General features: G+C 35.3%; 5 protein-coding genes across 12 annotated transcripts; 4 read left to right on the top strand and 1 right to left on the bottom strand.

Annotated features, from left to right (window-relative positions):
- The first annotated feature begins 2,669 nt into the window (after nt 1-2,669).
- Nucleotides 2,670-7,742, top strand: LOC121253125 (H/ACA ribonucleoprotein complex subunit 3-like protein). 3 transcript variants are annotated; one of them, XM_041153050.1, is made up of 6 exons: nt 2,670-2,697; nt 2,855-2,878; nt 4,516-4,590; nt 5,756-5,798; nt 7,280-7,439; nt 7,486-7,742. In XM_041153050.1, exons 3-5 carry the CDS (start codon nt 4,537-4,539, stop codon nt 7,375-7,377), a joined length of 195 nt encoding a protein of 64 aa, XP_041008984.1. In that variant the 5' UTR covers nt 2,670-2,697; nt 2,855-2,878; nt 4,516-4,536; the 3' UTR covers nt 7,378-7,439; nt 7,486-7,742. The 3 variants fall into 3 exon arrangements, with proteins under 3 accessions (XP_041008984.1, XP_041008985.1, XP_041008983.1); XM_041153051.1 differs by lacking the exon at nt 2,670-2,697 and having other exon boundaries at nt 2,751-2,920; XM_041153049.1 differs by lacking the exon at nt 2,670-2,697 and having other exon boundaries at nt 2,764-2,878.
- Nucleotides 7,743-8,372: 630 nt separating this feature from the next.
- On the bottom strand, nt 8,373-20,000 carry LOC121252547 (dolichyl-diphosphooligosaccharide--protein glycosyltransferase subunit 2-like). The gene is given in 21 exon segments (XM_041152247.1): nt 8,373-8,612; nt 8,615-8,642; nt 8,945-9,067; nt 9,590-9,814; nt 9,898-9,978; nt 10,798-10,881; nt 10,962-11,073; nt 11,404-11,552; nt 11,644-11,733; nt 11,944-12,048; nt 12,696-12,765; nt 13,146-13,261; nt 13,349-13,476; nt 15,940-15,994; nt 17,734-17,798; nt 17,965-18,034; nt 18,268-18,330; nt 18,514-18,603; nt 18,716-18,908; nt 19,504-19,648; nt 19,838-20,000. Coding segments are annotated over 20 exon segments (2,076 nt in total). The 5' UTR covers nt 19,647-19,648; nt 19,838-20,000; the 3' UTR covers nt 8,373-8,526.
- Nucleotides 20,001-40,729: 20,729 nt separating this feature from the next.
- Nucleotides 40,730-44,334, top strand: LOC121253658 (protein CUP-SHAPED COTYLEDON 3). Its single transcript, XM_041153659.1, has 3 exons — nt 40,730-40,993; nt 42,810-43,075; nt 43,588-44,334. The coding sequence occupies exons 1-3, from the start codon at nt 40,825-40,827 to the stop codon at nt 44,023-44,025; spliced, it is 873 nt and encodes a 290-aa protein (XP_041009593.1). The 5' UTR covers nt 40,730-40,824; the 3' UTR covers nt 44,026-44,334.
- A 14,365-nt stretch (nt 44,335-58,699) lies between these two features.
- Nucleotides 58,700-66,563, top strand: LOC121253229 (putative lysine-specific demethylase JMJ16). 6 transcript variants are annotated; one of them, XM_041153212.1, is made up of 10 exons: nt 58,700-58,794; nt 58,904-58,999; nt 60,389-60,690; nt 61,229-61,297; nt 61,456-61,533; nt 61,679-62,188; nt 62,288-62,512; nt 62,614-62,775; nt 64,820-65,188; nt 65,456-66,563. In XM_041153212.1, exons 1-10 carry the CDS (start codon nt 58,734-58,736, stop codon nt 66,269-66,271), a joined length of 2,688 nt encoding a protein of 895 aa, XP_041009146.1. In that variant the 5' UTR covers nt 58,700-58,733; the 3' UTR covers nt 66,272-66,563. The 6 variants fall into 6 exon arrangements, with proteins under 6 accessions (XP_041009146.1, XP_041009144.1, XP_041009145.1 ...); XM_041153210.1 differs by having other exon boundaries at nt 61,444-61,533; XM_041153211.1 differs by having other exon boundaries at nt 60,389-60,693.
- Nucleotides 66,564-68,273: 1,710 nt separating this feature from the next.
- On the top strand, nt 68,274-69,947 carry LOC121253637 (probable arabinose 5-phosphate isomerase). Its single transcript, XM_041153627.1, has 3 exons — nt 68,274-69,073; nt 69,160-69,383; nt 69,607-69,947. Exons 1-3 carry the CDS (start codon nt 68,342-68,344, stop codon nt 69,761-69,763), a joined length of 1,113 nt encoding a protein of 370 aa, XP_041009561.1. The 5' UTR covers nt 68,274-68,341; the 3' UTR covers nt 69,764-69,947.
- Nucleotides 69,948-72,089: the final 2,142 nt, after the last annotated feature.

The raw sequence follows: 72,089 nt of genomic DNA, 5'->3' as shown, positions 1-72,089 counted from the left end.
TCCTTTACACAAGATGTAAGTTACATGCTGCATAATATTTTGAATCTAGTGGAAAAATCATGCATGCTTGAGCCCGCAAAATCCATATGGGAAATGAAGCACAAAAACTTTTTTTTTTTCAACTTCACGGGGGAAAAAACAAAAACAAAAAAGGATGAGAGGTCGAGAGAATGGAAACTCCAAAGCATGATTCACCATCATTTCCTCCTATCAGATATATTGACTCATTAGGATTCAAATGGAGCTCATCAAATGAGTCAATAGCAAGAACAAAGAAAATGATTTTCATTCCATGAAAACAAGCAAAAAAGAAAAAGATTCCATGAAAACAAGCAAGAAAGAAAAAGAAGTGTACACCCTATAAACAATTCATAGGTGCATTGGAAGTTGCAAGAACAGAGAGCCATAGCATAAGCTTGAAGCTGCTGGCATATGGATTGTAATTCTATTTTGAAATGAAATAGTGTAGGCATATAATCTGTAAGTAACTAGCATTTCTCATTTATTTAGTACCTAGATCCTGACATATGATACTTGGTTGACCTGTATGTTAATAGGGCAAAATGTACACATCAACTACTAAATTAAAACTCTCAAGATGAACATAAATTTTCTTTTTCTAATTTCGCCACAAACAAAGCTTCTTCAATGTTCATGGGCTTGGAAATTTCATTTAATTGCCTAATCAAGCAATCACTTCAAATTTCATTTAGGTGCATTGGAAGTTGCAAGAACAGAGAGCCATAGCATAAGCTTGAAGCTGCTGGCATATGGATTGTAATTCTATTTTGAAATGAAATAGTGCAAGCATATAATCTGTAAGTAACTAGCATTTCTCATTTATTTAGTACCTAGATTCTGACATATGATACTTGGTTGACCTGTATGTTAATAGGGCAAAATGTACACATCAACTACTAAATTAAAACTCTCAAGATGAACATAAATTTTCTTTTTCTAATTTCGCCACAAACAAAACTTCTTCAATGTTCATGGGCTTGGAAATTTCATTTAATTGCCTAATCAAGCAATCACTGCAAATTTCTTCCATTGGAAATCATATATATATATATTATATTAATTTAAAAAGCCATACAAAAACAACTTTAAATTCAATATCATAAATTTCGACAGAACATATGCATAATTGTCATTTCCCTTTGTCTAACAAATTTTGTTCATTTATTTGATCTTTTCATTTTTTGAGTCAAAATTAGTAAGTACAACAAAAGTCATATATAAGAAGAAAAATCAGGCTCACCATAACAGGAAAAAATTGGGGTTATAAGAGAGAGTCCATGGTCATTTGACAAAAAATTTGGTAATAATAAAAGAGATTGACTGGAACCAACAAGTGCACCAAATACAATTTACAGAGGCCCTGTTCTCCATATTCAACAAGTTTTTTTTTTCAATCTCAACCGTCAAATCTCAATACCTCATCCATTTCCTCTCTGCCATATGCCTCTCTTTTTCTCCTTTCTTTGCTACCATTTTCACACTAGATTTCTTTCAATCTGAAACCGTACCTACAGTACTAGACCTCATCATCATACAAACAAAGCCAGTTTTCACATACAAACAAAAAAGAAAAGAGCAACCTAGAGAGAATGGCGGATGAAGACCTCAACCCAGAGAAAACTAAAACCCAACAAACAACAAGCAGATTGAAGACCTCTTACCCAGAAATGCAGATGAAAGAATAGACTTAAATTCTAGAAGAGAAGACCGCAAGAGAAGACCGTGGGAGGGATCGAAGACCGCAGCTCTGCTTTGGTTTCTTCAAAATGAAAACAATTCCCTCCATCCCGCGTAATGTTTCTGTTTTTTTTTTCTTTTTCAATATTATTGGCTGACGTGGCAACTGCCACATCAATCGCGAGGCCACGGCGGGGTTAAGAGCCGGTGGTATATAGTAGTATTGTATATATTTAGCATCAATGTATTATTATATTCTTTAAAATATAACTATATAGTCTATATATTGACTTATAGTATTAATATCACTATATGTAGTAGTAACACTATAATATATAGTACTAGTATAAGAGTTTACTAATAATTTCAAGAGTATTAGTAAGAGTTATAATATATTACCACTACAATATTGATGCAAATCAGGAGGGAAATATAGATGCGAATATTGACGCAGAGACAAATCCGGAAGTGGATGATAATTTAAATCCGTAATCAACGGAGTTGCAAAGGAGTTTTGGAAGTTCACGTTTTTTAGAAGTCTAATTATTCGGATTCTGTTGTTTGGCCAATTTTGTTATTTCGTCCGAGTCTATTTCTTTCTTAATTTAAATTTCCTAGTTTTTTTTTCTTTCCTAGTTAGGATTGGAAGATTGTATTGTGATTTGATATTTAAGAAAATAATGAAAAGGACGAAGGCAGCTGTTGTTGTTGCCCATTCGAGGTTTTCGAATTGTTGGTATGATTCCAACGCTGCAAAGCGATTCTGTATTGGCCCAACTCTTGAGTTCGATGAGAGATTGAACATGAGGGTTTGGCATCAAGTATTAGTAATAATTTTGATAAATACATTAATGTATTAGTATACTAATTTACTATATACTAATAGTATTAAATGTATTACAAATATTTATAATGATCAATTTCCCAAACAATCAGAAAATTTTTTTAATGATCAGTTAAAAAAAAAAAAAATCGCAAACCCTCAGGAAACGGCGCCGTTTCCTCTCCAAGACTCCAACGAATAAACCCTAGCCCCTCTCTTCCTGAATCCTCATTCGTCACCCGAGCCCCTCTCTTCCTCACTCTCTGCCTCACTCTCTGGCCTCTGCCTCTCTGTCCTCTTGTCTCTGTCTCACGCCGTTGCACATCTCGCCGTTGCACCTCCCATCTCGCCGTGCCTGTAAGAACATGAGAATGTCAAAGATTCTTTCCTTTAATTTATGTTAGTAGATTCTGCAAGTTTAGTAAAATGTTTATCCCATATTGTTACCATACACACACATTGATGTTAAATTCTGATTAGTCACCAGACTCACCATCATCGATCAATTTCATGGAAGATGCATGAACCTTCTTTCATTTTAAACTACCCCAACTTTGATCTGTTTATGAACACCTTTAAATTGTAAAGAGCAATCCTTTTAAAGATCAGTACCGTGGCAGTAAAAATAAAAACAAAATAAAAGCTTTCGTAGATCAACATGGATTAGTTTGTGGCTTCTGCTTTGATTCAAAGCCAAAGCCAAGATCTAGGACCCAGCTAGCTACGTCTCTGCCTTTACTGCTAATAAGGAGACTCTCAATATATAATTGCATGTTTCTCTGTTTTTAATTGGTTTTTCACACACACACCACGGTGGTGTGTGTATGGAAGTAGTAATTGAGCTTCCCATCAACATTGCTATATATGATCATCATCTGCTATTATCATTGCTATACTCGTGAATTCCCTTTAGAGATTAATGCATGATGATCTGTTCAGTATTGTTTTGATGAACATAAAAAAAATTAAAAATGCTGTTATATTTTTATTTTTGAGAGTTCATATATATATATATATAGTAGGTGAAGTAAGTGAAAGTGGAGGATGGTAAAGGTTAGCTGATTGTTTAAAGAGAAGGTATCCTGATTAAAAACATGTCAAGAGGTGTTAGGGCAAGAAAATTCGGAGGTTGAACTCTATGTTTGGAGAATGTGCATTCTGATTGCACCAAAAGGCTGGCTTGCACCTTTTATTTTCTGCCATATAAATTCCCATCAATTTGTAAAAACCTTGATTACATATAATAAGTTATGTTAATAGTTATAGCAGATTTTATTAACCCGAAAATCAGTTTTAATAAAAGCTATGAAGCTGATCTTGTTAGTTGTTATTTGTTATAGCTGCTTGTATTAATTTTATTTTTATTACTACAGATGGATCCTTCAAATGAAACAGATTTTAGTAAAGCAGATTTTTTTTAGTAAAGCAGATTTTTATAATAGTAACAGATTTTGGAATAAAAGTATAAAACAGATTTTTTAAAAGCAGTTTTTTTTAATAAATAAATAAATTAATTTATATAAATAGATTTTTTTTACAAATTTGCATTTTATCAAAACCGGAAAATCTGACCGAACCGGACCAGTAAAACCAGATGTACCGGTTTAGGGGGGTAACTTATGCGTAATCGGTTTTTGAAAATGCAAAACCAGTATATACCAGTTTGGTCCTAAATTTTGTCTAAAACTGGACTGGACCGGACTGGTTACACCCCTGACTCAGGCTAAACAGGTGATGTTGCTGAGTCCCTTTTTTTTCCTTTAATGTTCTGTGTGGGTTTTTATTTGTTTTTAGGTGTTTGATTGTTTCATTTTTACGTACAAGTTTGGAGTCTAGACCTTTTTTTTTTTGGGTCTTTAGTTTGAAGCTTGCTTTTTTTGGTCTTTAGTTTGAAGCTTGCTTTTTTTGGTGTGTGGTGTAAATCTGTTGTTAGATATACTCTTTATATTACTTATCAAAAAAGATATATTCTTTATATTGATCTTTTATTTCAGTGGATTGAGCGATAAGCGAAAATGTATCTCCAGTTCTATATAAACGAGAATGGTGACAAAGTTTATACCACTAAGGTACGTCATTCCGATTGATCCCGCCACTCGCTGGTAATAGGACATCCATGCTTTTCATCGTTTGGAGTTGTTTAAGCTTTGAATGTATAAAACTTGGTCCGTATAAGCTTGTGGGTGCTTAATTTTGCACCTAAGTTAGTTGACATTGCCCACTTCAGGAGATTTTAATTTGTGCTGTTTTTTTGTACGTGCAATGAGGAAAATAGGAAAACAATTTCAGAAGAAAATGTTTTTAAAGAAAATCAATTATTTCACACTTTCTGGTGGAGATTTAAAATTTGTCCATAAATACTTTTAGGCGTTTTGTTGGCTTGTAAATTATTTACAGACTATTCCAACTCAAAATTTCTGTTACAGTAGTTTTTTTTTTTTTTTTTTTTTTTTTTTTTTTTTTTTAAATTTCTGAGTTTGACTCAGCTTGTGAGGAATGAATTGAGATTAAGTGAGGTGGTACTCGATGGAACATTGGAGCCAGAGAAGTGCAAGAAGGCGGAGGCTTGAGTTGGAGTCAAAGTCAAATTTCATGGCAAGGGTTGCTTTCAATAGGACAAAGGGATAACAAAAACATGGGCATGTGTAAGGGGAGCAGTGGGAGATGGTAGGGGGTTGCATAGGTGAAGCGGCAGCGTTGACAGGAGAGTGGGTGCTACAAGGCTGCTCTACAATAGTCAATAAGCCTAGTCATAAGATTTGGGTGTGGGGAGAGGGGAGAGAGTGCTCTAATAAAATGGCTTGTACCTCTTTAGAGGGGTAAGCTGCCATTTTACACCTGTGAGGGTTAATCTTTGCACTGACCAACCAAAAACTTTCCATCTACTTTGATTTTCCGCCTTATGCTTGTAAGAACTAAATGTATTTCTGGTGATCAATATGCTGGTTGACCTTTGAGAATGGTTGTAAAAATTATTGAGCACATGTGGCTGCTGCACGTAAATTATTTACAGAATGTATTCAGTGGCTGATCTTGTGGCATGGCTATCTGAAACACATCCTGAACATCATATGCAAAATTGTAACTTTGTATTTCTCAAGGGCGTGATATTTTGTTTCTGGATTTATGTGACTTTCCCTATATATCAACATCATTGTTTAGTTTTTAATATTTAATACCTTTTGTCCTACTCTGCTCTATTGTGTTGACTTTCATGTTCTTTGCTTCATGTAGAAAGAATCGCCACTGGGACTGGCCACACAATCTGCTCATCCAGGTAATATAGTATGGACATTACATTAACTGTGCTCTCTTTCTCGTTCTTTCTGACTAGTATGGGGCATTTGTGTGGAAATGTTATTCGAAAGTAAATTGGGCCACTCTTGCTTTGCCTGGTCACTAACATTGTGATAGGAGACTGCAGATAGATGTATAGAGGTCAATATGTAAATAAATAATTGATTAGTGAAGCTCTGGAAAGTCATGGTGTAGACTGCTAGTGGCTCTTTTCAGACATGTTTGTAAAACAACAGATGCAACTATTGTTCAAGTCAATTGCCTGGAATTATCTTGCTGTGTTATCTTGATCAGCCTACTTGTTGTAGTTAATGTCCCCAACTGAATCAAACAGATGCACTGAATCATTTTTTTGGGGTTTGTTGCATAGATTCTGGTACCATTTGTGCATTTCATCTAACTTTCATCCTTTCTATCTACCAAAATCACAATGCCAGTTGAGTCCATGTGCGTATCATGCCATCTCTTTACTTTCTACTTGCATCGTATTGTTGCATATTTTTATATGACGTATCTGGAGGGTATGAAGGCTGGTGCTTTGAGGAGTCGACCTTTGTGTGCTGTTTATTTGCTTCAATGTCATACTTCCTTTTATATTGAAAACCTCATTATATTGGGCTATGGCACGTAGTGTTTTTAGTGTAGTGATAGTTCTATTTCTTTGACCTAGCTGTCACATAGAATTTGTCGGGATAAATAAGATACGCCACATTGAGTGGCATAGGAGGTGAATGAGATCCCGTAATGATTGGGAGGGAGAGTTCTTGCTCTTTATAGTTATCTCAAAAGGTTCTAATTGTACCATTGACCAGTCTTTTGGAGTATAGGCCCAAATGTTGGTTGGGCCTCTCTTAGGGTGTTATAAATGGTATCAGAGTCAATCTCAACCAAAAATGTGGGATTTGAGCTGTGCCACCTAGAATTTAAGGGTTGGGGACTGTGATACCCCCATATTGAGTGGTATAGGTGGTGAATGGGTCTCCACATTACTTGGGAGGGAGAAATTCTCATTTTTTATAATGATTCCAAAGGGCCAAAATTGTACTACTGACTAGTTCTGTTGGAGTATTGGCCCAGACTTGGCTTGGGCATCCCTTAGGGTGTTACAATAGAAGAGGGAAAAAAAGAAAAAGAAAAGAAAGGAGACTATTAAGACCTTTCTAACTTTGTACCAGTTCTAACTTCTAAGGGAAGAGAACGACACCAAATTATGCTTTGGAAGCCTCAACAGCAGCATGGGTGGTAGGTGCTTGTAAAAAAGCTTTCGGTAAGGTTCAACAAAGTGAATGGTAGAGCAGATAGAGTGTTCTGTAGGCATTTGACGGGGAAAAAGCATGCATCTCGTCCCCCTAGTCTATTACTTTATGCAACCTTTTTCATCATAATTGCCATTAATCAAGCTCTACTTATAAAAAAAATATTTTCCATTAATCGAGTTCTATCTCCACTTTTTGGTTGCAGCCCGTTTCTCCCCTGATGACAAATACTCAAGGCAAAGAGTTCTTCTGAAGAAGCGTTTTGGATTGTTGCCAATCCAGCAGCCACCTCAAAAGTATTGATTCAGCTGATATACTGTCCTGTTTTGGATTCGATCTGAATTTGAAGCTTCTTGCATGAAAAAAATGTTCCAGTTTGCTATGATTTAGTTTTTGGGTAGTTGAAATATGTTGATGTAGTTTCTCTGCAACCTTGTCATCAACTTAAAATGTTTAGTGATGTTAGATAACAAACTTCCAGACATTTGAGTTCCCTTATAGTGAGGGATGAGGGAGGATGGTTGTGTTAAAAGCTCCTTTGTTCGTTGCAATTCTAGTGATTCATCCAATTGAGTAATTAGGTATTCATATATTAAGGACATGCGGTACTCATCCTGTCATGGAGTGTTATCAGCTAAAATTGATGCTCGCACCAGCATTTTGAATTACATATTGGGTTGTGATTGGATGACTGCTACATTAATAGAACCTAATAATTTTTCAAAATTTATTGTCATCTAAGTAACTTTTTCTGTTAACATATCTGTTTTGCATGATAATAAAAAAAGTAAGCTGCATTAAGCGTGATTTCTAACAATCGACGATAGTTTTAGCATCTTTTTAAGGCATAACTGGATAACCCAAACAACCCGCATCAGTTTACTAATCTATTATGATAAAAGCTGTAAAATTTTGTTAGATCTGACAACTGCATTAGTCTATCGAACAAAGTTGTAAACAGAACATATCAAATGCCGTCGTAGAATAGAAAACCCAGTCTGTGTCCAAAATATTGACGCTATTCAGTGTTCTCTCCATCCAAGACCAAGCAACACCGGCGCCAGTAATGGTCTTTGTGAAAATAGGAGCACGTGTCGTAATGGGGGAATTGGTAGTGTAGATGTTGGCAAGAATGTTAGTGGCGGTGCCACCAGTGGAGAATGAGAGCGAAATAGCAATAGAAGACAATGAAATGAGTGTCTAAATTTCAACAGATAGCTCTGTTACTCTGCAAATGTACCTAAATTGCTGCCACTGAAAGGAAAAAATAAACACATCAAGATGCTTCCGAGTTTTCAAATGTCATTATCACGTTTACTAAAATTCAAGGCACATATAAAACATAATTTACCCGAAAAGGTCCTACAAAATTGGATTTGAAGACCCATCCACTGTTTCTCGTAAAATTCCTCATTCTCGTTTGATCTCCCCCGCGTGGTGGGGGAATCTCTTTCAGGCAGATTTCAATTTGGCCGATGTAGAGGCAAGATGGGAAAGGATTCTATGTCCCACAAACATCAAGAAAGCTCCAAGAAGCCAAGAGTCTTCAATGTTGTAAATAGATCCAACTGTACATGAAATAAGCACAATTAAACACAAACACATACGAAGAACAAATCAATGTGGTTAACTGTCTCTTTATTTTGGAGCCCCTTTGAAGAAAGAACATTAAACCTAATTAACAGTCTCAGAATGTATTCAAATTTAAGCATTCACGAATTGAGGATAAGACTTCTATCCAATGATTCTGAAGGGGTGCCCACGTATTAAACTAAGGCCATCAAAATCACTGGGTGGAATTAATAGAAGCTAGCTAGCTGGAGGGAGAAGTCCAAAAAGGGCAGATGAAAGCACAAAGTAAAAGACATACCTTCAACCAGAAAAGCACACATAACAAAAGAACTGCTGCAATGCCAATATGGAAAAGGATGGCAAACGTGGCAGGTACTGCTGAAGTGGGAAAGTTTTTCAGATTCACCCTGAAGCGTAATAGCTGTTGAAGACATCAAAGCCGGGTTAACTTCCATCACTTAGTGTCCAAGAAGACTATTAGGAACTCTAAAATGGTCAAAATTATCACACGGGGAAAAAAGTGGCAGTCATACTATCAGCCAGTGAACACTAGTGCCTTAATATTCCAGTGTCATTGTGATTCACCTTTACAAGTGAGAATGTCTGGAAAATATATGACAGTCCATAAATGCCATTAGAACAATAGGTCACGAACCAAAAACTCTCAGCTAGAAAATAACAAAACCGGTTGAAAGAAGATTATTTAAGTACAGATTTGGTGCTTAAAAGTGAATTACCATGTTTTTCTTTGTATAAAACTTGTTACATCTAAGTAACAAGATCTCAGCCACCAGTTAAGGCACAATTTCCATACATATGATGGTGTTGCCCCCTCTAGGGCTCAAGGTGTTGTCAAACATGAAGAGGCCAACAATAGTTCTGAGCACATGGTATTTCAGATAAAATAATATACTGAGAAGAGAATTCTTAATGCAAAACTCACCCCAATAAAAAATCCAACAAATGGCAAGAGGGTAAGACCCAAAAAAGCTAGAGAGAGTTCCCTGGGTGGACGCTTTTCTGGAGTCCTGAAGATGTGGGTTATCTCTGCTTTGGGCCCATATCGTGAGTAAGGATCAACAGGAGGTGCAGGAGGTCGGGGTGCCTTCTCAGGTGCTTCAGGTAGATCAAGTTCGACATGGCCAACAGCCCGTAAAACAGAGTTCTCCTGGAAAAGAGTTCAACAAATTTGCTTACTCTGTCAGTGATGTACTTAGAGCGAACAAACTTGGCATGAAAAGCAATGCTCACCATGATAGCATCACCAACAGTTAACTGGATGTCATATCTGCCAGAAAGATAGAAAAACTTCTCAACTAGTCCAAGAAAATCCTGCAAAATAAATTGCCAAAGATGAGTAAAGCAAAGAATCCTAATTTTCCAAATCATGGGTAATTGGATAAGTGATTCATTAATTAATAAGCTTGCTACTGGATGCTGGAGGTATCTAAATGCAATTTGAAACAAAGTTTTAAATCTGAACATATGTTTTAGTCCAAGAGAAACACTTGGACAATAATCTAGAACCATGGTCAATGGATTCCTGATTAAGTCCCTACTGTGATTAGGCATATGCTTTTCAGTGTCCTAGAACCAAAAAGAGCCAGTATGGCGATCCTTAAAGACAAAAATTTTTCCAAGCAAACGTTACATAACTATGTCATATTTAATAATTAATGCTGTAATGCATAGCAAGGCTTCCTTTCAAGTGTAGAACCATGTCAGAAATGCATACTCCATATTTAAATTTTAAGTGTATCAGCATGATATGGGAATTCCATGCGCATGAATATGCATATCTACTACATTATCTTCAAGAATTTAGCCAGAGCATCTCTAACAACTTGAGTTTCCAACAGAAGGCCTGATAACTTAGACAATGAATAGTTTTTTTTGGCCAAAAAGGGTAAAAAGGTCAAGTCATATTGCACACAATAGCCAGACATATGGGCGAGCAAGAAAATAATATACAGACCACACCTTTTAGCATGGTCCACCACTGCCGCAGCCCATAATGCTTCGAGGACATACACCCAACACCTTTTATCTATTCCAGATATCATCACATGGAAGAAGTGCACTTGTGTGTGGGGTTTCCTAAAATCAGCTATAAACATGCTGGAATTAAACAGGTAATCCAAGAAACTTAACTAGAATTATCTCGAACTGCTTGCCAGAGTTTCCCACCACAAAGATGTGCTCAACCTTGGTCTCATGTCTCAACTTGAGAAATACCTGCAGGCAAACGAACTTCTCAACCAACTAAATACTGGAAAAAATTCATTCAAGAGGCAGACAGGGAAAAACAAAAGCACCTGATGTGGCTTAAAGAACTTCCCATGAGGAGTGGTCAATTGAAAGGATAGTCTTAGTTTTTGGAGGTGATTTGCAGATAATAATACGGCATTTTCCCTGGCCAGATCAAGCCTGAAAGGACCCAAGGTATAAAAAATACACCAAGAAAGTTATATGCATGAAGCAAAACTCATGATTTTCTTTAAGTAATAAATCTTTATTTATAACACAAAAGGCACAACTCAAGTACACAGTGGGCATACAAGAGAGACACCTATTCTGGAAGGTGAAAAAAAGACAATAAAAAAAACATAAATGTAGAGGGATAAAGCACGATATATCAAAGTAACATGAAAAGGCAAGTCTGGACTCTGGATAAACCTTATGAAGACATGAATCCAACAAACAAGTCACTAATCATCAGTTATCTCCTGCATAATAACATAAAAGGCAATGACATACTTCTTCTGGGTTTCTATGCTGCCAAGATCACTATCAAGCACTGCAATTTCTGCATTGTCAATTTTGATAATTCCAGTAACAAATATTGGTACTTGAGTTTGTCCACCGGTCGTGTAAACTTCTTTGTCCACAGAATCACGAAGCACAATCTACAAAAATGTTTAGTTCAACATGTGTGAATTGAAAATCAGTTGTGGTTAACTCTTGATCGTATTTAGAACCCAAAAGCAGAAAGGTTACCTCAAAAACAAATACGTAAGTTCCAACATCAATACTCTTGGGCAAAACATCTAAGAAATGTACTGCATTTTCTGGGTCAAACTTGAGTTCCTATGTTATTATCGCACATAACAAAGCATAAATCCAAGTTAGAAAAATCAGATGATATTCATTACAAAAAATCTCAGATGATATCTAAAGCACACAAATGCAGGTAAGAGAGCAATAATTTTTTTTGATAAATATTAAACCGCTATGAACGCTTGGGTAAGAGAGCAATAATAACCCAACAAAACGCCAAAAAAAAAAGTCATTACTTACCTGGGTCTCAATTACAGAAGAATCCTTTGAACCAGAAATGAATGCTCGCACGAGCTTCACTGCCAGGGGAGGCGCACTTGATCCAAGCACAGTATTTACTTTGACCTGATCAAATTTTATAAAGCACAAATAGCATATTTTTAAGTTTAACGTAAGAGCTCTATAAACCAAAAGACCAGACAGTAGCCCCTTAAAGCTGTAATGGCAAATTGGAACACAGTAAACAAAGTTAGATGCAAGGGTGATGAGAGATGCACACAGATACACCAATTTGTACAGACATCAACAGACGCAGGCCGAATGAAACGTGACAAACATGCAATTAATATCCACATGAAGGTGATTTCACACTGATTCATATGTGCAGGTAAGTCATTTTCCATCCCACAAAATTTGTGCAGATAATTTATTCTAAAGTTTTATGCCCAACAACTAGGACAAAACTTAATAAAGTCAAGAGAGGAGTTTTGAAGACTTGATTAATATTGACAATGATATTATAAGAAAAATCAAGAAAAGGGGGGGAGTGAGGGTGAAGGGGTCAGGCTTGCTCTAAATATTCAACTATATCCTTTGTGCTTATAGGGTACCATCATTGTGCTCGAAATTTTCAAATCAGCATACAGAGAAAATGGCAAAAAATAGACAGCATGATACCTAAGCATCAGCCAAATAATTGAAAACCATGTATTCAAATTGAAAGGCAATTCTCATTTGCTAAAATTTGTAAGAATTTCGATAAAATGGCATACCTTCAGATGGTCTTTCTTGGTCAATGAAAGTACGGTAGCTGGAAGTGATAAAATCAGTGGGACATGAACCCTGCACCAGCAAAAGAAAAATAAAACATTGGTCTTAGGTAAAAAACCACTTTGTAACTTTCTGGTCAAAGGAAAAAAAGAAGTAAACTAATCTGTAAAGGTCCGGCACATATTTCAAACTATATGTTGTAAAACTCCAGAAACAATCATTTCCCAACCAACGAGCAATGAAGGAAAATTATAAACTCAAAAACATAAAAGATTATAAAATGCGCATGTACATGTTTAGACATCACACCATATTCTCAAAGATCAGTTTTAGTTAAACAGCTATAGCATAAAACCCTCACTTAGAAAAAAATGCAATAATATCATATAAATATGATATGCAAAAAGGGCAAGAAATAATAAACTATAAGTGCTTTCCAAGCAAGCTCTTGCCTATTGCTTTCCAGGCAAGCTAACGAGTCTATTTGGTTGAAGAAGTCCTTGGAATTGCCAGGAATTCCTATTCCAAGGAAGAATTTGGCCAAACCCAATATTTTGTCGCCTGGAAGCTGCAAAATCAAAAGTGAAGCATCACCAAATAGTCTAACAGGAGTTTAGGACAACAAAGCCTGCAAAATAAGAACATGCTCACTAACATTTATACTTCCTGAAATCACAGATGCAAATGCTGTCAACCCTCGGACAACTGAGGAGGTAGTTGAAAGAGGACCTTGATGCTCATGTGCATCAACAAGTTTCTCATCAAAGTAAAAGGATCCATCATCTACAGACAAGTGATCCAGTCAATTAAGTGCACTATTAAATGAGGTAGAAATGAGAATGAATAGTGACAACAGTTGAATTCAAAAGATCCAAAATTTAGGACTCATCGTGTTTCGTAGATTACCAACTTAACATCAAGTCAATTATAAAAGTGGAACACATAGCAAATGCATACATGAAATACGATTCTATCCATATCAATAACCATGCCAATAAGTTGACGATTTACTAAGAGCAGGCAAAGACAGGTCAAGAATGCAAGCACATCATACTATGGAAAATCATACTCAAAAGGTGCAACCTACCAACTTTAGGCCACTTTTTCCATATAACAAAGTTAAGAATTGTGTGTACATTTTTTAGGAGAAAAGTCATTAACAACTCTATGAACCATACTCACTATCCAAGATGATGCTCAGCAACAAGTTACCATAAGCAGAGTCTCCCTCCTTTTGGGAGCTGCAAGATGTAACGATGCAAACTCTCTCTTCACCCAACCAAAAAAGGTCACTCCTGTCCCACATTCACATTTGAACTCGGCAAATAAAGACAATGTTCAAACAACTCCGAGATACACTTGATTATTAGCACTTCTAAAGAACAGGTCATATTGCTACCCTTCATCCATTTGTATCATCTTAATGGGGACCTCTCCCAATATTGACCTTTTCTTCTCTAATTCAGCCAGTGCGGTTTTCAGCATTGTAAAACCATCCGCATGACCAACCATCACAACTAAATTTGTGTAACGCCCAAGCCACATGGCCTATACTCCAAATGGATTAATCACTGATACAATTGGAGCCCCATTGGAACATTATAAAGAGCAAGAACTTCTCATTCCCAAGCAATGTGAGATCTCATATACTACCTACCCTTAACACTTCTCATAATGGGGTATCACAATCTCCCTCCCTTATATTCCCGACATCCTCGTCGGCCAATCCGTCGTAGGTGGCATGGCTCAAGTCCTACAATTCTGGTTAGGATAGGCTCTGATACCATTTGTAATGCCCTAATGGAAGGCCCAAGCCACATGACCTATACTCTAAGAGGACTAGTCAATGATACAATTGGAGCCTCATTGGAACATTATAAAGAACAAGAACTTCTCATTTACAAGCAAAATGGAATCCCATATACCACTTACCCTTATCACTTATTAGAATGGAGTATCACAATTTGTTTCCAACAGTCGCCCTTATTCTGTAATATACCCCCCCCCCAAAAAAAAAAAAAAAAAAAAAAAAAAGAACGACAAGGGAGAGCGGGGTGGGCAACCATTCCTTTAGTCATAACATTTACAGCCTAAAACATAGCACCCATTGAAGCTTTCAATGGGAGTTATGGTCTATGGTCTACCATGATATGGGCAGGTTAGGGCAATGAAACCTTATTACCATGCAATTTACTAATGAATTCAAGTGAGCCCATCCACGGTTATTCTTTTTATGGGTAAAAATAACTTTATTAATGAGAATGAAATAGGCGTTGCACAAGTCCACAAGCCCATCCACGGTTTTTAATGGTAAGTCAGCTCATCCACAATATAGCACCACTCACATTTATGGAAATTATTTTTTATTAAGATCCTATCCCTATCGCTAATGCAATCTAACACAAACGACACTTCTACCCCCTAAAAACTGAGTGGAGGTTTAAAATTGTAACAACACAATTTGCAATTTTAAAACCACTTCTCAGTTTAAAATTGTAACATGAAAAAGGAATAACTTACTAGAGTGGGTAAGCTAAAAGTTAGTCATGAGTGCAAGTCTCGCATTGGTTACTTACTAGGTGGAACTGGACCTTATAAGCGATAATAGGAAAGCTTCAGATTGACTAGTCTTTTTTGAATGATAGCACAGGTGTGGCTAGTGCTTTTCCTAAGTTCCGGTATTAGAGCAACCTAGTAAGGTCAACCATTAGATAACTTATATAAAGTGGGTAAGTTAAAGGTGGCCATGAGTGCTAAGTCGCATATTGAATGCTTAAGAGGTGAAATTAGGATTTATAAATGATTCTAGGGAAGCTTAAAACTGACTATTTTTTTTGGGGTTATAGCACATATGTAGCAAAATTCACTGCATGCACATCTAACTAAAAAATATTAAAATAAAATAAAAAAATCCTATCTCAATTGGGAAAGCAGTAGTTCACAAATAAGATTCCTAATTCAGACCCATATCACCTAAAGTCAGCCATGGTGAAGCTAAAATGATAACCAAAAAATAGTAATTAGGCTAGCAAAGTGTAGAACAACTTCCTAATCAACAAATCACAATCGTAGGATAACTACGTAGATGCAAAAAAATCTGTAAGAACTTATAGACAAGATATTATTAGTAAGTCCTAGCAGTAAGGCAAGTAATGACAGTCAATAAATATAGAGTCGCAAATTATCAAGGTAAAAGGGTAGAATTATCAAATTACAAAGGAACTTCGAAGGCAGAGCTACACATACCATATTTCTCAAGACTGTCAAAGAGCTTCACTATATCATTCTTTAATGTAACAATCTGCCAATTGTAACCACATGTAAGAAATAGAATATCAAAGTATAAACAATGGTAGATGACACCAGTATTAGAAGCAACAAACTAACAAAGACAAGAACAGATAAAGCATGATTTGATACATTTGTGTGCACACGCGTGGCATAAGTTCATCAGAATACTAATAGCATGAGAAAATGGACAGATATATATTGGAAAATTAGAGTTCATTTTATAACATTTTTCCAGCCTTGATCGCCATATTAAGTCATTCAAACTCAGCCTGGCTGAGTAAGAAGGCATGGGTGGGTAATAAATAGAGAGGGGTCAAATTAAAAAATTGCCACTGCAAGCAGTGTATTACCACCAATCGCACAATTCACCCTAAAACGGCTATTAGATTCTCCTTAATATCACCTTTATACTAATTCTCATTGAAACTAATAGCTCCCACTAGGGTGGGTAATTAAGATCTTACCTAATATTGGCCTACTTAAGTAATACTTGCAAATAATTAAATAAAATCAAACCATATTAACATTTTGTTAAGAACACATGAGAAGCATGGCCTTATAGCTACCTGACCTAAAAGGCAATCGTTAAACAACCATATTATGTGATTTTGGTGAAATATCATCCTTAAGTTTCATGGATATATGTTTAAAACACTTCTTGTGTTGTCATACCCATATGATATGGATAAGGGTAGGTAGTGTATGGGATCTCACATTGTTTGGGAATGAGAAGTTCTTGCTCTTTATAAGGTTCTAATGGGTTTCAATTGTGTCATTGACTAGTCCTTTTGGAGTATAGGCCATGTAATTTGGGCCTTCCATTGGAATGTTACAAATAGTATTAGAGACAGGTTCCCAACTAGAAATGTGGGACTTGAGCCGTGCCACCTACAATGGACAGGCCCGATGAGGACGTCGGGAATTTAAGGGGAGTAGATTGTGATACCCCATATGATATGGATGCATTTGTAACGTCCCAATGGAAGGCTCAAACCACTTGGCCTATACTCCAAAAAGACTAGTCAATGATGCAATTGGAGCTCCATTGGAACTTTATAAAGAGCAAGAACTTCTATTTCCCAAGCAATGTGGGATCTCATACACCAACTACCCTTATCCATATCATATGGGGTATCACAATCTACCCCCTTAAATTCCCGACGTCCTCTTCGGGCCTGTCCATTGTAGATGGCAAGGCTCAAGTCCCATATTTCTGGTTGGGATAGGTTCTAATACCATTTGTAACGTCCCAATCGAAAGCCCAAATCACATAGCCTATACTCCAAAATGACTAGTCAATGATGCAATTGAAGCCCCATTGGACCTTATAAAGAGCAAAAACTTCTCCTTCCCGAGTAATGTGGGATCGCATACACCACCTACCTTTATCTATATCATATGGGGTATCACATGTGTGTGTGTGTGCGAATCATTAAACAACCATATTATGTGATTTTGGTGAAATATCATCCTTAAGTTTCATGGATATATATTTAAAACATTTCTTGTGTGTGTGTGAGATGTCGAGTTCATCAGAAAGAAGTCTTTCAAATTTACAAAAGCTGTAGCAACTAAACAAATTCAGGAAATAGGGCTTGACGCTTATAAATGCAAACCCTCATCTCTGGGAGGTAACTGAACTAAAGATGGCCTTGATCAACATAAATAACACAATACTAGACCAATATTTTAGGTCCATAAAACATTAAAAGCTTCTCTCAAAACAAAGAACAGAAAATATAGTATTACCAATGAGTGGTCAATGTCAGAAGATGCTAACGACACAACTCCCGCAAGTGCTTCAAGGGCTAATCCTGAAAGAAGCATGGTGATTACAGGTAGTGAGTGTAACCCAGTTCAGCAAATCCTAAGTGATCAAAATACAACCATTGAGAACCATTTTGCCCAAGACCTAAACTCAGTAATAAAACCAAAGTTTATACAACTAACATCATATGGTAAAATGGCTCCTGACATTACCAGCTGCATAGGTACTAGACTCCGGATTATTTGAACTGAAGCGCCACCTTCCATCACTCTGACTCAAAGCCTGCCAATGGCAAGGGGCATAAGGTCAAACATTCAGAAGATAAGTCTTTTTATTATATATGGGATACAGAAAAGATATCAAGAATGGAAATTTGAGAGAGACTAGGATCATTTCCAGTATATTGGAAACAGATGCTCTGCCTGGTCTGACATGGCAAGTTCCAGGGGTTATCCCCAATGGTACCTAGACCGCCTTAGAACTACTGCAAAGGAAGAAGTGCTACAGAAATGAACCTTAATGGAACGGAATATTCCATTAGCATCACCAAGAAGTACATCAACTCCAGAAGTTTGATCCTGCACCAAAAATCAGATAAACAAATTGTCTTAGAATCATTGATCAAAATTATGCAAGCTGCTAAAGAGCATGCAAGTTTAAAGTCAACAACCTCTGAAGGGTAACAATGCCCTTTCAGTAAAAATTCTTACGCAGAACATCAAAACTGGAGAATACATCCTGCACAAACATGTAATTGTTACCTTGACAAGTACCAAGCTTCCTATTGAGTAGTAGAAGTCAAGCAATGAATTTCCATCATTGACAACAGCTTTAAGTCTTGAAGCAATGCCCTTTAGAAGAAAATTGAAATTAAGAATCAGAGGAGTGAGTTATTGCCGCATTACTCAAAAGCAATGACTTAAAAACTGCAAATGACACATCAGAGCAAGGGCCACAGGATACCTGGAAGATTTCCTCATCAATCTTACACTTCAATATGCGGTTAACTTTTAGAGCATGGAATAAACCATTTGTAGTCGAAGATGATGACCCGAGAGTTTCAGAAACAGATTGGCAAGAACTGGTGCTTATGTCAGGCTTTCCTTGGATTCCAAGAATCTCAAACGTTCTTAAGGCCTCATAGGCCTCTTCTAAGCTGGTAGCATAAAATACAACCCAAATAGTTAATCTCCACAAAACTCAAATCATTAAATTCAAATCCAAAGCAAAAATAATTAGCTAAATTAAGATGCTTAATATACAAAAAGATAGGACAAAGGCTACATTAAGATTATTCGAGTTCCAGTTATTCACATAAGCAACAAAGCTACCAGAACTGAAACAAAAGGCTCACTAGAAGGCCAACAATGATTCTAATCCAGTAAGCATTCAAGTACACAGCCATTTTGTAAAAGGCACGTCCTCATACTGACACCAGAATCAAATTTTACATCTTATTAATACACTCCCAAGACACCTTTATTTACCTTTGACCTCCCAAGGCGATTTAAATCTAATTTTCTCTCCATTGCTTGATTTGCTTCAAATAAACTAACCAGAAAATTACCAACACACAGAAGACCTTCAAATCTTATATTTTCAGGACTACTTAATTAAGTTCACCTCACAGACGACTCAAATTCCATCTTCTATACATTTATATACCTTTGTCATCAAGCATAAACCACCAAAACCAAGAACACAAGTTCAGAATTTATTATAATGAGGGGCGTTATTAGGGTTTCCCTGACCTTCCGAAAGACCCATCAGCGGGCGTGAAGAGCTCCAAGGCTGCAGATCGGTGGGAATCTGAGATTGGTTGAAAGATCGACGCAGCCTCGCAGATCGAAATCGCCAAAACCAGCAACAGAAATCCCCCGAGGTTTTTGGCCATTCCTGCAAAAACAATAACAAATAAACAACTCAATAGCCACTTCAGCTATGCATACACACACTTGTAAACACAAGCGCATTTATACATGTACTGATGTACGTGCTATATCTTCATTGTATATAAATTTAATTGTGTAGTGTAGTAAGTTTCGCGAAGCCCGAGGGTTTCAGATCGAGGAAGCGGGATCGTACCGAAAGAATTCGGAGTAGAGGGCGAGCCGAGAGTGCTGTCTGTGTGAAGAGTCTCCACACGATGACGGAAGGTGGGAAAGGAAGAAAAGACGAGTGGGGGGCGTCGAGTTTCCGGAATTTCCGAAACTATACCCAAGTTTCTGCTTCAATTACGGGTATGTATGTTCGAACCGGGCTGGGCCATTTAGGACTCGGCCCGTTGCGCGTAAACTCAAAACCCATCAAGTGTTAGCTTAACTCAAAGAGTAACGTTAGATTGAGTTTTAACTTTGCCTGTTTGATTATTCAATTAAAATGAGATCAGATATTTTATTGAAAATTAAATAAAATATTATTATAATATTATTTTTATTTTAAAATTTAAAAAAATTAGATTATTTATTATATTTTATGTAAAAATTTATAAAAATTATAATGATTATACGAAATAAGATGAGATGATCTAGTTTTGTTTTGTTTTGTGTAACCAAACTAGCCATTAAGATATTCAAGTTATTAGGATGCATCCTTAAAAAAATATTAAGATTTATTATTAAAAAAGAGAACTACTACAGATATAAAAAGATTACATAAAAGTAAACTAATAAACTGATGTGATTTCATGAGATGCGTTAGTTCTACTTTTCATAAATTAACTTTACAATTTAACGTATTATATCAAGTCACGTCAATTTGTGAATTTACTTTTATGTAATTTTTTTGTGATTAAAATATTTCTCTTAAAAAACATATTTTAATTTAGAATTTTAATTTATCTATTTTTTTAAAAAAATAATATGTGAGACTTGCTTCTTAAAAGTTATTAAGACTATTCAAACAAATTATTTTTCCTTCTATCCTCTTATCATTATTCAAAAATGTTAATTTATTGTATTCTCAAGCCGGTAATCCACGTCATTTAAAAGATAATATTTTATTACAGTTTTAGACCTCATGGTGACCATAGACAGGGGCCATCCGATTATATATATATATATATATATATATATATATATATATATATATATATATCTTACTATTATATAAGTGGCTATTAAACGGAGTCTGACGGAAATTCTTGTTTTAACGGAGCTACAGTAATTTCCGTTAAGTCCGCTCTCTTGAATAAACATAGCCTCTCTCTTGCTAAAAACCATAGCCTCTCTCTCGTTACCAAACCCTCTCGCTCTCTCGAAACTCGCTCGCCTGAATCCAGCTGGAGGGAAGGGGAGCTTCGATTCCTTCTTCCTCCCTCTCCCCGCCGGTCCTTCGTCTCCAGTGATTTCTTTTGGTTTTTTTTTTTCAGGTTTTTGGCCGAATAAAGGGGGTAGCTGTTTCGAACTCCTCCGGTGACCATCGTTCGACACGCTCACCACCGGGAGAAGCCTCACCTGCCGATCTTGCAATCGACCGGATTGGGAGCCGATCGGAGCGGCGCATTGCGCCAACACGTGGTTTAAAGGAAACGCGTGGGTTCTCAAATGACCGCAATTCATATTCCGTCGACGCCATGCGCGGCAGCTTAGGGCCCAGCGACTCCGGCAACGTCTTGACCGGCCGAACAACTCATTTCTAGTGTGGCACGTGTTATGCACGCGCCTTGCAAAATGGCCGAACCATACGGGACGAAGAAGCCCAACGGCAAAGGGAGTCCCCCCCACCAAACTGAGGAGGAGACCTTGTACGGCATTTTCCATCGCATGGTGTTCGCGGAGTGGGCTGGCTGCAACGGCGCTGGGTTTCGCGGGTTGAACCCGAGAGAGAGAGAGAGAGAGAGAGAGAGAGAGAGAGAGACCTACGGGGAGATGGAAGAGGAAAAGGACGAGGTGGGGTGGGGGTGCCGAGGTGAGGTGCGGTGGTAGCGGCTCGAGGTGGTGGACGGCGTGCAGGGTTCTCTACAGCATGAAGAAGAAAGGGGAGAGAGGCTGGAGGGGTGCGGCGCAGGAGGTGGGAGATGAAATAAGATAGGGTTTTCACGCTTTGGCTAAAACGGCAGTGTTTAAGAGGGGCTGGGGGATCAAAACGGTAGTATTCTCTATGCACAATACTTCTGCTTTTACTGTTTGTATACCGTTTCTCACTTTCACCTTTTACTGTTTGCATACTGGATTTGTTTAATAAAACAATAGGAATTGGTGATTTTATCTTGTGATGTAGTATAGAGGGAGTTTGTATGGGGAGATGTTGCTAGGGCTTTTGGAGAACGAATGATGCATCCAGTTGACACAATAAAGATGCGGATTCAAAGTCAAGCTATCATTAGTGGAAGTCAGGTATAGCCACAAACCATTACATTGTTATCTTTCCTTTTTCATGGCCTCCAAAAGGAAACACACTGATTTTATCATTATGGTTAATCTATAAGATTTTTTAAATATCAGTAGAAATATTTTTATGTGAATTCTAAAAAAGCGGACATTACATCATCTTATCTTATTGTCACTTGCTAAAGCCATTTCATTTGCATGGGAATGCCTTGGTTCCAGTTCCTGGCACTCTTATGTTCTTAGTTTCAGAACCAAAAGAACATACTACAAATGGTACGAGCCCTCTGGGTTGCAGATAAATTAAAAGGTAAAAGTACTTAGTTTTCAATTAGTTTCCTGTTTTGTATATTACATCAAAGTTTCATGTATTACATATTTATTCACAATTTTTGAATCTGTCTGCATACATGAAATGATTTTTTTTTTTACGATGAGTAGGGAATAAAGTATCATATTAATGTGTGATTATGAATCTTTCCAATGACTTGGACTTAAACTATGGGAGTCAATTGTTTCCCAGTTTGAAACTAATGCATTTACAAAGTATTTCGTTTGTCTATACTAATAATTCTTGTAGGCTTTAATAGAGGTATAACTCCTGGAATTACTGGGTCTCTTGCAACTGGGGCAACATACTTTGGTATCATAGAGTCTACCAAAAAGTGGATTGAAGAGTCACATCCTGGCCTTAACGGCCACTTGGCACATTTCATTGCTGGAGCGGCTGGTAAGCTGTTTGGTGCTCCAAGAATCTTTGTCCCACTTTGATTTCTAACTCGGCAATTTGAGTTTTTGCAACAAGAATCAGCTTTCTGATTTTGCTCTATAAAGTTAATATCTCTGAATCATGGGAAGATTATTGTTAGATGGTATTTTTAACCCATCTCAAATTACAGTAGTGACTTTGCAGGATAGAACCTTTCAAATTAATCTTTTTTTTTTTTTTTTTAAGCGAGAACCTTTGGAATCAATAGGCTTTAGAAAGGCAATTCAGCTTTCTGATTTTGCTCTAAAGTTAATGTCTCTTAATTCTTGAACTTAGATTTAAGTCTTTTAGTGTCAAAATATACAATATAAGCTATGCATTGTCACATGACTCACTAATCGCAAAATTCTGTACAACTTTCGGGAAGATCAGTAAGATAAAAAAAAAAATAGCCACATTCACGTCTCTATATAAATTCAAAATTTCGTTTTAATATTGTTTCGCGTATTCACATGACTCACAGTTGATGACGGTTATTAATTTCTGTTTCTATTTTTTCTTAGAAACAATATTAAAATAGAAATTAATGTTATGATTTATCTTAGCTAAAATGTTTTAATATTATGATTTACCTTAGCTAAACGTACATCCGAGATCTTAAGCTGATCCAAGATAGTAGGGTTTTAATATTACGATTTACCTTAGCTAAAATGTTTATATGCGAGCTGTGCTATTATTGGCTTGTCTGGTTGTGAATATCGTATCTCAATTGCTGACAGGAATCACTACGGTGCAGATTTTTTTTTCCGTTCTTTTGTTGGAGAGAATTTTGAATTTAAATAGAGACGTGAATGTGGCTGTAGACACCGAAGGTGGAAATTTTATTCTGAAAGCGTTTATTTATTTGGAAGGATTTCACCACTCTTGGGTATTGCAATGACATCAGATTAATGGGCCAACCTGGTTTTTCATCATCATCCTCGTCTTTCTTCGATGATTTATGTTTTCCCAACGAGGTACTGAACCACTGCTTGCCTGTTTATGTTCTGATTCTGTCTCAACTTATTCAAGATTCAATGTAGTCTAGGCAGGATTTGTCTATCTATCAGTTTGTAGTTAAGATGACATACTGAAACACTGATCATGCTCAGCTTATATGTGATCGTTTTGTTCCATTGCAATGATTGCCACGGGCTGGGCTTGTTCTCCACACTCCTTGGCCCAAAACAAATCACAACACCAAAATCCCTATCCTAACCCACCACACAAAAGGCCCAAACCTAAAAAGTGATTAATAGAAATAAAATAAAATAAACAATAAAAATATTAATAAATAAATTAAAACGCACTAATTTTTGGGGTCTCACATTTCGCATCGTTGGTCAAATTTCACATTTTAATTTCTTTTTTTAAAATTATTTCTCATATTTTCTTAACATCTTTAAATATTTTTAAAAAATAAAAAAATATATATATCAATACATTAAAAGTCACTTTCTTAACCATTAAGTAAAAAAATAAAATAAAAATTAAATACATGAATGATCAAAATGAGGGGACAAACTCATTGGGCATATTAGCATTTAAGTAGTTCCCTGAATTGTTTAGTGTATCTCATCACTTTTTTAGTTTGGCTACTGAGTGGGTTAAGATTTTAGTTTGGATAAGGTTGAAGGCGTGGAAGTGGAGCTTACTCTAGGTTTGGAGAATCAGGAATGAACACTGAAGCTTTCCCTCATGGATTGTGGTTGCTATGTGAAATATATATCAGCAATGTTGGAAGGAGGAACTGTATCAATTGTTTTAAATTTTTGTTTTAAAGTTGGCAATTTTAGTCATTGTATGCTAGAAACTGGAGGTTAGTTAGTTGTTATATATATCCATACCTATGTATATATTTATATTTTATAAAAGTGGCCCAGAAGATTTATGTCTTGGGTTTATGAAGGTCGAGGTTACATTTTTTTTGGTTTCTTATACTGATGTTTTCATTTTTACTTGGCTTACTCATGCATCTTGAACTGAACTGTTATTGCAATTAAATAATTCTATGGGATTTTGGATTTTGTGTTGTTTGCATTTCATCTAAAATTAGTAGTATATATTATAGTCTTTATTCCTATGGAGATGCAAAGACCAATACATTGTTTTTTTCATATAATTTTTTTTTTGTTCTGCCTATGTGAAGTCATTGTTTTTCAAAGCAATGCTTGTTGTAGAGAGTCTGTTATTTCCACAATTTTTTTTCACAACTAGGAAAACGTGCATTGATTTTAAACTGTATTAGAAAACTGATCGAATGTAGTAAACTGTATTAGTTTGGTGGTGTGAGGGTTTTCAACATGGGACTTATAAAAAAAAAAAAGTGAGGGTTTTCAACATAGTATTTAATTTTTATTTAACTTGCCTCAAAGAGTTGCTCTTTCCACTGTGGTGAATGTCTTAAGAAACTTCCCTCTGAATGTTCTTCATCTTTCATGAAAGCTATTCCTATATTCATAAAACTAGGCCAACGTGCTTTGCACGTTGCTCCCGCCTAGTATATATATATATATATATATTCTGAAAGGTCATCCGATGCTGTGCTCGGGAAGACATACTCTCGACTGGTGATAAGAGCGTCCGATGTTAAAAGCTAAATAATAGATGGGCCAAAGTCAATAATCAAACATAAGACTGGTTGGGCCATGGGTTCGTGGGTATTTTTGAGCTTCCTCGGCAGCCTATGAGTAAGTTATCGGCTATAGAGACTCGAAAAAATCATGCTTAAGGATGAGTTTGGATCTTAAATTTATTTCAATTCATTATTATAATTTTTTTAAATTTTAATATAAAATATAATAAATATTTTAACTTTTTAAAATTTTAAAATAATAATAATATTAAAAAATAATATTCTAACAATATTTTATCATCTCAACTCAAATTCAACATCTAAACGTAATCTAAAAGTTAAAAAAGACACCCTATATAACCCATTAGCCTATTTTTTACAACAAAACAATATATATATGTTAATCTGAATAATTTTAGATATAGTCATAGATTGTGTAAACGTTATATATATTTTTTTACAATAAGATCTACATATAAAAATTAATTTTTTTAATAGTAGTCCACATTATTTAAAAAAAATACATAATATTTATACAATTTACGACTGTATTTAACATTACTCATATTATACAAAAAAAGGAAAAGTGGGAAAAGTTGAATGCCATCATTTCGGGCTCACCACGAATAATTTGATGGCATTTTGCATCAAATGGAAACTTGAAAAAGAAGATTTCTGAACTGATCATCCCAAACTAGATGGGTACGTAGGTATAAAACAAAGCATACGTAGGGAGAATACGCCACTCAATTAGGATGACAAGACTTCAATTGGGACCCTTTTCTTTTAATAGAAAAGGGGAAAAAAATGAATAAAGCTATCGTATATGCAAAGAAAACATCACCTTTACATGCATCTTTCATGATCTTAGATGATCTACATGATATATATAAGATAATTATGAGAGTAAATCGAATTAATTAATTATTTGTTCATGCCAGATGCTAATTAAATTAATATAAATAATTCGAAATCATGTACGCAGTGTCAGCATCAAATATCAGAGCTAGCTAGCTCTTGATATTTGTAGCATCTTCTTATCCACGTACGTCTTTCACATGACAAATAACAACAAAAATATTAATCACACTGATCTTTTTGTTTTTTGTTCTTGTTTTTGTTTTTGTTGCAGTATATATATTCGTGCATAGTATCATGATATATATCTGCATGCATGCATGCATGCAATATGATTCGATTAATCCGTATACTTTGTAGTTATAAATTATATATCATGTATATATATATATATATATATATATGGATATCATTTGGGGTTTAATTAGTAAATTAATTACACATGGCGGCTCTCAATTAATAATTAATGCATGTGTACTGATGTTGACGATTACAAAAATCTTGAAGTAAATACAAAATATGGTCACTTTCTTACCTAATAAAGGAACCAAACCAAAACTATATATATATATATATATATATATATATATACACACACACACACACACTTTATGATCCATCCGCATGATTTAAATCAAAATAATGTGTTCCTTACGTCGCATATATTTATAATATTATAGATCCAATTTACAGAAGACGCGTTCGAAACTAACTAGAAACGTATATACGCGGAACCCTTATCAAATTAGAGTAGAGATCATTACGTTTTCGTGGGTCCATGCTAATATAATGAAAAGTTGTTTAATAGCAATCATGAGTCGATCGGAAGAATCTTTTTGCTCTTCCAATACGGTCGGTAAGTTGATTGTTTCGCTCTAGTCTTGTATATATGTCTTCCAAATAAAGAAAACCTCTTAGAGTCGTTTCTTGCTTTTTCATTAGGGTGAGGTACTACGATTAGTGTTCGTAAGTTATATTTGTATTGTGTCAAGTTATGAATATAATTAGTATATATGAATCAACCTGAATCTGACTCGTTTAATTAATGGATGACACAACACGTATGACTTGCTTAACCCATTTAGTAATTAAATTTTATTAGGTTAACTTGGACACGACCTATTTAACCCATTTCAATCTATTTAACTCATTTCATAAATGAGTTGACATGACGCATGTATTTATTTTGTGACCCAACTAATATAATTTCATATATAATACAATGATAACTGTATAAGTAATTCATATTTACAACTAGATTTATGATAAAATAGTTTATTGTCAATATCTAAACCAATAATATATAAGAAAAATAATTTTTTCATAAAATAAAATTACATGTTAACAAAAAAAAGTTTAATAGTTTGAGATATAACACAATCAAATATTAATATTAATATCACCTATATTCCCAACAACAGCAAAGACATATAAGACTAAACATTTATAGAATTGAAAAAATAAAATTTATTCATATTATACGAGTTGATTGCAGGTTTTCAATTATGTCTTATCGGATTAACCTGTTTTGACCTAACTCATTTATATCAAAGCCAAACTCACTCATTTTGTGTCAGATAATTTATAGGTTATATCATATATTGTCGCCCCTATTTTCATATTCAGTGCCAGATTAAATATTGTCTTTTAACTCTCTCATTGGCTATATTTTAAATAATCATGGTGTGTGGGTGTGTGTGTTAATGATTTTCAGCTCTACTGCCAACCTAGTTCATAATTTGCCAAACTAAGTTAGCCCATCCATCCAGTTAAGTTACAATTAATCAATTAAAGTGCTTGCAATAATTAAGGCCCAGGTCCCGAAAATCCAAAGAGTTAGTTATTGTTACATAAAATCATCTCCAATAACACAATGATATATCATCCAGAGATCCATAAAAATATTAATTTATTTGTTCAACACAAATATCTTTGTTCCTCCACAAAGATGCCAAAGAAATACTTCAATAAAATAAATTAAAATCTCCACAAAGACTTGAAAATATCCATAACTCAAAATACCAAATTAATAGAAAATAATAAATCTACTAAATAAGACTCTCCAATAAATACCTGTACCATTTGACACTTGTTTCTCTATGATAATCAAATCTTGCTAACATTTCCTACTCTTAATTTTCAACTGAATCATCAAAATTATTTGAAAAATGTTGTAGAGATAAATGATGAGTTATCAATAATTCAATAAGTAGAGAACATATACTAGAATGTAAACATGTGCATTTATAGATTTTAAAATGCATAACAAAATATTTTTAGTTTCAGAATGCAGAATGCAGACTATGTTATCAAAAATATCAGAGCGAAAGTTCAGAAATATTCTTATTTAAAAGTATCATTTGGCATAGCATAACTGAGCATCATCATCATCATATCGGAGCATCATATCATAATAAAGGCTATGTTTAACCCTCGTGGTAAGGTTGTGGATCTGTGGATAGCCAAGTAAAATATAAATCACTTTGTCACCAAATGATGTGCATTCAAACATAGACCACTATTATAACCCGTGGCAGAGCCGTATACTACTATTATCCCCCGTGACAGGGCCGTATACCATTACGATCACCCGTGATAGGGTCGTATACCATTATTATCACCCCTGACAGGGCTATAATGGAAACAAAATAGAAATATAATCAGATACAAAACCAAAAAGTCATTTCAAAGGTTTTCAGATGCCACATCATATCAAAACAGAGTATTTGAACAGATTCAGATCATTTCACATATTCAAATTAGATACAGAACATCTTTGCATCACATACACAAATTTTCATAAATTTCATATTCACTCTTTTTGCATAATCCAGAAACAGAATGCCAAAAATTTGCTTATGTATATACTAGTCATGTCAAAAATACTTTTATTTTTCATACAGATTTCATGAGTAATACAAAACAAATAACTGAGGTTGTTTCAAATTTATTTTCAAAATAAAAGATGCATATTTTTCAAAATCGACTTTAGTTCATTTCTTTTATGCAAAGTCTAGCATAGGAACCCAGCTTATCTGGACTTCTTAATTTTTCAGAATTGTTCCACAATAGTACTGAGTAAACATTAATCGTCACCTATAAAATAGTCACATAGCTTCTGTAAATTTTTTATCAAACACATATTTCGATACTTAAACCTGAAATGCTAAAATAACATATTTCTCCTAAATGTCTAAACTTCTCTTAATCCCAAAATATTATTACTTCCCAAATTTCAGTGATATCCATTTAATTCCTCCGACTAATACATTAATTCTAAAATATTTCTATAAAATAAAATCTTGTACTATAAAAAGTGAGACTAGGCCCACCTAAAAACATTATACTAATTTTTTTAGAACCAATTGAAGCTCATGGTAAAAATAACGCCCAACATAAAATTACAAGTTCAAACTTTGGCTTGTAACTCAAAGGGCATAAGTTGCTAAGCTTTATGGGGGACAAAAGAAATCTTTCCTATTTTGGAAACAAAGCAGACACTAACAAAGGGTGGTACAGCTGAGGCTAACCAAAAGGGAAGGAGACGTGTGGCAGAGCAAGGGACTAGGCGGGTTAGCGAGGTGGAAGAGCACTAAGAGAAAGAGAGTGATGAGAGCGAGAGAGAACATAGAGAGAGAGAGAGAGAGAGAGAGAGAGAGAGAGAGAGAGATTATCGAGAGAGAGAGCAGGTGTAAGGGAGAAAAGAGAGATTATCGAGAGAGAGTGGTGGCTTAGGGTGGAGTGAGGTGCCTGGCGGCACTTTTCGTGCAGGTGACGACGTCGCAGAGGGGGATGGCGACGTGCAGTGGCTTCCTGAGATGCAATGGTGGCTGGCTCAAGTTGTGGAACTACTCTGTTTTGGTGTAGCAGAGCAAAGCGCTACTGTTGGTTACTTTCGATGGTTGGGCGACGGTGGTGTAGGGCGAAGGCTTGAGTGCACGTTGAGGTGCCTTGTCCGTTGCTTCCTGGACGTGGAGGGCAGCGGTGCAATTTGTGGCTTGTTGCTACTGTGCGTGGGTGGCTGCGGTTTATGGGGGAGAGTTAAGGTGGTTGCTAGTTTCATTTGGGCTAGGCAATGGGGCTAGTGGTTTCCTTCGTGTAGGTGATCTTAGCACGTGGGGGGTGGTGTGCAAGAAGGGTATCGCAGTGGCTTTGGGCGGCATCATCTTGAGGCTCACTTGTTTTGCTGCTGGCTGGCAGTGACATCCTGTTGCCTCTTGGTCGAAGGTTTGTTTCCTGAAACCTATGAGAAAGGTGCGGCAACCATAGTTTGTAAAACTAAAGAACAACATCCTTATATGTGAATTTATATATGGAACTGTTGCCGTGAATGTAGTGGGAAAGGAACGTGCATGGTGTGGAGGCGTGCATGGAATCTTACCTGGTTCTTGGGCTTTGGTTTTGGATAAAATTTTGAAATGTTTGGGCCACTCTTGGGTGGTGTAATGACTAAAAAAAAATGGTTTTGGCGTGGGTGTTACAAATAATATTGGTTAAAATGATGTAGAGAGAAATTAATTAAAGTGTTATATATAGTGCATGCTTAGGCAACCATGCATCCATGCACATATATATGTACGTACGTAGTACTAGTTTATAATTTATTGATGATCTGTACATGCAAATTAGACCAAAAGCATAATTACTAACTAAATTAAGTACTATTTTAGCATATAGTTAGGTCCAATGCCATCTTATAATTAGCCGAATACTGTATTCACTTTGTCTAAATATATATATTTTTGACAAGTGTTTTATAAATTAGTTGCTCTAATTTAATCCAATAATACAAGTATCTCTCTTTTTCTCTCCCTCCAGTCTATATGTGTATGTGAGTGTACGTACAATGTAATTGATATTTTGCGTTTGAAACCAATTATTAAGCTGAGCTAGGTAGCTAGCACAATCAATTGTCACCTCTAGCCAGCTAGCCTCTTGCATAATTGCCTTGAATTGATCAATTTCAATTAGAAAATTTGTACCACATATAAAGAGCTAGACGCGGATTCAAACCATTGCAGTCAACTTGATGCACTAATTAGAAGTTGAAATATAATTAATTGCTGCCAGTTCACTCGCCATATATATGCAAGGATTGAAAATATTCAAACTTCAAAGTTCTTTTTTTGTACGTCATGGGAAACTCGGCATAGGGATAAGAAAAAAGTTATTCATCATCATTTTTCTCATCATCCTCTCATTATCTCATAATGTGGTATTAGATGATAGGTTCACAAGTGAAATATAATAAATTGTTTCCAATCATTTAATATTACATCACGTGATGATGAGAGAATGATGAGAATTAAGATTATGAGTATCATTACTCGATATAAATGGGTTTGAATTAATTAAAATGGGGTGACAAAATAAGATACGATTAATAAATTGGTCAATTACGGATCAACCCATGATATAATTCGAACAAATTCTATTTTTCAAATTCTATAAATGTTTAATTTTATATGTCTTTATTGTTACTGGGATATAATATTCATACTATTAATATTCAATAAACTACTAGTCTTTTTGTTGTTGTTGTTAATATGTGATATTAGTGGAATTATTAATTTTCCTATGTATTATTGGTTTAATTTGTAGATGATCATAAAACACTTAATCACGACGCTAGTTGCAATTATTAATGATTTGTATATATGAAATTATGTTAATTGAATAAAAATAAATATACGAGTAAACTCAACTAATTTATATGAAATAGGTTGTGTTCAAGGAGAAATGATAAAGTTACTACTAAATAACAACTTGTACACAATTATGTAATAAAATTTTATTATTTTAAATTTTATTTTGACTTCTACTTTTGATTCAATGTGTTAAATTTAATAAGAAATTTTATTATATTTAAAGTTGTCTATAAATTGTGAATGAGTTATTAGCCTATCAATACCATGTGTTTAAGTTCACCCAATAAGAATTTATCGCCTATCAATAGCCTATAAATGTGTTGTGTGCGTTACCCATTATTTATATGGATTGTGTTAAGATTTTAAAGTATCATCAATTTAAATGCAACACAATCACGAATTCCCACCCTTAACTAAGTGAGTAATGATATTTACAAGTCATAAATGCACAAATTTTACACATACCTTTTATAAAAAGGTGGATCCCATCATAAACAATATAAAAATTTTATTTTTTTGTGAGTCTCACTTTTTTACAAAAGATTTGCGGAAGAGTTGTATAACAATATTAATACTCTAACTCAGTAATACTTATAATTAAGAGAAATAATTAATTTATATAAATTTTAAATAGATAAGTCTTTAAGAAAAAGTAGATCTCACTTAAAAAACTGTAAAAAAATTATTTTTATTCGTAAAACTTATTTTTTTATAAATGATTTATATGAAATTTATCTATTTAAAACTTATAACTAGCATTACTTATGATTCCTCTCGTTCAGGCGGCCGACTTCCTGATCCTCTTCTGATCACATCTACCTCTTTAAATTGGAATAGAAAATAGACCTAGCTAACTGGATCTATATAAAACACTGATTTCTATTCCGATAAAATGAAGCTTTCCCTTCTGAAAACAATATTGTGTGATCATGATCAGGACCGTCAGGTTTAAGTTGTTTGTACAGAGGTAGCTAGGTCTGACGCTACCCACAACACAAACAGGTTCGAAGGAGATCATTATTTTCAGAATTGGAATATTAGTATATAAATGATAAGCCAATTATGACTGCTAGATGGAGCCAATATTTTACAACATAGTTAAACCCTAGCTAGCCAGTAATTATTGAGGATGTCGAAATCTTCCCAGTACATGATCTACCTCAAATGAGTTTAAAATGATGGCGATGGTCGGCCATTGAAAATTAGAATCATTGATCATCGACAAGTAGTACGTACTATAAGACCCATGATAAATGATTGATGCAGCCCGGTCCTCGAGATAATTTGTTAATGGCCAGACAGCATCCAACGCCTCTCTCTCTCTCTCTCTCTCTCTCTCATTATTGTGTCTATCTTCCACATGTAAAATTTCTCAGATGATTGTCTTGTATTCATGTGCTACAAACTGAAAACTCACTTTCTTTGAAGTTGCAAGTAATATTAGGGCGCCGTTGGCGTTGGATATATAGGGGCAATTTGGAAGTAATGAAAATGAAATGGAAAGGAGTACTGGTACTGATGAGAACCCGGCGGCCACTCTCTTTTGCTTGCAGGGAGTAGTAATTTTTAGAAGAAAAGAAATCGTGGAATGAAACATTAGAGGCCAGTTAATTAATGGAATTAAATGGATGAGATGTCTTTCTTTAATCTTTAACTAATAAAGATAACAAAATGCATGATGCTAATATGATTTTCTTTTCCGGTAATCCATTTTCTATCTTAAGCATTCAAAGGAAAAGATCCCTAGCTACTAGTTTAGTCTATTAATCCATTCCTTCTTAATTCATTCTAATTTCCTTTCCAATTTGATTTCTTTATGAACTCCCAGAACACAAAACTGATATGATCAGAAAGCGTCTGATCGTACTGACAGAAAAATAGCTTGTAGATCTGGATTCTAGTTAATTATCATAGATCGGAGGTGGCAACTGTTTTGATATCTCTATGATTGGGAAGGTGGAAAGATAGGACAAGGAAAACTTCAAAAATAGAAAAATACACAACATGAATCAGAACAAGAAGTGCAAGAATTTCCAGAACAGTAGTGAGAGATTAGGTTCACAAAGATTCAAAACAAAGAAAAAAAACTGAAAAGACCAAAAAAAAAACATGCAGCTTGTGAGTAGAGAACGAATGTCGTGTTTAGCTGAAATATCTATATATCTAGCTGCTAGAGCTAATACGTACAAAGTCAACATGAGCTAGCCATATGTACATGAAGGCCGACAGTAGGCTGGCGTTTGGGAGCCTGGGGAGGCTTAATATATATATGTTACTTGCAAATAACGCATGATCGATGCAGCAATCGATGATCTGTATGGCCGTATTCTTGTGTTTTGATTAATTTCTGATGTCATTAATGACACATGCAACGTGGGTCTCAAATACTAAATAATTTTGTCTCTGATCATCATGTGAGCATAGCTATGCATGCAGCATGGGCAGTTGCTATTTTTTGGCCTACTCTCGCTCTGATCTCTCTCTTGCTTGTCTGTATGTCTGTCATGACTCGATCTGCACCAGTAACGTTTGCGGCGCAAATTAGTAAGGTACGTGGCATCTAGTGATCAATAACCTCAACCTCCCCTTACACGTTTTCTCTCCATAATTAATCCTAGAAACCCCACGTTGATCATATCTCATATATATATATATATATACATATATATATACATATATATATATATATAATATAATATAGCCACCTGTCGCGCCCCGCCTAGGGTACGCTGGCTGGCCTGCAATTATATGCTTTTCATAATTTTTGGATGTGCATATATATATATATATATATGTAATATAGATATATGTATATATGTATATGTATATATGAGAGTATTATATATATATATATATATATATATATATATATTCAAACACTATGTTATATACGCAGGTACGTACGTATAAGGAACCCACAAGAGACTCGTTACTGCATTATTAAATGTGTTTAGTTATGGAGGGAATGGGTTCTTTTTATTATTATTATTATAACTACCGACGTTTTATTATATTATTCTTAATTATTTTCAATTTTCTAGCAATATTTCGTGATTCCCAATCACATCAAGGCTAGCTCTGCGTAATCAATGAATTAAGCAGCTTAAACTAGCTTGTAGAAATCAATTTCCCGCATTTTCAAGCTATCGCCGAATCTTCTAAAGAGGCGCGGTTACATGAAATCATATTTGTATTCATGCAGTCGTGGAATGTATAAATATTATGTAATTTCTATAAAAAAAGTGAATAAATACGAAATTTATATGATAAAAAATTAATTTTTTAATAGTAGATTTCACTCTTTTTCAGAAAGATTGTACAATATTTACACACTTAACGACTGTATCTAGCATTACTCTTATTTTATATATGAGCTTAATTAATTTGCTACTCATCACCCCTACACTTATTTTTAATTTTTTTGATTTTATTTTTTCTAAACTAATTAAACTTTTTTACTCATCATCCATACACCACACATTTGATAAAAGAAAAAATAAAAAATTATATATGGTGTGTGCGTGGTATGAAAATGATGAGTAGAAATTTTCATTTTAAATATATATATGTTTTCGATCGACCTTTTTTTAGAAGATCATGAAATTAAAGACGTTGTAAATTAGTAGTATGAATAAATGATGCATGGATATGTTAATTATGACCAAATTTAATACGGGATCCACATAAAAAAAATTAATTTTTTAATAGTGAATTTTACTTTTTTTTTTTAAAACGATTGCGCGATGCTTACATATTCTACGACTGTATGTAGCATTACTCAAATATGGACAAGCTACATATATAGGCTATCTAGGCGCTAGCTATCTTTGTAATTGGTAGAGATGAGCTAGGTTTCATGTTATTGTTATTCTGGAGCAGTTAGAGAAAATACTAGCATTATAGGTATTTATAATTTTACACACAATATTACACGTATTGAGTCTCAGTTCTATTTTATCTGTGTTTCTTTTATAAATTTGGATTCTAAAATTTTTACCTTTTTCAATAGTTTACACATAAACTTGTATGATTATGTAAGTAAAATTATAAGTATAAATAGTATTTTCTTAAAAAAAAAAAAAAAAAAAAAAGTAGTTCTACATGACTTAATTACAATTTCAATGCTAACTAATGTTTAAGAAAGCTTTTGAGAAGATCACATGCGTTTTTTCATAATAATGGCCAATTCTAAATTACAAGTTAATATTTTCAGATTGAGCATGATTTTCAGATAAAAGGTTGTCTGGTACTTGCCGTCTCATTAAACCAATTAACGTGAGAAAGGGTGAAAGATATATGATCTCTCTCTCTCTCTCTCTCTCTCTCCCGACGTCAAAGTAATTATTAATTTCAGTTCCCATTGAAATATGCTTTCTAATATTAAATACTCATGATGATCTCGAATTGAATTCTTGGCGATCGAGACAAGTATATAATTACTTACAGGAGCTCCTTATTTCCCTAAGGAGAAAAATGAGAGGGACAGACGTAGAAGATCGAACACAAGATTAATATATATATATATATATATATATATATAACAAAAATAAAATAGTTGAAAAAGGTTTTCTTGTAGCTAGTGATCAATGTACTGATCTCACACCGCAAATCTTAGAACATATATATATATATATATTAATATATCATTTGATGAAAGGGTACGTACATATTATAAAAAAAAATATATATATATATATATATATTATATTGTGTGTGTGTTTATTTATTTGTAGGAGCTATATATATAGATATATTGCCTTGAGATTATAATAAATGAGAATTCTATTTGCAGTTTCTACTTGGGGACTGTATGTGTAGACCTTTTTTTAAATGAGAAAAAATATCATTTTAGGAAGGATATTTTTGTAATTTCAAAAAATTTTAAAGATAAAATTATTTAAACTTGTATTGCAATCCCCAAATAGAGACTGTACGTAGAATTACCCATAATAAATTGTAGGGCCACGGAATTGATTTTGACAATCGATAGTACCCCAAAATAGAAGAAGGAAAATTCTAGGGATGCCACGTAATTGATGCCAATGCATGCTTAATTAGTTGGCAGGTTTTGATTGGATATTATACATGCTTAATTGACTGGATACACAATTATGTATAGATTAATCATATTAATTGGACCCACTTTTATATATAGAATTAGCGCGCGCGCGCGCGCGTATATATATATATATATATATATGATAATTAATTTTTATTGATTAACTTATGGAAATGATCAATAATTCAAGTAAAAGTACGTTTTCAAAGGGAAGAAATTAAGGAATTAGAAGAAAGAAATTAGTGGTTCTTAAGATGATCAGATCGATCGAGGAATATCAAACCGTCACTCATTCTCCAACATTATATCCATCAATCATGATCATCCTGATCTACATGATTTTCTGGACCAGCTAACACAAAAAACCCCCCTCCTTAAAGAAGGAAATTAAAAAAACCCTAATCCCAGAATGGACATGAATTAATCCTTTAATTTGTATAAAAAGCATATCATGTGTGTGTGTGTATATATATATATATATATATATGATTTAATTCAGAATAATCTTTCACGTCAACAACTCTCTAGCTAGCTATATATGACGTATAATAATGCTTAGTATCATGCGCTCTATACATTACAAGTGTCTTAAGCTAGGCTTCATGTGTTTGGGTACTCCCGTTAAATTAGGCCAGGTTTCTGAGAAAATCGTCAAAAAAACATGATTAATTTGCTGCACCAAGCTAGCTACCTGCTGACTACATGAGTCATAATGATCGATCTCCACTTGTTGTCACCACAACTACGTCTAGTGTTTACAACTTGTTCAAGAAAACTCATGAATGTCGACCCATTGCTTGACCTGAGTCATGATCTCAGCCATGTTGTCAATTCCTTATGTCAATTATATGGAAAAAAGACCGCTAAACATCATCATCATCTCCCTTAAAACTCCTAGTTCAATCATTTGAAATACATAGCCAACCAATTACTCGATGATCTTTTAATAATTTTCTTATGTGTGTCACTACAAGATATATAAGAAAAATGAATATTTATGACGGATTATTTACAACGAGAATGATTATTTACGATAAAAATAAATTTATTTTAGTAAAAAATAGTCATTTTGATTGAAAATAATTCATCACAATTAAATAGTTTCTTTATTTATTTATTATTATTATTATTATTATAATGTGTATAAGCTAGGTGCATGGTCGAAAAATAACCTATTATATATCCAACAGGGCCAGTACTAGTAGTACTAATAAGGTGCACAAGAAACCCTACTAGCTTGAAGAATTCTTAGGTACTTAGCATTAGTACATGAATAAATGTGTTTTTCTGTCACAATAAATGCCAGCTAGACCCATGCATTGTGACGGCCGGCCCCAATCGTCCCATCATATATGGTCTCGATGACATACATAATTGCTTATATATATATATATATCTACACATTCATATATACACTATGACAAATTAATAGATGATATTCCTTTTGTCCAGCATATTAATTCAATATTATTAATTACGCACTGAACACCCTGCCAATACAAATACCACAAAATTCATGAATCATCATGATCCATACATATATATATATATATATCTATATATAGATAGATAGATAGATAGGTATATAGATAGATAGGTGTAGAATGAATGGATGGGGCCCGATGTCCTTCATCATTAGTGGACCCCATGACCAAAGAATCTGTATGGCCCACATGATGATGAATTCATGCGTCGATACAAAATAGTACTCCCGTCTGGTCTGTGATCGAAAATGATTAATGTAGCAGATGGGACTCATAAATTCTGAGTTCATGGTAAATGATTTTTCTTTGATCTTAATTATTTTCATATGCTGTCATTCATATTAATTCACACGCGTGCTCACAACATTAATTGGATCTAATATTGGGGCATTTTCTCAAAGAGCTAGGGATCGATCATGTGCATGCTAATCATAATAAAAAAATTAAATACAATAGCATATTATATAATGATTCTTTTCTATATATATGATTAATATTAGGTACAAGTATCAAATGTATAAATATTTTATAAAAATATAAGTCCCATAATAAGAAAGAAGTGATTTTTTCCTACTTCTTATTTTTTTTAATTTTTTTTATGGTGAAATATACTTTTTTATAAAGTACTTGCGCATCATTTGTGTGTATATATAGAGAGAGAAGGGTTATGCTGCTCAACAATATCCCACACCACATATCATACATCTCATATCTTTTATTTATTTTTTATTCTTATTAAATTAATTGAATTATTCTACTCATTATCTATATACCACATATTTACTATGAAAAAAGTAAAAAAAAATAAAAAAATTAAAGAGGTATAGTACGTGGAATGTGGGATTCTAAGTAGAATTATATATATATATGTGTGTGTGGAAAATAATATACACCATACTGTTATCTTACTTTCATCTCACTAAATAAGATGTGATATATTTATTGTCATTAAATAATCATTTAGTATATATTTTTTTATCATCTAATAGTAAGAAATATATCACATATTAATCAATATATATATATATATATATATATAAATTAAAAACCGTTTACAAATTGGATAATATTGCGCGTTTGCCGATGGCACGAAATTAAATACGTAAGGATAATAAGTTAACGCAAGGATATTCTGCGTACGTACATGGACCAAGCTAATTGGATTTTCACAAATTTTACTAAAGTCATGACGTGAAGATAGTGCACAATATGTAATAAAGTCACGTGAACATAGTGTAGATCAATGGCGCGCGAATTAAGCTTAATTTGTACATCCATGAAGGAAATTAACTATATATATCCAAAAGGAAAAGTGACGTGAAGATTTGAGGGCAAGAAATCCAAAGGGGTTCTTGATCGAATTAGAAGCTAGCTATTAGAAGCTTGTCGTTTTTCAAGCACAAGATCATCATAAAATTAACGATGAGTACGTACACGCAAATTTGGCCTAAATAATAAAAATATTTAGAGAAATATTTTAATCACAAAGAAATTTAAAATAAGTAAATGTATAAATTAAATTGATCACGTGCACGGGCGCCTGATCATGCGTGGTATGTTAGATTATAAAATTATTTTTGTTATAAAATAAATCTATCATATCATATAAAACTATATATATAGTCAGGTTACGGGTATATATACTTTTATGATATCTCTTTTATGTAGTTGTAGCAATTGTCAAAGACTAATGTGTGTGTGTATATATATATATATATGTATGTATGTATGCATGCATGCATGCATGCATGCATGCATATATTTGGCAACGTGTATGGCAGGTGATTCTCCACCTAAACCGACGTTTGTCTTTGTATCCATAAAGATTCTTACCTCTCTCGAGTAATTAATTGTCCAGATAAAAAATCCCAAATAAAAAAGGAGTACTTTGGAGGGTTTCTCTCATAAAATGGCGTTTGGTTTGTCCATATATATAGTGTACCAATCCCTTCTACTCCTTGAAGATTTCTTGTAACTTTGGTTTTTCTTGAAACTTCCTAATTACATATTATAAACTACGTACAAAATTAGCATGGCCTGCCAGATCAATAGGACGTACAGTAAGAACTTCTAACCAGCGGTGAAGACATTTATTTATCCTCGACGATCCTAACTATATATACATATACATACATATATATATATATATATATATATATAATACCAACCCATATTCTCATATATATTTCAGGTTTCCAAACATAAAGAAACCAAAGCTTGCTAGCTTCCTTCATTTTATATCTAGAGTCGTCCGCAATATTCCATAAGTATACCTCCTACCATAGATTCTGCTCTGGAGTACAAGATATATATAAAAACCATTTCATTTTCTTTGCTACCAACTCTTTTTCCTTCCATAAAACGACATATACATGGGGCTGAGAGACATCGGAGCTGCGCTCCCCCCGGGGTTTAGGTTTTATCCTAGTGATGAGGAGTTGGTCTGCCATTATCTTTACAAAAAGATAGCAAACGAGGAGGTCTTGAAGGGTACTTTGATGGAAATTGACTTGCATACATGTGAGCCATGGCAGCTTCCTGGTACGTTTTCTTAATTAATTACTTCGATCGATCCATGGTTAATTACGAAGTTTTTCTTTTTTTATTTATTTCTTCGTTTTCCTTTGGTTGTTTATAAATTTCTGATCCCCGGCCGCCGTCACTTTAATTTTCGTCGGAATTCAATCGTTTGTATTGTGATCATAAAGTTTGAGCGATCGATCGATGAGGTATGGTACTACTCATGTACTCTTCTGGCTCATGCCTTGCTAGCTTTTAGCATGGATCGAAGAAGATCATATACAGATCATAACTTAGAATTATTGAGTTTCTGTACGAGGCATGGTATCTATATATGTCGGCAGAGAGAGGACAAACAGTCAAACATGCATGGACCCTTTTTCTCACGGGGGAGAGAGAGAGAGAGAGAGAGAGCTCCATTAATTCAATCATTTATCTGATTTTACTAATAACTTCTTGATTGGGTAAGCTGACAGGAAACTCCTTTGGCCTTTTCTGAGCATGTTGTAAGTTTTCTTCATAACTAGAAATTAATGGCTAATTCAAACCCAATAGTACTCCTTGACGATGATCATCGATCTCAAGTTGTCGAGTGAGCATTATTGAAAGATCATGATCATAAAGAATATTGGAATTCATGCTTGCTAGTTTTCAGCTGGTTTAGGCGCAAACTGCTGCCTTGCTAATTAATTTGCTCTATGGGCTGTTGCATGATATATCGATCCATGCTAATTCGATGTGTCTGTCCTGAGCATATTCAGAGAGTAAGCGCCGGAAGTTCCAGCGCACATGCTCAGCTGGCCCGTTATGATCATGAAGGCCGGTAGGACCAACTTCATATGAATGGTACCGGATGTGCACCAGAACTTCAAGCACATGCACTGAAAATGATCTTTCAGGGCGCTTGTCGTTGCAGCCAAAACGAACACTCAACATCTCTTATCTCTTAGTAAATTTTTTCTAATTCTTCATTTATTTAATTATTGGAAAATTAGATTAATGTATAGATATATGGTAAATTTGAATGCTAGCTGAACCTTCTTGCTTCTTGCCTTGCGAGTTACGGTTCAAGTAGTAAATTGGTTTACCCAAATAAAACTTATTTCATAAGCTAATTAAGGTGGCAATGCATATTCATGCATGATTAATTCGATCGTCAGCGAGCCATATATGTTAACTCATCAACGTAAGGTGATAACTACTGGAGCTAGCTAGCTAGTGATACTTATTAAGAATAGACGCTTTCCGCACTATTAATTTGCAAGCCATTAATTTTATATATATATATATATATATATATATATATATTTCACCACCACACACACACACATATATAGTTTAATCAGGCAAATGAAGAAAAAGATCAGAGAGTCATGAACAGTACTCACGTTCACGCATGAAATTGCCTATAAACCTTAGTACTAGTCCTAAAAAAAAATCATTAATATTCTTCCTTAAATTCGACACCACATGAACTTCAGCTTCCTTAGACGAAACTCATTAATTAAGGTGACATAGACCTGCCATCTATTTAATCTTTCCGATCCATAGATATTTGATAGTCTAAAATATTCCCAAAATCGCGTGAAAGCAAAGGTACACGTGGCAAATAAACTTCAACGTATCCAAATTTTAGCCAGCTTTTATGGCTGTCTCACCTAGTGAATTATATTTTATCACACACACACACATATATATATAATAATAATTTGCTACTACTTTTTTGTTTTTTTTTTTTTTTTATGAAGTTATTATTATATATATGTTCATCTAAACGATAAACTAGCTTACAGCTAGCTTGTGTTCATGAATTATGAACATTATATAATTAATGCAGAGGTGGCTAAGCTTAATGCAAACGAGTGGTACTTCTTCAGCTTCCGGGACCGTAAGTATGCGACGGGCTTCCGGACCAATCGGGCAACAACATTTGGGTACTGGAAAGCCACGGGGAAGGATCGAACAGTCCTCGAACCTATGACACGCGAGATCGTAGGGATGAGAAAGACTTTGGTGTTTTATAGGAACAGAGCTCCAAATGGGTTCAAAACCGGTTGGATCATGCATGAATTTCGGTTGGAGACCCCACATATGCCTCCTAAGGTCTGATTCAATCTCCTTTAATTTTTCAAGCAATATTCTTTATCTAACTACACGCAATCACGCAGAAAAACAAAATTTTATATAAGAGAGAGAGAGAGAGAGAGAGAGAATCCTATGTAAAGAAAAAAAGTTTCATGCATCTTTCAGAGGACACTGAAAGGAAAGGGGACGTGAAAGTTGTCCATTGACTTTGTTGCATGTGTTGCCACTTGAGAGGGGGAGAGAGAGAGAGAGAGAGAGAGATCAGCTAGAGCTCAATAGAAGGGAAGTATATACTATAAGAGGGTGCATGCATGGAACTTATCCATTTCCTTTGTCAGATAAGTTGCAAGACATTTATCCAAAATTAGGTCATGGGGAGATTAAAAGGATGCTACGTACGTACGTACGTACTACGTTTGTAAATAGTTCCAGGAGAAAATGTACTACTTATGCGCGCATGTCATGTTTCTGCTTACAGATCATCATGTGTTTCGCTAATTATCATCAAATTATATATATTCTGATGACAGGAAGACTGGGTGCTGTGTAGAGTATTTCATAAAAGCAAGGCTATAACGCCAGACTTGGAGGACAGCACCAAACTCAGCCCACAGCTTATGTTTGAGACGACAGCATCATGTGTCCCTAATTCGCTTATAACTTCAGCTCCATCTCCTGATCATCCCTCTAACCAAACCGTGCCTTGTGGGTATAACCAAATCACCTCTTTTGCTTCAAGTAACCCCTCTCACCAAAACCAAAACAATTCCCTACTCAATCTTCTTCAGTTCTCTCAAGAAATCGCAAACAACAACATGAACAACGAAATTAGCTCTAAAGGTACTGATCATGATGAATATGGGTTCTTATGGGACATGAATTTGGAAGAAAGTAGTTTGGAAAATGGGGTCCCTTCAAACTTGGAAGAGATGAGATACGAGATCGACAACAGCATGGTTTTCCTATGAAATATATACATATACATATATATATATATATTTATGTATGTATGTATATTATAAGATTGATACTAAACACATAATTAATTCGTTGATTTGCAATTTAAGTATATGATCATGATCATGTTGTAGCTACTACTGCTTGGCTTTGAGAGACAAGCAGTAGTACTTATGCTTGATTTGATATATATTAGATAGTTTATTCGGAGTGTATTGTGATTAGGTTTTGTATCTTTTGTATACTACAGTTGTGGAACAAATTATATGTCCTGTTGAATTTATATTACTCGACTTTGAATAATATCTTTCTTGAATTCATTTTCCACAAATTATTAATGAAGCTAGCGAAGCTCGCATGCATATTGTACGTGTACCGAAATAATTTTGTAGCTAGTAAAATGTGTTGGGGACACTACAACAGAAACGGCCTTTTGTTAATTACAACAGAAACGACAAAATAGTTATTACGTCTTTGTTAAAACTGTCGCAAATTAACAACAAAAAGGGTCCAATTTCATTATAATGTGAACAGTGTAAATTACATTTGCGTCGATTTATTTGTATTTGCATCGTATTTATATCGACGCAAAAAAACTAGCAAGCTCCATATCTTCAGCGGCGATTTCACTCAATCGTAAAATCAATTCATACTATTGCAATGGACATTTTATCTTTTGTGTCCAATTTTTTGACACAAAAGAATATATATATGTCCAGTTCACCAATTTTCTCCCAAACATTGACAAACCCCAATTTTCCTCCAAACAGTTCACCAATTTAATTCCAAGCTTTGACATCGATTTCAATACCCATCAATGAAGGAAGTTGTTTATGCAGATTGATCAAGTCGTGATATTCACATGAAAAATCTATCTCCTTGTTAACATCGTGTTTCGCACGCCTTTAGATCAAGTTCTGACAACTCAGGTCTTTAGAAACGGGCTTGCAAAAGATATGGAAGAAGGCAATTAGGAGAGGGCAGCCTTGGGGCCGGTTAGTTTAGGATCCCAAAATTAGTAAATATTCTTGAAAGTTAGTAAATAAGTGAAAGAGTCTATGGATCAGACAGTGTTCCTCATGTTTGGGGCTTGCTATTTATACCATGGGTATGGAGAGGTGCAAATCATGTTTGTCTCCACAGAATTCGTGCCCTCCTACTATTCCTACTGTTAGAGTCTTTTAATTCGGCTTGATCATGTGATGGCGCCATTAATGTGACATGTAACTCGATAGTAGTGTCATTAATGCGATGTAGTTTCCATGCTCTGCTTTTATATCTTGTGAGCCGTAGATGTTCCCAAGTCAGCAGATATTGTCCTGCCAGTCACTAACCCATTTTTCTGGTTGATAATTTATTTTAAGCATGGCCCCAGCAACCCTGAGGTCAGGTATTGGGCCGAGGTCCAATGGGTTTTGTGAAGTGAGGAAAATTCACTTACAATTATCCCGTCAATTCTCCTTGGACATATCCAAGGGGAATTCTTTCCTCATTCCTTTAGTCCTTGCACTGCAAGACTACTCAACCTCTTTTGTTCTGAGCTGGGTAATGGTTGGTCTCCGACTTTTAGGGTTGTATGGTGATGGTTAGGTTTCGCATTGAATGACGTCTCTTCAGTTCTCTCATCATGACCTCGTGTCAGGTAGGCATTTATTTCTCATGTCGTTTCAACAAATGCCTACCTCGTGTCATGTCAGGTAGGCATTTATTTCTCATGTCATTTCAATAGATATACTCTCGTGTCATCTTGCCTCGGGAGGTCAACTATCAATTTTGCCTATATAAGGCCATTTCCCCTTGTCTTGGGAAGTCTTCTCCGACTTCTTGCGGGGTTTAGCCTTAGTCGAGGCCTTCGCCCTCTTCTGTTCTCTGCTCACTCCAGCTCCTTCTTTCTTGGTTCCGTCAGGGTCGAAGAGTGTTCTCTGCATTGATGAAGTTGTTGGTCTAGTCCATGAATTCCCGTAACATCAGGAGAGTCCTCCTTGCCAATTCAGCCATAACTTGGGATCGCGACCAAACCCCTCCTAGAAGCACCGCCAATGTTATCTTCTCGTCTTGGTCGTCAATGGTTATGCGCTCCTTGTTGAACCGGTTAGGTAGAAATTTAGGCTTTTGTTCTCCCTTTATTTGATGGTGAGGAGGTACGCCACCGGGCGCCGCCTTCTTCGACTCGACATAAACTGAGTAAAAAACAATATGGCTAGCTCGTCAAAATTGTCTACAGATCCAGGCTCCAGAGACCCGAACCATATATTTGCTGGCCCCTTCAGGGTCAGCGAGAATGCTCTATATACCACTTCGCTCAGGAAGCCATGCAGCGTCATACAAGCCCTGAAAGTTTGTACATGCTCTAAAGGGTCCCTTCCTCTGTTGTACATTTCCATGGCTAGGACACTGAACTTTGGTGGTAAGGGTACAACCATCACCTCTTCCATGTAGGGTAGACTAGTGCTCGCGAGCAATTGGTCTACTGATGATATGTACTCATCTTCCTTTTTATCTTCTCATATTTGACTTTAAGACTACAGAGCTCATCCTGCATGTTCTTCTGCTCCTCCTTCCTATTTGGTCCAGTTTGTGTGTTCCGGGACCCCATATGCTCACTATCGCTGGACTCTACTTCCCCATCCTGCACCTGTTGAGGTTTTTTGAGTTCCTCGTTTTTTTTACGAAGCGTTTGCACCTCGTCGGTTAACGTTGTTACCCATTCCTCCATATTTTTCAACCTTACTTCCATGGCTTCCTCGATGTCTCTTTTGAGCTGTCCGAAATGGGTTGTCGCAGGTATGTGAAATACATGTAAGATCTACAATGATCCCACAAATGGTGCCACTATTAACGTTGTGTTTCGCACGCCTTTGGGTCAAGTTCCAACAATTTAGGTCTTCAGAGACGGGCCTGCAAAAGATATGGGGGAAGGCAACTAGGAGAGTGAGGCATTGGGGTTGAGGAGTCTCTGATGCCAAAGTTAGTAAATATTCTTGGAAGTTAGTAAATAAATGAAAGAGTCTAGGGATCAGAGAGCGTTCCTTGTACCTGAGGCTTGCTATTTATACCATGGGTTTAGGGAGGCGTAAATCGTGTTTGTTTTCACGGAGTTTGTGCCCTCTTACTATTCCTGCTGTCAGAGTCATTTAATGCGACATGGTTCTGCGACGGCGCCATCAATGGGACGTGTAGCTCGGTAGCGGTCTTATTAATGTGGTATGATTTTCAGGCTCTGCTTTTATCTCTTGTAAGCCGTAGATGTTCCCAAGTCAGTGGATCGAGAGTTCTCCGCATTTCTCGTTGCGTTCCATACAAGTTCCCAGGTTTAGAATGCGACCGAGCGATCTCAGGCTGATCTTGTCCTGTCAGTCACTAGCCCCTTTTTTTGGTTGACACTTTGTTTTAAACATGGTCCCAGCGACCCTGAGGTCAAGTATTGGGTCGAGGCCCAATGGGCTTTGTGAAGTGGAGAAAATTCCCTTACACTCTTATTCTAATCTGATCTCCATTAAACTCCTGTTTTACTTACAACTCCATTCAATATATTACCCATATCAATCTAATATCTAAAGATTGTTTTCTGTACTCTAATATTTTGGCCATAATTTATTCACCAATATTGTTATGTGCTCTAATTTTTTGTCTAGAAATGTATTAGTTTTGGAGCATTTGTCCCTCTAGTTTTCTAATTCCATGCATGATTCGATTATCAATTCTCACCTATATAACTTGAGTATTTGCATCTTTTGTTCTATATTAGTTGGCCTACTTGAATTGTTGCATTTCTTGCTTATATGTCTGCAAGATGATTGGGCATCTTCATACTATAGGTTGGAAAATTGAATTTTCCATTTTACCATCACTGCATATCATTTGTTTGATTAAATTTCTGTAGACCATGCTTAATTTTGAATCAAGGGAAATCTATGTAGTTTCTTTATAGCCATAGCATCGTAGGGACATGAATGGGCTTGTTGTAGAAAATTATGTTTCTGTTGGTTTTCTGGAGGATGTGTTTTGAGATGGGATGGGGCCTCTTCTTATAGTGGGTAAATGTTCATTCACCAACTAATGATCATTTGTCACAAGGTTAGGGTCAAACATTTGCAATTTTTTTTTTTATGCCCAGCATCTTAGTTGGATGTTAATTTAATTTCTTTTTTGCACCTATGTTTGATCATCTAGGTTAAGCTAGCATTATCACGTCTTCAGTTTTTATGAATAATCTAACTATGAAAACTAAATTAAGCAATATATATAGATAAGATTGTTTAAAACTTCAAATGGCACTCACATAGTATAATAATGCTTCATATCATACAATGATGTTATTGTAAAATCTATTAAAATTATCTTCATGTCATACACTTCCATGCATTTAATATAAATTCTATTTGAAAAACCACTTGTGTATGGTTCAAATCTTGAACTCAACCACTTTCAATTTGGATTTCTCGAGCTATTACTTGACTGCCTTTTTAAGGTCTATTTTATCAAACATAAGCGAATCCAAATTCACAAGTTGAGTTCCTTTTTTATTATTTATTTTTTATCTCATAATTTTTTAATATGAGCCCCTAGTAACTTGTATGATTTGAGGGTAATTGGAACATCTACTTTAGGGGCATCTTTTAGGAAATTTTTCATCAATTGGATGTCATCATTATGGCTATAATTTTTTAAGACAATTAGTAAGTAACATGATTTTAACTGTAAAATGCATATTAATTAATATTCTTGCCCCGAATTCCATTAACTTCATTTGGTCAATAAATTAATTATAATTCAAAAACGTACTTAAACATATATGTGGTGGTTATCCTACATTAGTGGCAGCTCATTGTAGTGATTTTAGGATAGTGAAAATGGTGACGATGGTTACATTGACGACATCCATGAAATGTTAGGTGATATTCATGCTGCTACCGCCGCAGGTGTTGATGAAGAGATGGTTGCACATAGTGGGGGTCTTAGCTTGATGCAATCAGAACCAACCACTTTTGAGAAACTGTTGGAAGATGCTCGGCGTCCATTTTATCATAGTTGCACAACCTTTTCAAAACTATCATTTATTGTAAAGTTGCTCTACATCAAAACAGTTGGTAGTTGGAGTGTAAAGTCCTTTAACATACTTATTAAACTTTTGAAGACTGCTTTCCCTGATGCACTCTTGCCTAACTCTTTTAATGAAGCACGGTCCTTAGAGCAAGGCTTGGGATTTAAATACATTAAAATACATGCAAGTCCAAATGATTGCATACTATGTTGGAAGGAAAATGCCAACAAGAAAGAGTGCCCAAAATGTAAGGTGTCTAGGTGATTATCTACATCATGTTGGCGACGGCCAGTACCCCAAAAAGTATTACGATTTTTTTCACTAAAATCAAAGTTGCAGAAATTATTCATGTCCAAGAAAACAACAACTAGCATGAGGTGGCATCAAGCACAAAGGGTGGGAGATGATAACACTTTGAGGCATCTTGTCGACTCTGAAGTGTGGAGGAAATTTGATAGAGATCATCCTTGATTTGTTGGAGATCCTCGCAACGTTCGGCTTGGTCTTACTAGTGATGACTTTAACTCTTTCAATAATATGTGTAAACCATATAGCATATGGCTAGTGATTCTAGTTTCATATAACTTGCCACCATGGTTATGCATGAAAGATTCATTCTTCATGTTGTCATTACTCATACCTTGTCCTAAGTCACCTAAGAATGAAATTGATATTTATCTACGCCCATTACTTGATGAACTATTAGATTTGTAGAAAAATAGTATAGACACGTATGATGCCATGGTAGGCCAAACATTTCGATTGCATGCAACTTTGTTGTTGACAATTAATGACTTCTTCACATACGATAACATGGCTGGACTACTAAAGGAAAGTTGGCATGTCCAGTATGCAATATGGACATGTTGTTCATGTGGTTGACCTATGGTTGTAAGCACTGTTACATGGGTCATCGATACTTTCCACCATCAGGTCACATCTAGAGAACAAAGAAGACTATTTTTAATGGTAAAAAAGATCACCGGATGTCACCTCGATAGCTTTCAGAGAAGAAATAATGCTACAACTAGATAACATTGATCCTGTGCATTTTGGGAAAAGTGCAAAAAGGTGAAAACGTGGCCCTCGTGAGTTAAACTAGACCAAAAAAAAATATCTTCTTCAATCTCCCCTATTGGTCATCTCAAGAACTTAGATATAACCTCGATGTGATGCACATGGAAAAGAATATTTGTAAAAATGTCTTAGGTACATTGATGAATATTCAAAGTAAAATAAAAGATAATATCAATACTCGACGAGATTTGAACTTGGTATCAGGAAAGAGTTACACTTAAAACAAGATGGAGATCGAGTTACAATCCATCATGCCTACTTCATGTTATATGGAGATGAAAAGAAATTGTTCTGTCACTAGTTGAATAGTGTCAAATTTTCAGATGGCTTTGCTTCTAATATTTGTAGATGTATTAATGTGAATGATTGTAAAATCTCTGGAATGAAAAGCCATGATGCCCACATTTTCTTGCAAAGGCTATTGCCAGTGGCAATCGGTGGGTACTTAAAACGTGATATACGTTTAGCATTGATGGAGCTTAGCACATTTTATAGGGAATTGTATGCACGAACGTGTAAGAAAGAAGTGGTGAAGCGTCTTGAATCCGATATTGTCCTCATTCTCTACAAGCTTGAGATGATATTTACACCAAGCTTCTTTGACGTAATGGCCTATCTAGCCATCCATTTGACATGGGAGTTATTGCTTGCTGGACCTGTTCAATACAGGTGAATGTATCCATTCGAAAGGTATTTGGAAAAAGTTAAGCGATACGTTAAAAACAAAACTCGTCCAGAAGGATCCATTGCAGAGGCCTATATTCACGTAGAATGCTTGACATTCTTGTCCATGTATCTGCATGATGTACTAATTTTGTTCAGCAATAAGATCGAAATATTGATGTTGGTGTTCAAACATCCGAAACAACTAAGTTCCTCAATTTTCTCGCAGAAGTTGCACCTAATTAGTTTTTCGACACCTATCCAATTAGAGATGAAACTATTTAAGACTACGAGATGGTACATCCTCAATAACTGCACAGAGGTTGAGCACCACTTGGAGTAAGAACCTAGAAAACTCTTTCTTTGGATAAACTAATATATGACCCCATTCAGTTACTTATTCATTGCTAACTTTATGGTTGTTATTTTAACGAAATAAATGGTTTGTTGTTTGTAACATTGAAAGGACTAGAGCATCTCTAACATTGAAAGGAGACATGAACCTAAATTTCCAACGTGGTTCCAAAACGTAATTACTGGCATTAGAAATGACAATCAAACATAGTCGTTGATCTTTACTATTTGAGAATTTGTCCTTTGTTGCAAGTTCAAGTGTAGCGTGCTAATGATCCTAACCAAGTATCTGATGATCTTTATGCACTAGCTTGTAGTCCTGACCCTTAGGTCGCATCCTATCAAGGTTGTATAATGAATGGTATAAGATTTGGAAAAGTCTAAACATAGGCGTGATTCAGGCCTCCCCGGGATGACTTCCTATGTGGAAACAAAACGCACCGTTTTAGAGTAAATAAAATGGTGCATTTTGAGTCCACGGATATGCCTGCCTTCTGGAAACAAAACGGTGTGTTTTGCATTGTTACTTCGATCTGTCTCCCTCCCAAGAACTCTCTGCTCTCTTTGCCCATGTGATTTCACATTCTTCTTCGTTTCTCCCCGGTCTCTTCGATCTTCTTCATCATTTCTCTTCGTTTCTCGATCTTTCTTCCCCTTACTTCTTCTTTGTTTCTCCTTCCAGGAATCTCTCCCCTACCCGATCTCTCTCCCAAACCTAAACCTAACCCTAACGCAGCTGTTCGATGCCGAGAAAGATTCGTACTCCAGCTATCCACCAAGCGGCGCCATCCTAGGTAACTTTCCCAACCCTATATACGTGTATTAATTTGTAAGAATCTCTTCATTTCATGCTATTCATTTGTTAGAGTAAAATAGAAGATTTTTTTTTTTTTTTTATCATTTGAATATCCAATATCTTAACTTAAATCAATATGGTACATTTTATTTGAAATTGGAAAGTTGCTGGATGGAATTGAAAAATTTCATTGCTGCTATTTTTATCCACAGTATCTATGTTTCGCTCTTTGCAAATTTGTATTGTTTTCACTGCTCTTTTTAGCTTTTACATGTTGGTAGTTAACTGAATATTTCATCACTTTTCATGCACTTTCAGTTACAAGATTATACATATTATCAACATGGGAGGGGGTTAGGAAATGCTAAATCAATCCAAGTGCTGCAAAAAATGCAGAGGTTTTAAGTCACTTCCAATATTTTTTGCCTATTTTTTCTCAATCTGCTTAAGATTCATTATTGGTTCTATGGGTTTACACAACATGATGTATTTTTCTCTTGTTCTTAAACTGTAGGTCACAATAGGAGGCAGTCCTTGTCCTTCTCCTTGAGCTCTTCTTCACTGCTATAGAAACCTGCCTAGTCTTCATCTCTACTCTCATTTGAAAGACACACCCATAACTATTGCTCTTTGACAATATCAAATACCAATAACTTTTTCTAAAGCTAAAATTTCATTTAGAAAAAGTCTTTCATTTGCAAAATATGTATGCTTAACAACTGTGTATTGTTTGTTTAGAAGTCCAGAAGCCTCACAACTGTGTATTGTTTTTGTGCCTTCATGGTATGTTTAACAACTGTGTATTTATAGCCATCTTAGCTATTCCGCGATCTGGTCCTAAGAAGCCCAGAGGCCTCACATGAGGTATCATGTTGTATCTGCTTTCTTCACTACTTTATTAAGTTAGCTGCTACCCAAAATTTGTAAACAACCATTGTTATTTCGACCTATTATATACAAATAATTTGTTGGTCATTTCATCCCAAAAGTATCCCTACCTTTATTTCTTTGTTTTTTCTGCCCCCTCAATATTTAGTTTTATCTTTTAAGATATTCAAGTAATGAGGGTCCTAAAGTTTCATCTCATTGGCTGTTGACATAGGAATTGAGAGCTTATTACAAGACCAATTTTTCATTATTGTTTTCCTTCTCTTTTATTTGAAATATTGGAGGTTTTATGAACTGTCTCATTTATAGCCTAATGAAACCTGTTACTGATTGTGTTTCATGTTTAATCTCCACCAGGCATTGTCATTATAAAATAAGGCCATTAGGAAACTACTACGAACTAACCATACGACTATTAGAAGAAAATGTAACAAATGACCCGTTAGTTTAATCGACCACATAGAGAAATGGCCTTGATGTTTCCATACTAGTGTATATGCTTTCGCCTAGCTATATAATCACATTTGCTTTGCTTGTTGTAGCGTGAGAGTGTGCACAACCTGATTGATTTCTTTAGGGAGTCCTATTGGTCAAAAAAGACGAACAAATTTGTTACGGACATGACTGAAGATCTCTATGTGAGTAACAATAACATTGGGCAGTTGTCTAGCTTTTATAAATTCTACCTGGTTATGCTTATTTTTTATATTAGTTATAATCTTCTACATGATTAATGAAATTTTTGTGCATCATTGTGAAGAATAAAATGGTGGAAAGGCTAAATGCAATGGACCCTGGGAATCGAACTTGAGAGGCAGCAGCGCTGATTTTTAAGGAGGTTGTTGGGCATAGGTCGAGATATGCCAGAGGATTGGGAGAGATGGAGATGTCTGAGTCGAGTAGAATGTCACATTGTGGTGTTGATGTCCGAGGGGGCCTCACAAGATGCTTAGTATTATAAAGCACAACTTGAGGAACTAAAGTCAAATGTGCGGGAGGTATTGCATAAATAAGCTGAGTTTGATAAATTTATGACATACTCAATGTCATAGCAGCAGTATTCACAGAGAGAGTCTCCAAGAGAGACCCAAGCTGTTGACTAAGAGTTTTCTGAACAATGTTTTTTGTACAAGCCAATTTTGGAGAGGTCATGGTGGCAACCCTTTTGAGCTGTCGTTGAGCTGTTCTTCTTCTTCTTTATCATTTCCAAAATATTATATAGTTAGGTTTACATAACATTGTCTCAAATGGATGCATAAAATGACAACTCGAGATCTAATTCGATGAACACGAAGAACTGAAGCAACCTGAACAAACAAACATTTCAAACCATGTTAAGATGCATTGAAGAAAGCACTCAATTTTCACTGATTTAGCTGGTACATGAGTTATGTGCTCTTCATGATTGTATAAAGTTGTCTCCCACATATATGTGTATATATATATATATATATATATATATATAGCTTGTACCATGGTTGACCGAACACTTATCATGATGTCTTGTATATTTTGACATGGCTTTATGGAGTGTGGTTCGTTGTATGATGTCTAGAACTATGGGTACATTGATTAAATATATGCTTTAATATATATGCTTGGGCATATATATATAAATGCGCGGCCTCTAAATATTTAATTAAACTTGAATATTTAAGTTGTGTCTAGTATCTAGTATATCCATATATATTGGTAAGTGGCTACAGGGATATAAGTAGCAGTCACATTCCACAAAACTACAAGATGAAGAAAAAAATAACTTATGGTTGATCATTTGAGCCACCATTAATTGTTTAACATTATAATGTTAGTAAGTCATCATGATCATCAATTTGTGGATATATAAATTGATCAAGTCATGTATTTCATTTCTAGCAATTTTGCTACAAACCATTCATCGCCATAACAAAGGTTTACTTAATCACTTATTTTTCTCAGTCCACTACAATAATTTGTGATGCAATTTAAGTAAAAATGACATAAAAATGGCGATGATAACAAATTACATGTACGTCAATATCATTCGACTAAATGCAATTCATTCGTATTAGCGACATTGTAATAAGCACCACAAAAATCCACATTATTTGAGGCAACAAATTAACCATTTATGTCAATCATTTCAAAGTTGCAATAGTTCGATTTCCAACGAAATGTTCATATTTGTGGCACTACTATTTAGTCGGAAATATAATTGACCTTTATCTACAATTCACTGGCATTTACGACAAGGTAATATGTGCCACAAAAAGTATTATTTGCGGCAATATCATTATTTGAGACAATACTTTATGTGTTGGAAAAACTATTTTCCTACTAACCTTTTTATATTTGCGGCATAAATAGTTAGTCGCAAATACATATTTAGACCGCGTGGTCGGCCTTTTGCGTAATACGAATAATACATTTGTGAAGATCTTTATTGACATAAATATTAAATAATTGTGGCAATATATATATTTGCGACCATAAAAGAAGCTTGCAAATAAGATTTTTTTACGGCGATATTTTACATTTGCGTCACAAAAATAATGTCGCAAATAGATTTTTCTCTACCATTGGCTTACTCTTTTACGTCAAAGTTTTTCACAATGGCGGCGATAGATTTTGCTGCAAATACAAGATCTTTTTGCGACGTACACTTGTTTTGATGCTATAAACCTTTTGAGATGCTCTAATAGTGTCCACGTTGCATTAACTGGATTTGGACAAAAATAATTATTGGCGTTGTTGTTTGAGACTTTTTCGTTGAATGTATACGAGTACGTATAGATCATAAACAATTTTTTTCCTCTTTGGACTTGTTTAATTTTTTTCATTATTTCAATCAATTAAATCTCATTATACATTTTATTTAAATAGTTAGAGCAATATAAAACATTTTCATCTTAAATTTTGGTGTCTATATATTTAATTCTTCTTATGATACATTAATCCCACTATAGGTATCTATAACTAACTTGTAAAAGATCTTTACATCTTGTTTCTTCAATAAAATCATAATCTTAATTAAAGATCATGGCTATGGAAGCAAATGATTCATGAAGACAAGGACGTAGTGTTTTTACATGTGCTACCTGTCATTCTGTAAATGGTCTGAGGCATTCTGTAAAGAAGGAGATCATGAATGGAGGTGGCAGATCAGCAACCTCTACCCTAGCTCGAGGTGGTTAGCATGGAAAGGTTTCATGTGTTCCATCTAGAGAGATATTTAGAAAGAAAAAGGGGTAGAAAGAGTACGATAGTGCGATATGCCTTGAGAATTGCTAGCTAGGGAGGGTCTAATGCCTCTTGATAACATGGTTTAGCTATAGCTAGCATAGCTTACTCCATATCTTAAATCTTTCAATATAATAATTTATCCTTCATTTGATATGTTTATTTTAAGTGCATGGATTTTTATTTAAGTGATCGACTTAATAAAATTATTTAAAACATCTCGTATCAGTCGGTGTGACTAGAAATGATAAAATTCTAAGATATAATGAATAATTTTTTAAATCTTATCCACATAATGTGTTAAAAAAGGGGACAAGATTAAGGTAGGTTTTGGATTGAAAATTTTCAAAAATTGACTCATACAAGGTGGAAAAAAAGAATGAAAAATGTGATGGGGGCAAAAGTAACAATTATGTTGGGCTGATGGGTGAAGCAAAAATAAAAGCATTTGAGCTTCTAAGATTGGCAGTCTTAGCTAGGTTGGATGATCTCCTCTTAATTGAACCCTTTTTCCTAGGCTCCTAATTAGCTTGTACTGCAGTGCAATATATTAGTACAATACAATTTAACATGGGTGGACCCCATCTCGTACATGGCCCGAATGGGCCTTTCAATGTATTTAAATTATCATAAAATACTTATTTCTTAATTTTTTCAAAAAATGTTTAATTCTATTTGTTTTAAGTTAAATTTAACCGATGATCATTTGTGATTTGAATATGCATTTTGGATCGATATTAATATATAAAAATTGACGAAGAGCCCTCTTGTTTAGGGGTGTGGGCCCTCGGATGCCAGTGCAGGCCTCCACCTACACTTAAGTCCTAGCCTGCCCATATTGGGCCTCGTCTATCCTCATACAGAAATAATTTTCTTTAATAAAACAACTTCGTTTGGTGTTTGACTTTCAATATAAAGAAAAAAAAATCTTAAATTTTTTCTGAATTTCCTCTCTCTTTCTCTCTCCCCGATTGTTCTCTCTAGTCTTCTCTCCTTTTCTTTTTTGCCATTGTTCTCTCCTCCTTCACTATTCTCTCCACTTTTTCTTCTTAAAGCTTGCGTCTGTGAGACACCCATGGGCCATGAACCATGGCATGATTGTGGGTCTGAGACCATGGACGGTTGTGGGTTTGCGAAAAGATCCAAGACCATTCCTAGACGTGGTTCTTTGCTCAAACCCACAACTACGTTGTAGTCTTCTTAAAGCCAAAAGTTGCATTTTTTTAAGATGATTTAATTGATTTGTTTTTGTAACTTTGTGAATTTGTTATTTTATTTTATTTTATTTTTGAAAAAAACCTCTTTGTATTCATGAACAATCAGTTATAATTTCACTATGCAACCTATCAATAGCTAACAGATTCTTAATTGACTCAGGACCCTCCTCTATCCAATATTGATCATTAGTACAATGTAATGACATTTTTGCTAAATGATGCGCCACTTCATTTCCATCGCGATAAGTAAACATAGCCTTCCATGAAATGCTTTGTCTCAGGCTTTGCAGCAAATCTTCTACAACATGACCATACCTGGAATCATCGCCCTTATCTCTGTTAACTGCATCAATTACTTCCTCAGCATCCCCCTCAAGCCAAACATCCCAAAAACCCAACTCTTTACATAGTTCCATTGCCTCCCACATAGCCGAACATTCTGCAATAAAAGGAGAGCTTCTACATTTTCTGTTTGCACATTTTGTAGCCATCACCTCACCATTACAGTCTCTGATAACTACTCTTACCCCCATAGTCTGGATGATAGTTTCGTGGATTTGTTGTTATTTTTTGTTTGGTTTGTGATATTTTTGTTGTTTTCTAGTTGTTTTTCACCGTCGATGGGCGGGGTGGGGTGGACGGCCATGGGGCCAATATGCCCCAACATGTGTACGAAAGTACATGTGTATGAGAGTACTTGCTCATAGGAGGTAGTGCTAGGGTTCGGGGGTCCAAATTATCCCCTCCCATGCAAGAGTCGGGGGCAAGACAGGGGGACCAATCTTGTTAATTGAATATTTGATCTACCTTTATTGAAAAAATAAAATTGGATAGTTTCTCAAGTTTAAATATGTTTGACCAAAATTTTAAAATTTTTATTTTTTTGAAAATATTATAAAAGAATGTAAAAATATTTGATAGATTTAAAAATAAATAATAATTTGTATAAGTCTTAAACAGAAATATTTCGTGTACTTTTTTACAAAAATATGGATTCAACAATAAAAAAAATGTGAAAAAAAAAAAACAAACTCTTTTAATAGTCACTCTTTTAAGAAGAGTTTATGCAAAGCTTACCCACTTTAAATTTGTATTTAATATAATTTTTTAAAATATATAAATATGTATCAAATAATTCATGTAAAGAAAAAAATCATTCTATGTATCAGCCTATAATCACAACGCACCTCATATTATTATTAATTTTTTTTATTTTATCCCAATACATGAGGTGTGCTGCCTCATATGCTGCTACTATGGGCTGATATGAGTAATTTTACAAAGAGAAATAATGTCAGAAGATCTAAGTTGAATCCGATTCGATACGACCAATGAACCGTACGTATTCCACAGAACAGACCATATGTATCAACCATCTTCAGACTTTCAGTGGAGCGTTTATTTATTTTTTTCAATCAGACGACTCGAAATTGAAAAAGAGTAAAACCCCGTCAAAGCGCCATGCATGTTATCATAGCAACTATGGCAAGAAACAATTGGGAGCCTTTTTCGGTGGCTTCGGGTAAAGAGATACCACAAGATTGTTGTCTCTCTTCCTCTGTATCGACATTTATTACGTTTTTTTTTTTTTCGTTTTGGTTTACTTTGTAGGTCATTTTCTTCTTCAACAGGTTGGCGGTGTATTGTGCGTACATGTAGGTGTAGCCCTGCGCGGCTTTTCATCAGAGACTTTTCCGACCCTTCTATTTTTCCGGAATTTATTTTGGGTATGTGTTTCTGACTAGTGTGATTTCGATGACTATGAAATTCGAAATTCCTCTCGTTCTCTGCTGTTAGTACTGATACAGGCATATTGTGTGAGGTTCGTACTGATAAGCCTTAATTAAACTGGAGCAGACTCGTTTAATGAAGTCGGGGCGGATCCATTTTACTGGTTTCAGAAGCAATAGGCGAGTCAGAGTTATAGTTCAGTGACGGTCGTGTGAAAATCTTTGTAGAACAGCGGTTAAAAGTTTAAATTTTGGTGAAATGGTTGTCCAGATGATTTCTATCAATGGGAATATCGTGAGGACTCATCGTTGTTAACTTATTTACCGAATAGTCAAAATGAAATCTATAAAAGCGTTTGTTTTTATGATTTTTTTAAAGTATGTTTTTATGAATTGATGGTTAGTTTGAGCACCGAGCATGTTAGGAGGTTGCAAAATCTTTTCAACCTATTCGTTCAAATATTCGAGGATGATATTTTCAGTAGAAACTTAACAGGAGGAATGATACATTCTGGTGACTTCAGGGTTTTCCCCCTTTAGATGGCACAAAGCTGTATGTTGTGGCATGGAAAGGTTTTAGTGGAACACCTTGATTTTATCTATCCAATACAGTTGAGGATTTTGTAGTTAATAACTTAATATGTAGGTAAGTCATAAACGCGCCATTTTGGTTGGGGATGACACTTCTAGAAGCAGCTCCTTGGTTTTCGTTGGAGTATGTCTGTGAAGTGCTATAAGCCTATAATACATGTAATATGTTGTTATTGTGGTTCTATCATCTGAAGCCCAATGAAAAACTTTGGAACTAGTGTAGGAGGGGTGCTATATTAATAGAAGCATGTTGGATTGGTGTAAAAAATGTGGAGTTTGAATCTGTGAGATATTGACTTATCTTGTTGATGATGTCGCTTTATAGTTTGATATTTCAGTTGCGTTAGAAAGGGCCAAGCAGGAAAGCACTTAAGATTGAGCATTTTATATCTTATCCTGTTAAGATCGCTGTAAAACAACAAAGGAGAAAAGAAGCAAGAGAAACAGTTGTCGTTTGGGAGGGTGAGACTGTCATATAGGTTCCAAACCAGATAACTCACTTTAATTTGCATTAAGAATAAAATATAGGCAGAAACACTTGCTAACTCCACATGTAATCACATTCTCTCATGGAAAACTCAGCTCTTTTATTGGTATGTTATGTTTCAGATGATTGCTTGCAGTTGACTTATCCTCACTGCTGACTGTCATGTGCCCATCAGCAGTGAGGATAATCAGTTGGATTCTACTTCAATATCCTTCCCAAATGTTATGTTTTTTTATCTAGTGCATTCCTAAATTGCTTGTTTATTAACATACTCATTAGTAGTTTATTTTTTAAAATTTAATTTTCAGTGCTGATGGGCACAAAGCGCAGACGGTCTTGTATTAGTGATGAGAATGTGGAAAGTCTCTCAGTTCCACCAGGTTTTGTGTCTCTTACATCCTTCCTACTGAAGAGAGTAGAAAAAAGTGAAGAAATAAATAATTCCATGTCCTTCGTGAGTGCATCTAAACAAGAGCCAATCAAGATGGACACCTTGTCAGACATGACTGATATTGCGGATTTGAAGACATCGCTTAAACGAAGACCATGGATACTTTTTGACCAAAGCAATCATAGCCCGGAGGAATTGGAATCAGGACAGTTTGATATGGTGGTAGATCTTCTTCTTGTTATTAACATGCTTTCATTTGGCGCCTTCAAATGTTATGCTGCTAGGTGTTCCTGTTTTATACTTCTTGTGTACTTGGGTTATGCCTTGTTACTTGATTCAATAAAATTTTATATTATACTTGTATAAAAAAAGAAATGTTATGCTACTTTATGCTGGTTATTCGAGGTTATTTTATTCTGCAATATTGGTTTCTGATGAAATACCTCATGATTAGAACTTTAAGTATCTGAGAAGATCCCCTTCAACTCCGTATTCTTTCTTAAAAATGAATGCAATTTTATATGTTCAGAATATGATTTAGGGACAAACCAAGAGGAAGTTGAATGCAGATGGTTTGGTTTTGCTGTGACAGAGTGATTGCATCAATATGTTTATAGGGTAGCTTTGAGTATATCTTACCTCTGGATGATTTGTGTTAAGAATACGGAGTTGAAGGATCAGAAATGGAATCTGTTTGTTTTTTTTTTTTTTTTTGGTTGAAAATGCTAGTTATAGTGGTACTTTGTTTCTTTTGCAGGGTCTCCCTAAAACTTGCCTTCCAAAAGGAGTTATTCGAGGATGGCCAGATTGTAATAACTGTCTAAAGGTCGATTCTCATTAGTTATAAATATTATTCTGTTTGTATTATATGATTCGTTGGTACTAGTTTTAAACTTTCCAATGCACTTGAAAATTTTGATACATTACCAGGTCATGTTCTCTTGTTTCCTTGATGCTCATTGTTGGTTGTAGTATTTTGAACAGGTAACAGCAAGGTGGCGTCCTGAAGAGGCAGGCGGGAATATCATGGAGGAGGCTCCTGTTTTCCATCCCACAGAAGAGGTATTTCCTATCTAACTTCTATGAAGCATTTTGTCAGTTCTGTCTTCATTTTTGTGCTCTCAGTTTCTCTGTTTTTCTTAAATGTGAAGTGTTTCTTTTCTTGTAGAAATTTTAATTCAGGATGACCTTGAATCTTTTGCTGCAGGAATTTGAAGACAGTGTTGAGTATATTGCGAGTATACGCCCTAAAGTAGAAGCATATGGAATTTGTCGTATTGTTCCTCCTCCGTCATGGCAACCTCCCTGCCTAATAAAGGAAAAGAACATATGGGAAGATTCTACCTTTGTCACTCATATTCAGCGGATAGATGGGCTTCAAAATCAGTATTCACAGAGTAAAATTGCTAGGTTTCATGGAAATATGAAGGGTAAGAGGAGGAGTTTGAGGATAAGTTCAAAGAATGGCTATAGTGATGAAGATACCACAAACCCCTATGATGTTGGAAGCTTTGAGCCTGATCATGGTCCAGAATATACACTTGAAACTTTTAAGAGATATGCAGATGATTTCAAGTGCCAATATTTTTGCAGTGGAACTAAGGTTACAGGTCCAGATAAAAACTCAACTGCATTTCAAGAGCAGGTGGAACCATCGGTGGAAGACATTGAGGGTGAATACATACGTATTGTTGAGAATCCAACTGAAGAAATTGAGGTATGTTGGAGATTGTACAATGTGTTCAATGTTTGACATTACTATATGCATATCTGTTTGATTGGGCAGCTTATATTGCTATGCTCATCCATTCTTTAGGTGCTTTGTAGTGCAAACCTGGACACTCGAATTTTTTGCAGTGGATTTCCAGGAGTATCTAATTCAGTCGAGATATCTGGTCATCCCAAGTATTCAAAATCAAGCTGGAACTTAAACAATATTCCTAAACTGCCTGCTTCTCTTCTTTCTTTTGAAAGCCTGGAGACGTCTCATATCTTACTGCCTCAACTTTGTGTAGGAATGTGTTTTTCTTCACGTCATTGGGTAAGATACTTGGATTCTTAGTTATCTAACATAAATAGATGTTTTCTTCAACCCATTGAATGTCCATCCTATCAAATCTCATCCAATCTTTTTTAAAACAGAAAGCTGAAGAGCACCACTTATACTTGTTGTGTTACATGCATTTGGGTGCTCCTAAAATATGGAATTGCGTTCCAGGGAGCTATAATATTAAGTTTCAGGCGGCTATGAAGAAACACTTTCCAGACCTGTTAGTTGAACAACCTGAGTTGGGTCATAGGCTGGTGAGTTGCGATATCCTTCTCATTTAATTGCTTCATTGGGAAAAAATGGTTTTGTTGTTCAGATAGTAATGGTATTGGATGCCTATCTTCCACCACTTGGTGGGATTCATAATTGCCCCATATTGGTAAAACTTTAATTAGAATATTGGTCATTCAAGGTGGACTTTTTTGTTATCTCTTTGATATGTCTTGTACGTGGGATAATATGTTGTCTCCTGTGAGCAATACATTAGCTGCGCAACCTCATGTAGAATATACTTATATATTTGGTGTAGCTTTCCATGCAATCTGAAGCGATAAAGCTTTATGTATCTGGTCTTCCAAAACTTTGCTGATGACCAATTCATCCTGAAAGATGATGTATTTTGTTCAGAGCATTGCTACTTCTGCCTCTGGATAATGTGCTTGTTTTATCGTGGTGGACAGGCCAAGGTTTCACAAAATTATGATGCTGGGTTTGGGATGGTAGAAGTAAGGGCATGAGATTACTTAAGTTTTTACAGCTGGAAAGTGGTGGTATTTATAAATTAACCTGTCCTAAGTTATGGGCGGAGGCTAATTTAAATATTTTGGGCCATTTAGTTGACGGCTTAGTGTAGAAAAAGGCAGATTCTAAGGAAATTAGGTTTTGGTGAAACTGAGAATTGAAGCAGTTTCTCATTACCTCCTTTTCCATCCCAACATATCGATACCTTCTCTTTTGGATTTGTACACTGACACATCGGGATAGGGAAATTCATAGCATATCATTTCTAGTATTTGGTAGATTTAAGGAATGGGAATGGCTTTGTGAAATGTAAAGATGGGTTGTGGTGTTGGAGGGTTCATGTTGATGATAAAAAAGGTAGAGGGTACCAATGAGTTGAGGATGCGCATGCGTGCGTGAGATGGATAGATAGATAAATATATATATATATATATATAGAGAGAGAGAGAGAGAGAAAGAGAGAGAGTAACATGAAAAATAAAGAGAGAAGTTGAAAAGAGACAAAAAATCATTGTCCATCAGAATGTTTTTCATAATGCAATATTGTTCCCATATCCTTGCCCGCCTTTAGCTCAAATGAGAGATGGGGTGGCAAAGAAATCACATTCCCAATTGGGTGTCGTGATGGAAAACTTGGGGGGTGTTCTTCTTGGTGGTGTTATTAAAGCGAATGGTTGTTCAGGGAAGGACTGTGCAAGATAATAGGATAGAGAAGAATAATAAAAATTATAAAGATAGTGTAACTATATCTTTAGTAAACCGAAACTCTTGATTTTTTCCATCAGTCAAAGCCTAATAAGCTTTGGAGGGTAGTTCACTATTTAAAATGCAATAAGATAGGTTTTGGTAAAATAAACTATTAGAAATGCATATTTACCGAAGCTTGAAAGGCTTCCTGGTAGGCTTGAAGTTCTTATGCTACCGAAGGGAACACGTATTCTCTAACTTCACTATAGATCTATGTGACACCATCCATTGGGCTGCAACTACATTGGTCTGCATAATATCGTTCTTTGCCATTTATTCTATAATGTCTCCACACTATGCTTAACAGATTAGCGAATTTCAAAAGTCTAGATATGTTTCTTCATATTATTTCTCATAATCCTTCCATCTTTAGCTCGAGTAGGAGTTAATGTGGATTTTTTAAGTTCAATATAGGTTATTTCCATTTATAACTTCAAACTGGTTGATTATGGCCGAGATTGTACGTAAATTTATGAGTAAAAGGATCTGTAAACAATATATGAAAACAGATTTAGTGATTTCCTCATGCTGATGGTTGTCACCACTGTTTTTGCATGCTTCCAGTTGATATAATGTTGAAACTCACAATGGTCATTACATCCCCACCCCCCCAGCCCTTTTCCCTTTGGAACAGAAAGAAAAAACACAGAACAATGAACATTTCTGTTATTTAATTTTCATTTGCGCAACAATTTCGTCAATGACAAGTAAAGATTTTGCTCGGATATTTTAGTAAGAACCGGTAAAACACATCTCATTCCGTATTTAGTATTTAGAAATCTTTTATGACATTAATTCTTGATACAACAGGTTACTGAACTATCTGCCCCCAGGTTGAAGTCAGAGGGTATACCAGTCTATCGTTGCATTCAATATCCTAGGGAGTTTGTTCTTGTTCTCCCAGGAGCATATCATACAGGATTTGATTGTGGCTTCAATTGTGCTGAGATGGTAAATTTTGCCCCCCTTGACTGGTTGCCCTTTGGGCAGAATGCTGTAGAACTTTACCGCGAGCAGGGGAGAATGACGTCAATATCCCATGATAAGCTGTTGCTCGGGGCAGCCAGGGAAGCTGTGAGGGCCAGGTGGGAAGTCGCACTGCGTGGGAATAACACATTGGATAATTTGAGATGGAAAGATGCGTGTGGAGTGGATGGGATCTTAGCAAAATCATTCAAGGTAATCCATAGAGTATTCAACTCCAGCTCCTCATTGTAACCTACAAGAATGATAGATGCGCTTTTATTTTGGTGCCATATATATAGCGGTAGGGTTTTGAGCTTTCTTTTCTTTCTTTGGGACTCTCTCCTTTCATTTTTTCTCTTTTTATATTTTTTACTGCTGTTCTCATCTTGCACTCAACAGACTGTTCTCTTTTTCTCCACAATGTTGAAGGAAGTGAACTGATTCTGAATTCTTTTGTTTTTCTCACCCTTTCTTGTGTAGTCACGTATTAAGTGTGAGGGCATTACCAGAAAGTATCTCTGCAAATCTTCGGAGAAGCGAAAGATGAGCAAAGATTTTGATACCACCAGCAAAAAGCAATGCACAGTATGCCTCTCCGACTTACACTTCTCTGCAGCAGGTTGCCAATGTAATCCAAACAATTTTTCATGTTTGAATCATGCAAAGCAGCTCTGTTCTTGCTCTTGGAGCGAAAAGTTTTTCCTCTTTCGTTACGAAATGAACGAGTTAGAACTTCTTCTGGAAGCTTTGGAAGGAAAATTAAGTGCAGTCTACAGATGGGCTAAAGAAGATCTTGGACTGTCTCTGGACTCTTCTGTCTCCAAAAGTAGTACACAAAAATCAGGGCTTGTAGGTGGTTTACCATCCCATGCAGAAGAATCAAAGCAAAAGGAGCACAAATCGCAAGATGTGGGAAAACCAGATGGCATTGGTACGAATTCTACTTCAAGAATCAAGGCAGAAATAAAGGCACGTCTGCTCCAATATAAACTGGTTAACGAATTGAAAGCAAAAGAAATCCCTGTAGAAAGCCAATATGTAGCAACACGAAGCAGCATCAATAGTATTTCTGCTTCTGCCATCGAGACAGAAAGGAAGGCACATATCTTCCAATCAACAATGTTAGACAAACCAAAAGAAAAAGATAACACCACGGTATCTACAGTTGTTTCAAGTGCGAGAGAAGATGATACTTCATTTTTGCAGACAAGTGTGATATTTGAAGTTTCTTCAGAAAGCACAAGCCTGTCAAGTTCCTCAGAATCTGCAGACGAGACGTCAGATCTTGTCTTTTAGTTCAGCCGAAATCGGTCCTCTATAGGTAGAGAAGTTGCACTTTCTGAGTCTTCAAAGGATGCTGGCAGACGGTGCTCAGAAGTAAAAACTACTGACAGTGAGCACGGTAGAATTTTCATGTTTAGGCAGAATATAATTAACTAAAATAGTAAGTATAGACATATGATACTTCCTATTGACCTGAATATATATGGTGAATATAATCTTGCAGTGTCGAAGATGGATAAGTTTTACTCTTTATAATTATTCTAAGAGATTCTAATTATACTATTGACTAGTCGATTTGGAGTAAGACCCTGGTGTTGGCTTGGGACTTCATTAAGTCGTTATAAATGATAAAAGAGTCAATTTCAACTAGAAATATGGGACTTGACTCGTGTTATCTATGATGGAATAATTGAAATTTAAGTAGAGGAGATTGTAATCCTATGTTAAGTGAGTATATGCTGTAAATGAGATCCTAAGTAAGGCGTGTGGGTGATAGAGTGGAGTGAAAAATTCACTCAAATAACTCGAGTTTGAGTTCGAGCTGATCAAACACGAAGCGAGTCGAGTTATTTTTCGATCTTTGCCTATTCTTTAACGAAGTCGAGCCGAGTTGATATATTACTCGAGTTTTGCTTGTACTCTTTTAAATATTTTTTTAATTTATTTTTGAATGAGTTGAATAATTAAAAATACAAAACAATGATTAAATTAAATTTTTACAACTAATATATAAACCCATATTAAATTATAAACCCTATATTTTATATTTATGACCTATAGAATCATCTAGATGAGTTATTTTTTAAAACTTAATAAAATATCTTGACTCAAGCTATTTCATTATTATTCACAAATATTCTAAATATCCAAACGGACCTTAAGTCTTACATACTAACTATTATACATATTATAAAATATCTATTATAATTTAATCATTTAAGTACTTAATTAAAAAATATATAATTATGGATTATATTCAATATATGTGCATAAATTACTAGGCATAAACAACTGGGTTACATGTTACATATTTAATTATAAAGGTAATTATACTAATATAATTAAAGTTAATATGTATTGAAGCATATATATATATATAAGAATATTACTATATAAAAATAAATTACACGCAGATATTCAACTATGTATAAACAAGCTTTAATCGAATATAGCTAATGAGTCAAATCGAGCATAAATGAGAGGATTTTAATTGATTCGAATTGAGTTTAATCGACCACATATCATTTACTAATTAAACAAATTTTTACTTTCACAATCGAGTTTTTTTCTTTATGAATTGAGCTTGGTTCGAGTTTAGATAAGCGAGTATCGCATGAACTACAACTATATGCAAAAGTAGTAATACATACACGAAAAGAGATATCCAAAAAATGTATAACATATATCAATTTTTTATACATGTATTATTCACGATGATTAAAACAAAACTTTACCCGTCTAGCCCTCTATATTATGATGGGGATGATATTACGATGAATAATTTTAAATACAATTTTAAGATAAAAAACCACCGTTAAAAAGTAGATTTTTTCAAATCTTACTTTTTAGAACTTGTTTGGATACAGAAATGACTTTATCTTATCATTATAATTTTTTTAAATTTTTACATAATATATAATAAATAATTTAATTTTTTAAATTTTAAAATAATAATAATATTAAAAAATATTTTAATAATATTTTATTCAATTTATTTAAAACTAAAACTGTTCTGAAAATACTGTATAATGACTGCTTGCCACGTGGTCCAAACTAGCAATAATCAAATACCCCTCTTTTAGAGGGAGATCAGAATTCACGCGGGACGAAAAATTAATATTTTCCAAGCTGGTTTGATGGCATATAAACTTCATTATTAAAATACAAATTTGTCACATTAATTACCATAAAGATATCTATAATTTATTATTATTTTTCCCTAAAATTTCTACAGTCATTCAACTTTTCTCTTCAAAGTGCACGTCTTGTCTCGTGTCGGCATGTGTACAGATCCTATACAACATACATACATTTTGCACCACTACCGACAAGGCCTATCGTTGTTATTACAGCGAAGCCGTAATGACACCGACATATAATAATAACGGCGACAATTTACACTCGTCACTGTTAATGCCATCAACATCAGATCTCGCATGTCCGCTGGAGACGATGGGTTCTCTCCCACAACACTCTCCGTCCGACAACGAACCTCCACACCTCCGAATCGACGAGACTACCCTCCTCAACCTCTTCAAATGCCAGCAGAAACACCTGAACTTCTTCTTCCACAACCTCTCGCTCCCCCAAACTCTGTCATTCGCGCGTACACTCCTCTCTGCCTCCGGAACTATCTTCTTCACCGGCGTCGGTAAGTCCGGCTTCGTCGCCAACAAGATCTCCCAGACCCTTGTCTCCCTCGGCATCCGCTCCGCTTTCATCTCCCCCGTCGACGCCCTCCACGGAGACATCGGGATTCTCACATCTTGCGACGTCGTCGTCTTGTTCAGCAAGTCCGGGACGACCGAGGAGCTCCTCCGCCTCGTTCCGTGCGCGCGGGCTAAGGGCGCGTACCTCGCCTCGGTCACGTCAGTGGAGGGCAATGCGCTCGCGGCGGCTTGCGACATGAACGTGCATTTGCCGCTGGAGAGGGAATTGTGCCCGTTCGATCTAGCGCCGGTGACGTCGACGGCTATCCAGATGGTATTCGGGGATACGGTGGCGATCGCGCTCATGGGGGCCAGGAACTTGACCAAAGAAGAATACGCCGCGAACCACCCCGCGGGTCGGATCGGGAAGAGTCTCATCTTCAAGGTCAGGTTTCGGGCCTCGATTGAAACTCAAGAATTTATCTGTTAAATATTTGCAGATTAACAGGTTATAACTCGTATGTGATTCAGGTAAAAGATGTTATGAAGAAACAAGAGGAGCTTCCAGTTTGCAGGGAAGGAGATTTGATAATGGATCAGCTCGTGGAGCTGACAAGTAAAGGATGTGGATGCCTGGTTGTTATAGATGAAGAGTACCACCTGATCGGTACATTTACCGATGGTGATCTCCGGCGCACACTCAAGGCTAGCGGAGAAGCCATTTTTAAGCTCACAGTGGGAGAAATGTGCAACAGGTAATAGAAGCAAAAATAAATTCATTTCTTGGCTTTGTAATTCCTGTGAAATGAGTTGCTTAAAAAGAGTATTTTGGGTGTTTATGGCTGCTGAGAATTCAAATTCTTTGAAACTATTCTTGAATTGAAACCTCCAAGAAATGGCTTAACGAACACAGACGTTAAGGAGGGAGAGAAGGATGAATAAGACCTGCAAATTACTAACAGCCTCGGGTTATTTCAGGATGCCGAGAACCATCAGTCCAGATTCAATGGCGGTGGAGGCAATGAAAAAGATGGAAGCACCACCATCTCCTGTGCAGTTTTTGCCGGTGGTTGATTACCGGAATATGTTGATTGGCATTGTTACATTGCACGGGTTAGTTTCGGCTGGCATTTGATCATGTGTATGTATATATGTATTGTGAGTTTAATTCTTGTGGTGATTCTATATTTTGTTGATTCTTTTGATCTCCTCTGTGGTGGTGCATGAGGTTGATCTCTGCTTCTGTTTTTGTAAAATTGAAGAGAATTATGTAGTTTATCAGATTCTCATCAATGGATGATTGAGTCTGAATTTCTCAAGACATTCTTTGTTGTCCAACAAAATGGGTACTTTTTTTTTTTTTATCGGCAAAAAGGGTTGGAGGGGACGACATGGCTTCCCTTCTAGGATGACCATAGTAGCACCTAATCTGCTGGGGAGCTAGATAGGAGGGGCTAAATGGCAAGAACCGCAGACGCTCCTTACATGTCGAACTTAAGCCATAGCCTGACCCTAGTCCCATGAGGGCATCAATGGTCTATGAGCCAATGGGTCATGAGCGAGTTCCGTTGCGGGATTCAATCCCAGGACCTAGTGCCCATTTTCAAACTCATGGACCACCGACCACCACCCTTAGTGGTAATGGGTACTTGCTGCTAGGAACTTTCCCAAGAAAATAACAATGAAAATTAAAGAAATCTTTGCGTCCCTCGGAAAACAAATATATATATATATATATTTTGGTCCCTAATTCCTTTAAATTTTAGACCTCAATAAAGGGACAATAATTTTCTCAACTTCAAGTCAAATTATGAAAATATTCTATATTTGATACTAGATAAAAACTAAGGCTGCGTTTGGATGTTGAGGTCATCTTAGATCTGAGTTGATCAATAATATAGTATTTTGTGGGTCTTATTGATGTGTTTGAATATAAATATGTTGAATTTGTGTTTGAATATATGAAATAGATGGGGATGAGTTTAAATTTTTTATGAAAAATTAAAAAAGTAATAGATCTCACCAATGATTTGATTAAAGATGGATTGAGATAGGCTTACCAACCTGGTTCCCAATTCTGCATATCTCCTAGTCTTCCTCAAACTAGGCCTAATTAATATAGGTGAGTGACTGAATTGAACCTAATATAGGTAAAGTAGTTAGTTAGTTAGTTAGTTAGCTAGTTGAGGTGATTTATTTGGCAAATGAATACCACAAGATTCAGTTTCCAGTTCTGATGGCACATTCAATACTCTATATTGGGCCTAGCACTCGTTTTCTTGGGTACATAATTTCAAAGAAAAATCTTCGATCGAGGGGGCCCATTAGAAAGCATCTCTCCTTCTCAACCCACTGCCCAACTGTGACACACAATTACCCAATGCGATTGCACTATTTTTGTGATCTCTTGTAATAATAAAGCATTAACAAAATGGTCCGACCAGAAAAAAACAACCTTTTTTAAATGTAAACACATGATAGGGACGTTGGAAAGATCAATCATCGAAAGTGTATATTTATTTCAGAATAAGCTTTAATTTTCTTGGTTATATATTGAAAAGTTTTTTTTTTCTATTTTCTAGTTTTATTGAATTAAAAATGCTTTTATTTAACTAAGTTTTCTTTAAAAAAAAAATCCAAATATTGGATAAAAAAATATTTTATAATTCAGCCAAAATGATAGCAAACTAACTAGTCAATTGATCAATAATGGTAAATTCATTAAAACTAGAGAAATGTTAGCTACAAAAAAATTTTTATATTAGTAAACCTACAAACGGTCGTAACTTTTTTTTTTTTGAATCAAAACATACCTCTGAATTTCATTAATACAAATCAGTTACAGTTTTACCTCTTCACTTACATTCAATGCCAGCTTTGCTAAATAATCAGGTGCTTTATTTGCCTCTCTAAGTGAGTAACTAGCCATTGAGGTCTATTGTGTAACAAACCACGAATCTCTTCAATTATCTGACCTGCCCACTCCCAATTTTCATCTCTGTTGTTAACAATTATAACAATGCATAAAGCATCACCTTCTAGTTCAACTTCACCCATCTGCAGCTCATCACACATCTTCATAGCTTTCCATAAAGCAGTAGCTTCTACTTAAGTTGTTGAGATGACACTTGATTGTGGTATACAAGTAGATAACAGAATATCCCCTTCTTGATCTCGAAACACAATCCCAATTCTCATCCTCTTGCTATCCTTCAGAAAGGCAGCATCCCAATTTATTTTTGTCACCCCCTCGGTTTTCTCCATCTCACCTCCTCTCTTTCTGCAAGGTTTCTTCCTGGGCATTATGCACTATTTGCTACCATATACTCAGCCCTTGTCATTTCAGCTTGCTTGAAAAATGCTAGCAGGACTATTAAAGCATGATTCAAAGATAAATATGTTTCTACTTAACCAGATATTCCTCAAGACTATAGCAGTCAATTCCAATTCTTCCATGCTCA

This window comes from Juglans microcarpa x Juglans regia, chromosome 2S (assembly GCF_004785595.1).
Source record: "Juglans microcarpa x Juglans regia isolate MS1-56 chromosome 2S, Jm3101_v1.0, whole genome shotgun sequence".
Lineage (NCBI taxonomy): Eukaryota > Viridiplantae > Streptophyta > Magnoliopsida > Fagales > Juglandaceae > Juglans > Juglans microcarpa x Juglans regia.
This window is presented reverse-complemented; position numbering and strand designations above follow the sequence as displayed.

Bases quoted from the DNA above. Each gene is read 5' to 3' on its own strand.
- LOC121253125 (XM_041153050.1), top strand. From the start codon at position 4,537: ATGTATCTCCAGTTCTATATAAACGAGAATGGTGACAAAGTTTATACC. The intron at 4,591-5,755 runs GTACGTCATTCC...TGCTTCATGTAG, and splicing joins ACAAAGTTTATACCACTAAG to AAAGAATCGCCACTGGGACT. The intron at 5,799-7,279 runs GTAATATAGTAT...TTTTGGTTGCAG, and splicing joins CACACAATCTGCTCATCCAG to CCCGTTTCTCCCCTGATGAC.
- LOC121253658 (XM_041153659.1), top strand. From the start codon at position 40,825: ATGGGGCTGAGAGACATCGGAGCTGCGCTCCCCCCGGGGTTTAGGTTT. The intron at 40,994-42,809 runs GTACGTTTTCTT...TAATTAATGCAG, and splicing joins TGAGCCATGGCAGCTTCCTG to AGGTGGCTAAGCTTAATGCA. The intron at 43,076-43,587 runs GTCTGATTCAAT...TTCTGATGACAG, and splicing joins CCCCACATATGCCTCCTAAG to GAAGACTGGGTGCTGTGTAG.
- LOC121253229 (XM_041153209.1), top strand. From the start codon at position 58,734: ATGCATGTTATCATAGCAACTATGGCAAGAAACAATTGGGAGCCTTTT. The intron at 60,694-61,228 runs GTAGATCTTCTT...TTTCTTTTGCAG, and splicing joins CAGGACAGTTTGATATGGTG to GGTCTCCCTAAAACTTGCCT. The intron at 62,513-62,613 runs GTAAGATACTTG...TTTTTAAAACAG, and splicing joins GTTTTTCTTCACGTCATTGG to AAAGCTGAAGAGCACCACTT.
- LOC121253637 (XM_041153627.1), top strand. From the start codon at position 68,342: ATGACACCGACATATAATAATAACGGCGACAATTTACACTCGTCACTG. The intron at 69,074-69,159 runs GTCAGGTTTCGG...TATGTGATTCAG, and splicing joins GGAAGAGTCTCATCTTCAAG to GTAAAAGATGTTATGAAGAA. The intron at 69,384-69,606 runs GTAATAGAAGCA...GGGTTATTTCAG, and splicing joins GTGGGAGAAATGTGCAACAG to GATGCCGAGAACCATCAGTC.